This window comes from Zosterops lateralis, assembly GCF_965231275.1.
Source record: "Zosterops lateralis genome assembly, chromosome: 22".
Taxonomy (NCBI): domain Eukaryota; kingdom Metazoa; phylum Chordata; class Aves; order Passeriformes; family Zosteropidae; genus Zosterops; species Zosterops lateralis.
Window position 1 is genome coordinate 5,029,712 of NC_139782.1, and position 72,089 is coordinate 5,101,800.

At 45.9% G+C, this 72,089-nt stretch overlaps 1 long non-coding RNA gene across 1 annotated transcript; it reads right to left on the reverse strand.

The window, feature by feature from the left end:
- Window positions 1–6,510: 6,510 nt before the first annotated feature.
- LOC310918135 lies at window positions 6,511–40,404 on the reverse strand. Its single transcript, XR_014591597.1, has 4 exons — window positions 40,329–40,404; window positions 22,254–22,367; window positions 16,829–16,924; window positions 6,511–6,906 (listed from the first exon to the last, which is right to left on the reverse strand). It is a non-coding gene; the product is annotated as an uncharacterized lncRNA (long non-coding RNA).
- Between the last annotated feature and the right edge of the window lie 31,685 nt (window positions 40,405–72,089).

Below are 72,089 nucleotides of genomic sequence, written 5' to 3' on the forward strand. Positions count from 1 at the left end.
CTGGGCTGTTGGGCCAGTTAAAACAACACAATAAAAATAACACAATAAAAATAACACAACCAAAAATGTTGCAGAAGAGAAGATTTTTCTGCAAGCTTGGGCTGAAGCTCATCAGCTGCAATGAGGCTGGATTTTATCTCACATTGAACAGGAGCTGCAACTCCCAAAATTTCTGATTTCTGGTGGAACCACTGGTGGGAAGACACTCCCAGCAAACTGCTCCTGGCCAGCAGAGGAGAGAGAAATACCGAGGAGTGCATTATTTAAATAATCCTCACACGTGTGATATAATTGCCCTCCATCCTGGGAGCCCAGATGTGAGCACTGGGACCACTTTGTTATGACTTTCCAGTCCTGATTAGCCCAAAATTCATCTTTCCCAGAGCACCCCCTGGTCCTGCCCTGCGAGGGCTGCAATCGCAGGGAAAGTGCTGGGCAGCAAAATCCTGCTGAGCCAGTGATGGAAGTGAATATTTAAGGACTCTGCCACTGGCATAACCCGTGCTGCCACCTGAAACACGTTTGTCAAAGAGCTTTTTTTTGTTGTTGGGGTTTTTTGGTTTTTTTTTTCATTGCTGCTGATTGTACTGCTCACACAAGCCAGGAATGATTCCTGGAGCAGCGGCGCTCTGCCTCCCTCTAGAGCGGCTGTGATGGTACTCGCAGTGTAAACTCCTTTTTCTGCCTCTGTATCGGGCACTCAGAGGGGTTTTAGTCGCTCTTTAGGGGTTCCCGAAATTCTCGAAGCAGTGCAGGGCTGGCAGCTGAGCAGGGATAGATTTGGTGTCCTCAGAGAAGCCACAGCACATCCAAATCCCTGTCCCCAAATAAATAATGTCTATAAATGTTAAAGGGTTTAACTGTGTATCACCAGGAGATTTCCTGCTCTCTTAAATATTCTGAAATTTATTCTGTGCTATATTCTTGGGTTTTATCAGTTTTTGTTGTCCATATTTTTCCACCTGAAATCTGCTCCTCCAGCCCCATTCACTCGTGATATTTTGGATTATCTGTCAGTCTCTGGGATAGCAACACCCTGGGATTGTCTGTCACTCTTGGGATTCTCTCTCATTCCTGGGACAGGAGCATCCTAAGATTATCTGTCACTCCTGGGATTCACTGTCATTTCTGGGAGAGAAGCACGCTGGGATTATCTGACCTTCCCTGGGTGTCGGATTATACCCTCAGTATTTTTTATTTTAAAGTTTGCATTTAAATGCAGGTTATGTCAGCCTTCTGCCAGGCTTTGAGAATCCTCTACAAATCCATTTCCCACATCTGCAACAGCAGCACCCTGGGATTATCTGACATTCCCAGGGACAGCAGCATTCTGGGATTATGTGACATCTCCTGGGATTGCAGCACCCTGGGATTCACTGTCACTCCCCACTGCATTAGGATCCTGGGAATAGCTTCAAAATCTGTGCGAAATGGAAGCAGAATCTCTGGTTTGGACTGGGAGAGCCAGGGCAGCTCTGGGAAAGGTGGGAGCTGGATGTTCTCCCCTGAAGCATCCAAGGCAAACAGGGACAGGAGGAATTGCACAGGCTGGGCTGGGGCTGGGCAGAGCCTCACCAGGAATAAGCTGAGCAGGATGATGAGGCAGTTGGAAAAAGGACCCTCAGCTTCCTAAACCCTCTCCAGGCTTCTCCAGTGCCAAATCCAGGGAAGAGGCTGCTGGGATCTGCCTGAAAATGCTCCAGAAAAGGGGAATCCATGCCAGTGAGGAACCTTAAAATCCATGACCAGTTGAAGAATTCCATCAAGGTGAAGAGAGGGAATAAAGGGAGTTCCCCAGCACAACATCCTGACCAAATTGAAGCAGGAACCTGTGGAATTATTTGGTATTTGGGTTTGTGCAGGAGTGTGAAATGGGCACAGGCTGCAAGGCAGGGAAAGCACCACTGGAGACCTGGTCCATGCAGGAGACCAGATCTCCAGGAGCACCTAAAAAACTGCTTTATACACTGGAATGGTGGCTAAAATTGTACTTGGGCTTCACATCTCTCCAATACCTAAACCCAAGGCCAAGGGTTGTATCCCTGGGTGAGATTTGGGCATTTTACATCCTGAATGGAAAACCCCTCCCTGGCACAAAGGCATTTTCACAGATGGAATTTGCTGACAGAGATCCCATGGCAGCACCCTTTGAGTCCCAAATGGGCAGTGCTGGAATGGGCAGTGGGTTGAGGAACCCCCAAATGGGCAGTGGGTTCAGTAAATCTAAAATGGGCACTGGGTTCAGGAAGCTCCAAATGAGCAGTAGGTTCAGCAAACCCCAAATGGGCAGAGGGTTCAAGAAGCCCCAGACGGGGAGACGGTTCAACAGACCCCAAATCTCCAAAATGGGCAGTGGGTTGAGCAAACCCCAAAGGAACAGCGGGATCAGTAGAGTTAAAATGGGCAGTGGGTTGAGGAAACCCCAAATGGGCAGTGGGTTCATCCAACCCCAGAATGAGCAGTGGGTTCAGCAAACCCCAAATGAGCAGTGGGTTGAGAAACCCCCAAATGGGCAGTGGGTTCAGCAAATCCCAAATCTCCAAAATCAGCAGTGGGTTCAGTAAACCTGAAAGGGGCAGTGAGTTCAGCATACCCCAAATGGGCAGTGGATTCAGGAAGCCCCAAATGATCAGTGGGTTCAGCATACCCCAAATGGGCAGTGGGTTCAGGAAACCCCACATGGGCAGAATTCCCTTTTACTCCAGAGCAGAGACCAGCAGGTGCCCCCAATGCCCCCAGTCACCTCCAGACAGCACAGCACAAAGCCCACAAACAGAATTTGTAACCAAAAGCATCACCTTTTATCCCCTCCAGCCCTGATTTCACAAGGTTTTTAAGGACACGTCTAAATTTAATCTTCAGAACTCTGAAGTGATCCCAGGAGGTCCATTTACACATTAAAGGTCGTGCATGCATCTACATCCTACAAAAAAAAAAAAAAAACAAAAAAGACATCTTGACTGTGTTTCTCATTAAAGATAATTGTTCAAATAATTAATAAACAATACCTGGCCTGCAGCTTTCTCAAAAATTTTTGGGTTTTTTTTTTGCCTTGAATATCCTCAACCTTTGGAATCTGAAGTCTCCTCTCAGATTTTTCCTCACTTCCCTTCTGAAGTGTCCAAAACTCGATGCAAGATCTTTGTTGGACTAAATTCTGTTCTTTCCCCTTAAGCCTAATGAGTCATTAAAAAAGGCAAGTGGGAAATGGCCTGGCAATTAAAAACAGAATATGGAGGGAAAAAATTAAAGTAATGCATCCTTGGACTGTAATTTAGAGAATTTATTAGTCATAAACCCTTGATGAGTTATTCTCATGGCAAAACCTGTAATAAGAAGAAGAAAAAAAAAAAAAAAGATAAAAATAATGAACACATTTGTATGACAGAAACTGTGGCAAGTGTAAGGAATGACAGAAGCCTCCTTGGGTAGGGTTTAGCTCCATAATTGCAATCATATGGATATATCTTCATGCCATTATTTCAGTAATATATTGTCAATTCTGCCTTGGAAACCTTTTCCACCCAAACTACTCCATTTTATCTTTCTAAAGTAAACACATGTCTTGTCTTGAAGCAAACTGCTGGGAGAGAATGTGAGAACATTCCCTGAGAAAATGGAGAAAATGGGATTTGCTGGGAGGTTTGGGGAGATCCCTGCCCGTGGATGGGTCTGGCAGACACCTGCAAATGTGGTTTATAAATCAGGGTGGGGAGGGCACTGTGAGGGTGTCCCAACCAAAGCAGGGGGTGGAAGTCACTGGGAAATTCAGCCCCTGGGGTTCAGCCACCTGTGCTGTCCTGTCCCAGCCCCACAGGAGCTCCAGGATCAGACCAGGACACGTCTGCACATCAGCAAAGTCACATCCCAGGCACTGCCTTGGTCCCCAGCACGGGGTGAGGGGTGCAAACCCCCAAACTGGGCTCACCAAGCACAGCCTGAGCCTGATTTCCCTGTCCTGGTGCCAGTCCCCACCTGGGCTCAGGTGTTGTCCTGCCCAAAGGGACCTGGGGACACCCCTGGGGAGAACCTGCACAGCTCCCATGGTCCCTTCACTTCAAACTCTGCAAGAAGCAGGAAAAGAAAGATTTGGATTAAACCCCATGGGCTGAATTTCAGAATTAGCCACCAGATCCCCCCAAAATCCCACCTGCAAACCAGCCCTGAGCTGTTGGGGCTCAGATTTAACCTGTAGCTTCCCCCTAGACTCATTTTCCCCCCACGACATCTCTTTGTGCATCTCCTCAGGCATCAGGTTCAGAGCCTGAGCTGCTCCAACAGGGAAAGAAGTCCACGAACAAAACAAAACAAAAAAAAACCAAAAAAAAAACAAAAACAAAAACAAAAACAAACAAACAAAAAAAACAAACAACAACAAAACAAAAAAAAAATATATATATATATATAAAAATAAATAAATTTTTAAAAAATAGCTGGCAATAAAGAGAGGCAGCCAACAACAGGGCCAGTGTCTGTGTCAAGGCTCATTTCATTCCCCACACAGGCAGTGTCCTGACAGGAAGGCTGAGTAACACCTATGAGGTGCTTGATGTATTTAATGGGAGCCTCTGAGCTGTGGGGTCCTCCCCTCGCCATGTGAGCTCTTCCAGAAATAACCATCCCTTGGAATGGAAGGGCTGTGATAGGCACAATCTGTTAGCAGCAAATTGAGCTGTCACCCTTGTATGTCATGTTCATTTGGCTGATTAAGGAGATATTAATCTACTGCCATTGTTACAGTATCTGTCATCTCAGGGAGGGGAAAAAAAAAAACCCAACGAGGATATGCAGGCGGCTTTTCTGGAGGTATATTTATACACCCAGGGAGAGAGGAGAAAGCAGAGGTGTGCAGAATACAAATGAAACTCTAATCTGCTACAAATATTGAACCAACTGCAATTGATTACAGATGCATGGGCAGAGCGAGGAGCAGATCCTGCTTCAGGTGATGCTCAGCCTGGGTTTGGGCTGGCCCTGACTCCCCTGCAGGGCACTGAGACCAATCCTGAGCAGTCAGGCTGTGGCTCCTCGGGACACAAACCACTTTTTAATGGGTGCAAGGTGTGGTGATGAGGAGTTTCTGACACCACATTTCGTTATTTCAGGAGGCAACATCAAATGCCTTCATTGCTGGGTTTGGTACAGCAGTGGAGACTCCCCTGTTGTTATTGCTGAGAGGTTTTGGGGCAGGAAGCTCCTGAAATGCTGAATAAGCCTTGGGTTAATGTCCAAACATGATGGTTGGACTCGATGACCTTAGAGGTCTTTTCCAATCTTAATAACTCCATGATTTTATGACCAAAGTTCTTTTTGTTGCTCAAACATCTGGACCCATTTCTGGAATCCACAGCACTGAATGTCCATGGAACATCCCCAGAGTGAATTGACTTGAGATTCGGCCACACTGCAAAACCAAGCCCAGCTCCTCTGCCAGACAATTCCTTCCTTCCTTCCTTCCTTCCTTCCTTCCTTCCTTCCTTCCTTCCTTCCTTCCTTCCTTCCTTCCTTCCTTCCTTCCTTCCTTCCTTCCTTTCCCCACTCTTCATTCCCTCCTTCCCTGTTTTCATTCCCCCCCTGGAGCAGCTCCCTCACGCTGTTCTCAGCACCATCCCCTCTCCGTTTATCCTGGAAGGAGGACAAATCCATCTCCTGGAAGGAGAAGAGCACCGAATTCTTTTGTTATTTGGGAAGCCCAGGTGTGGCTGTAGGAGATGCGAAGATGCCACCTCTGCTGTGCAATAACAGAGCACTGGATGTGGCCTGAGGATTAAGCACAAAACGCCCTCAATTAAGGGTAATTAAGGGTAATGAAGGGAAGTGTTGAGTTACAGCAGCACGTATCTGAGAAGTGAACGCTGATTATGGATCCTAAAGGGACAATTCAGGTCTGGTGTCCACAGGTTCACCTCCCACTGCCTTTCACCTGAAAGCTCTGGTCAATAAACACAAACTTGGGGCAGTTTCCAGTGAGGATGGTTCATGGTGCCCCTCTCGGTGCTGGTTACAGAACCCTTTAACCAGAGCCAGGCTGCCCCAGAGTTTATTTCAGAGCACAGCTGTCATTAAACCAGAATTTTAATGAATATGCACATGCAAAATCTTGTCTGCGGAGGGTCTTTCGTGTTTTTGTAGTGGGAGCATTATACAACCTGAAAAGCCCCAGAATCCATCATTAAAAATAAGCTGTTGGCTTCACATTTTCCTGGATGAGGAAATGTGTGCTGAGCCCCTCCAGCCCCCCCTCCCCTGACTTTTGCCAGAGTCTTCATAGTTTATGTTCGAATCAATAACTATTTTAATACGGGGAGTTTAGAAAAGTTGGATTCAAATTCCTTTGACACAGTTCCATCAACATCCAGTTATAGAGCCATTCTGCATATGACTCATTAAATATTTAAAAGATTCCTATTATTGAATTAACTATTTATTGATTTATAATTTAAAAGATTTATGCCGGGCCATTAAAAAAAATTCCGAGCTGACTTTCACTTAAAGAGATGTCAGGTGCCATTTGCTGCTGGTGAATGTCTAATGTACCCTTTTCACCCCCGGAGTGAAGAAAGGACAATTACTCAAGGACCTCTGGTTCAATATTCGGGCTGCCTGGATGCTGAGGTCGGTGCTTGCTGATTTTTTTTTTTTTTTTTTTTTCCTGCGGCATTAGGTCATGCTCAGCAGCCTCCATCCATCCCACAGAACCTCCCCTGGAAATGCACAGCTTGTGGTTTCTCTCCTGCTCCATTTATTGATTTGCGTTCTGTCCCGGTTCTTGTGTTCCAGTGGTTTTTCCCGTGGTAAGGATCATCTGGCTGAGGTCACACATGGGGAGGGATGGACACACAGACACACAGAGATCCAACTCCTCTCCCTCTGCTCCTCCAGGGCCTGTCTCAAACAGCTCCTCAGCTGTGGGGAAAAAAAAATGGGTATTTCAAAATTAAAAATGGGTTTCAGGGCTCTGCTGAACTGGGAGCATGGAAATTAAAATGTACTACGAGGCTCACAGCAACTCCCAGCTTTAAAGCAACACTTCCCATGCTGATGCTTTGCGTTTTCTGGAGTAAAAAATATGAATTTAATGCCTTTATTTAGCACCTTTAATCCGAGGCTCACTGCTTTAGCCCCATTAATTATTGAAATCTGGGAGAGCCCCTACGGGTGTCTATTATCATAATATTCCTTTTACAAATGACTAAACTGATGCACAGGAAGGTTTAAGTGACTCTTTGAAGGCCACACAAAGTCCAGCTACAGCCTCCCAAAGAGCAGGAACATGGGCTGGAGCAGGATAAATTCACTGTCTGTCCCAACTGTACAAAATTTCCCAAATACAGACAGAAATACTACTCAGATCTAAAGGAGGGGGAAAAAAGAAGCACAAAACATAGGAATGGCTCCTTTTTTTTTTTTTTTTTTTTTTTTTTTTTTTTTTTTTTTCTGTACACAGCAAGCAAGGCTCTGCCTCAGATAATGATCTCTCCCTATTTGTTTTACTTTTGACTTTGGAGAGCTGAGTTTTAGTGATTCACATTTCTCTACAACCCCTTCTTGGCTCTCCATCAAACCCACCCAGAGTAATTAGCCCAGCTCTGTCAGACACTGACCACACCAGAGTCATGCATTACACCCCAAAATTGTTGCTCCTCCAGCTTCTCCAATCCTTGAATTATAAATAAAGACTTGAAAAAGCTGCTTGCTCCAAGTAGTGACTGTTTCAAGCCTGCCATACACAACTCTCCCCCAGTGGTATTGCTGGGGGTTAGGGATTAACCATGGGAAAATAATTTTTGGGATATCAGACAGAAAAGTGTAAGAAATGGAGTTGGAATTGATATAGGGAGGGAAAAATGGGGTATTATGGAGCCAAAGATGGGGAAGCTCACGCCAGTGGGACATGGGAGAATACTTAAACAAATAGAGATACACACACATATGGATATTTTTGCTTGTCTGGCCTTTATTCCTCAAAAATGGGCGTTGGGAAGCAGCGCTGGGACTCTGGCAAAGGGACAGGAGGTCAGCTCAGAGTGGGAAGTGAAAAGGTGGGGGTGTGAGCAGCACAAATATTCATTAGCACGGAAATCCAAACACGTCACTGCTGCTGCAGGTGTCCAGATCGATGTTTTGGGATGCAAACCCTCCCCACTCCATCCCTGCTCTGCTGCAGGATCCCTGTGCCCCCCAGATCCCCTGGGATCAGCCTGGCAGGTTCCCCTGACTGCAGACAGGTCCTCCCTTTCCCTGCCCTGCTGCAGCCTGACCTTGGCTGGGTTAGAAATGTGCATTTCTGTCAATGAAAGAGCTGCAGGTGCCTCACATGGGGCTGCACAAAATAACTCCCCACTGGCCCAGCTGTCGGGGGGTTATTTTTGTTTTTCCTTCCTGGGTGATGGATCCAGGGCAATGTTTGTTGGGGATCTTTCCCCACAGAGTGGGGCAGAGCTGTTCACAACATAAATATTCCTTGGATCTGCTCAGAAAAGGATGGGCAGGGATTTATCTGGAGGGAAAAGGTTTGTCCCAGAGCAGTGCCAGGAGCGGGGTGTGGGGCAGGGATTGGCAGGGCTGGGAGACTGTGATCCAGCTGTGATCCAGCTGTGATCCAGCTGTGATCCAGTTCCCAGGAAAGCTCCTATTTTGTGGTGTACAACCCGAGAAGCTGAGCAGGGGCTGTGTGTGAGCACAGGGAGGGAGGGATGAGGATTCTCCCCCTGGGGATGATGGTGACAGACAGGCTCCTCATCGCCTCTGTCACCTGTAATGGACTGGAAAGGGAAAAGAGCCCCTGAGAAGGAGCCCAAAGGAGCATCAGCCTCTCTCTGCAGAGCAGGAACTCCCAGGCAGGCAAAGATAACCCCCTGCCCTGCCAGCCCTCATTAGCAGCTGCATCCTCACAACTTGTTGGCAGGAGAATTCTCCGAGAGCAGATTCCCACTGGGATTTCCACAAATCCTTCCCCATTCAGCCACCTCCCCTGGCTGCCAGGGCACCCTGTCCCACAGAGCCATAAACTGAGCAGCCTGAACAATAAATCCAACACCCAGGAGTGGTTTAAATGTGAGTGGCACCAATTCCAGGGGCAGAGCAGAGCCATGGGCACACTGGACACCAGAGCCCCTCTGACAAACCCAACCCCATCAGGCTCCTTCTGTTCAGATGAACAAAACAGCCCCAGAGTCACTAAAGAAGGGACCACACTGGGCCACCTGTTCTCACCTCCCTGCCCAAGCTGGCTCACCCCAGAGCACAGAACTGTGTCCAGAGGGTTCTGGAGTATCTCTGGTGAGGCTCCACACCCTCTCTGGAGCTGCAGGCAGGTTTTCAGTGATGCCCAGGCATTTCCAGAGCTGCCCAAACCCCTCAGGAATGTCATCCCCACAGGCAGGTCCTTCCTCCTGCTCACAAAACTCTGAAAATCCACACCTGACTGAGAATCCAGAAGGCACTGCCAAGCTGTCAGGGTGTAATCTGATTTTTTTGGTGATACACATCACTGCAGAAACTGGCACCTGAGCATGGAATAACCCCAAATCATTTTTCTTTCATTTACAGCCAGGCCAAAATATCTGCCCTCATTTGCGAGTTTTTTGATATTAATCCTAGAGAACCATCAGAGCTATAAATAATGCGTGGTGTTTTACCTGGAAATCAACCCCTGGGGTTTGTGGGACAGCACAAAACGCTGGGATATCCCTGTGCAGTCCCCAGGAATGGTCAGGAACATGCAGGGAGCTGCAGCTTTGATATTTAAGTACCTGCGAATTACAAGGTTGCTACATAAATCCAGGCACAGAGGGGATGGGGAGGGCTGGAGAGGATACACCCAGGAATAGGTTAATTCAAAACGAGTGCGGGCAAAATGAATTATTCACTGGAGGCTTGGTGGGCTTTTTGGGTTTTTTTTTTTTGGTTGTTTTTTTTTTAATCTGCATTATTCACAGGACGCGGTGGAACACAATTCCCCACTTGGTCAGTAGATCTCTGCCCAGAGTTTACTCTGCTGAAGAGACAAAAAAAAAAAAACCCAAAAAATAAAAATCGAGGTTCACAAATTGATGCTGAGGCCAGCTCTGCATTCAGCGGGAATCACTGCACACCAGGATTAATAGAACATCATTCAGTGTCTGAGAGAGCCAGTTATGATGAAGAAGCTGTTGAAACAGGAAACAGTTGATTTCCCCGGAGCCCCGTAAATCCACCTCTGATGTCCTTTCGAATTCTCTGTTATTGCTGCAAAAATTTTAAACGCCAGCGAGGGGGTGAAGCAGCTGCCACACTCATTAACAGGGAGAAGAATTGTGGGTCCTGCCTTTGCAAACTGGTTCAGTGTGCTGGGCAGAGACATCAAAAACCAGTGACCTCCTCCTCTTCTTCCTCCTTTTCCTCCTCTTCCTCCCCCTTTTCCTCCTTTTCCTCCTCTTCCTCCTCTTCCTCCCACCCAGGAATACCCAGGATGAGGTTTGTGCTGTCCCACAAACCCCAGGGGTTGATTTTCAGGTGAAACACCACACATTATTATTATTATTATATATATTATTATTTATAGCTCTGATGGCTCTCTAGGATTAATATCAAAAAACTCACAAATGAGGGCAGATATTTTGGCCTGGCTACAAATGAAAGAAAAATGATTTGGGGTTATTCCATGCTCAGGTGCCAGTTTTCTGCAGTGATGTGAATCACCAAAAAAATCAGATTACACCCTGACAGCTTGGCAGTGCCTTCTGGATTCTCAGTCAGGTGTGGATTTTCAGAGTTTTGGTCGTGCTTGTGAGCAGGAGGAAGGACCTGCCTGCAGAGATGGCATTCAGCATCTCCCTGCCTTTGTTTTGCTCTCTCAGCACCTTCTTGCTCTCTCTCAACATCTTCTCCCTTCAACATCTTATTTTTTTGGGGGGTCTCCAAACTCTCACACTCCTGCAACATGGGAGAATCCTGCTCTGCCTGGGCTGGACATTCCTCCTGCCACCCCCGCCATAAATCTGGGTGAGGCATGGGCTGCTCCAGCCAGAAGAACTTTAATGCCAGAGGATTTATTTTATTTTATTCCGTGTTTGTTTGAAGTCGACTCGTTTTGTTCTAAATTAGGGTCGTTCTGGGTGTTGTGGAGACTTTTAAATGGACCCAAGGAGAGAAGAGCAGGTACATCCCACACTGAGCTCCTCTGAGCTGTGAGTGGATGAAGACAGCTCCAGAATCAGGAGATAACACCAGACTTATCATTTTTGTCTCAAAATCCACCCCATTTTCCCCATTTCATCATCCACAATTAATGCCACTGCAGCCCATGAAAACCCTCCAGAAAACAGGATTTCCCCACTTCAGACCCTCAGAGTGGGGGGATCTGGGTTCAGTTTCCAGCTCAGCTCCTCTCTGAAGAAAAGCCCCCTCTCTGTGACTCTGATGAGAGCACAGCTCCTCACACAGCTCCTCGCTGGCCACGTTACCCCATTTAGGCTCCAAGGTAACCCCACAGGAAGGATTTTCAACCCTAAAAATCCCTTGACAGAAATGTCTCAGTAGGACATTAAAAATGACAGTGTTGAGAAGCTGATAACCAGCATTGCCTCTGGAGGAGTCCCAGACCTGGTGTCCACACATGGAATGTGTTTGCTCTTGTGCTGAGAAACCAATCTTTCAATATCAAAAAAATCCCCCTTTCCTTCATGTGCTGAAGTGTTATCAATTTCTAACTGCCTTCTTTAATTTTTTTCACTGAAGATTTAAATCAGTCGCTCAAGATTTTTTTTCAGTGGGTTTTCCTCCCTGTTTGCCAGTCTCGAAAATCATTTTTAGTGTAAAAAAGTGCTGCTTCAGAACAGTGTCAGCAAGTCAAAACCTCTGCTTCTCCAGGAATAAACTCCCTTTCCAAGCATCAGATTAATATTCTTTCCCAACAGGATGAATTTTGGTGGCTACACCACCAGCACCAACAATATTTCTGTGCTTGGGACAGAGGTAATTCAAACCCAGCTTTTGCAGATTTAGGAATCCAAATGACAAAAAAAAAAAAAAAAAACACCTTTGTTTCTAGTCCTTTATATTTCCCTGCTGCTCCATGGTGATGCCATCCCTGCCTCCAGTGCTCCTGGAACCAGCTGCTCCTGCCTAAACACCCCCAGTTTTAGGAACACAAACCATATTTTACCCAACAGGTCCCATTTCCCAAATCCCAGCCATGCATGACTTCCCTGTGTGAGCAGCCGAATCTTAGGTTTCTTCATCAAGGAGTTTTTCTTCCTGCTTTCTCAGCTGTACAGTGTCTCTGGATTTTTTTTTTTTTTCTTTTTTTTTTTTTGGCTTGAGGTCTCTGCCTAATTATCTGTAACCTTCTGTTCGAAGATCGCTGTCCTGGCCTGATAAAAACCAGTAACTTTGAAAACAAACTGGGCCTTAATTTTCCTTGACAGCCCTTCTTTAAACATGTGGGCAAAGCCCCGGCTTAATTAAATGCACATTCGTATTCCAAACAAATTAAGTACAATTAAGGACTCTGAGTTATGGGTATCTATCACTCGGCGATGTTTTTGTAAAAATTACCACATTTAGATCAAACACAGAGGACCCTTTGCTTAATTGCTTCATTAGGGCCCCGATGCAATAGGCTTCATAAATACAGGGTCTGATGTCTCTCTGGGAATTGCCCCAAAGACGGCTCTTAAAGTAATTGCTTCCACATTTCTGCCCGTTCCTGCAGCGTTCCTGAGCTCCCCCCATGGCACCCAGGCGTGCCAGGGGCTGGGATCCCCCTCTGTCCCCTCCTGTCCCCCCTTGTCCCCCTCTGTCCCCCACCTCGGGGACTTCTGGGGGCTTTGGGGCTCTGCTCCAGGGGGGATCTGACAATTCCTGCCTGCAGTGATGCTTTGGCAAGGTTAACTGGGAGCACTGGGAGCCAACAGGGAGCCCTGGGACAAACTGGGAATCAAGTGGGAGCCCACTGGGAACCAACTGGGAACCAACTGGGAGCCAACTGGGAGCCAACTGGAACAGACTGGGCAGAGCTGGAGAATAAAGGAGAGATTTATTGAAAGGCCTTTAGGATACACCTTGTGCAGGGCAAGAGCCTGGCCAGGGCTACACCCAAGGTGGACTTAAAATGATCATAAAATGGACACAAAATGGACACAAAATGGTCATAAAATGGTGATGAAATGGACACAATATGGACCCAAGATGGTCACAAAATGGTCACAAAATAGACTCAAAATGGACACAACATGGACACAACAGGGACCCAAAATGGACACAAAATGGTTAACGGGTCACCAGGTCTCACGTTTTTATAAGTTTTGGTCCATTTGCATATTGGGGTTTAATTGTCCAATTCCAGCTCCAGGCTGTGAGGTCCCATCCTTCTTGTTCCTCCCTCCAGCCCAGCCTTGTTTGTGCTTTTGGGTCTGGAAGCTGTCCTTGGTGTGCAGCAGGAAAAGGGTTTGTTTTGTGTCCCTGCTGTGTGCAGGGCTGAGTGACACTGACTGTGAGCTCAGAAGTCACCCCTGGGCACCACAGTGTCTGGAAAACATGAAAGCTCAAACTTAAAGGCATCAGCACCAGGCTGGGAGCACATCCCAATGTGTACAGTGCATCTTTTTCACAGTTCTATTTCTCTAAAGTATCCAGTCTTAATTTGCAGAGCCATCATTTGAAACTTGTTTCTAGTTCCATTTCATTCTCAACCATGTCTGTCCCATTCCGTGGCACTTCTAAGTCAGTGTTTTTTATCTCAAAGTTTGCACAGAGACGTACAAGACTATGTGGGCCTTCTGTCAGGTTTGAGAATCCTCTACAAATCCCTTTCCCACATACAGGTCCCACAAATGGGATGTTTTGGGGATTCCTTCTCCCAGAAGTTGCTCTGAAACGATAACAAACCCCCAGAAAACATCAGGTAGCTCCATCCTGGAGATTTTATTAATTTCATCCTTTCAGCTCCTACAAACCCAGCTGGGCTTGGTCCTGCAAAGAGACATTTGATTTACAGTGATTGCTTTAGCTGAACACACCCTCATTTGGGTTAAATTAAATAAATCTTTCCTTCAAACACAGTCAGAGAGAGCCCTGAATGCCCCTCGGTGCCTGTGGGTGCACAAAGGGACCAGAGCACAGGGATTTTCTGCTGAGATGTCAAAGGAGCAGCAGTGATGCCATTCCCTCCCTTTTGCCTTTATTCCTGGCTTAGTGACAGGCTCAGGACTTCTGCTTTTTTCACTTTTTTGAAGCCAAAACAACCCGTGTGCACCCAGAAGCAACAGAAGCGATTGCAGCAGAGCTCAGAGGGGTGGGAGCTGCTCTGGCAGGGCGGTGAGAAATGGCATGTCACTCTCAAATCAAAGCTTTGCAGCATTTCTGGATTGCTGCTCCAATATTCCTGTTCCTTACCAAGGGAAAAAGTGTGACTAAAATGATTTCGATTCTTTCTCTTCCTTTGTATCTTTCCTCCTTTTTTTGGTTTTTGGTGTTTTGTGCAAACAGACAAATGGAAAGATATTAAAGGGAAAAGGAAATCCATCCATCTTCTCCAAAGAAAATTCTTCCAAGTTTGTATCTCACACTGAAAATACCCAAAAAGGTGTTGCTGCTTTGATGAAATATTTGAGTTTCCTGAAAAGTGCAGTTTTTCCATGGAGATGATCAGTGGTTGCAGACAACTTTTAGCAATTTAAATCCATGCTGGTGACAATGTTTGTACAGAGGTTGAACTGTTTAGTTTATTAATAATAATAATATTTCAACATGTAAACATAAATTCATCCTGACATGAGCAGTGCTGACAAATCTGGAGACAGATGCAGCAGAAAAAAAAGTAGAAAAGAGGTGACAAAATTATTGTCACTGCTGCTGTGGGGACGGGAGATCCCCAAACCTCAAGGCAAGGTGAGGAACATCCCTTGCACTGCTTTGCTCAAAGGGATGGAAAAGCCTCCAGAGCTGAGTTTTCCATGCCTCAACCAGCTGATGGACTTTGGGGCTGGAATTCTCCCTTTCCCACCCTTCCCCTGCCTTTCCATGGAGCATCCAGGGCTCAGATTCCCCCAGCAACCTCAACAAGGGGCCTGAGCACCAGCCCTGGGAGCCCCAGCAGCCCCTGGACCTGTAGATTTCCAGATTTACCCCGCAGATAAACAGCAGGATGCAGAATTTAGCAGCCAAGGAACACAAACAGAAGCCAGTCTGGATTTCCAGTGGCTGGAGAAACAGGGCTGCTTATTTTCCAACTGCTTTATTCTCCAGACCAATTTTCCTCAATGCTAAAGTTAAAAATAAAAAATAAAATAAAAAAAAATAAAATAAAATAAAAAAAAAAAAAAAAAAAAGAGAGAGAGAAATAAAATGAAAAAAAAAAATGAAAAAAAGAAAAGAGAACAAAACCCACAGTAGATTGTCCACTTCATGACTGGATGGCTGGCAGCAGAAATCCTATTTCCAAACTGACCCCTGCTTTCCTGCATGGCATTCATTAATTCCACAGGCTCACATTTCTGGGAAGATGTCAGTCATGTCTGTGGTTTTTCTATCAGCTATTAATGCCAGATCACAAGGTGAGAAAGCAGGGGTTTTAATCTCAGGACCCTCAGGAGATGGAGCTGCATACATTTGGTGTGAGCCATGTGTCTGGAAATGTCAAGGACAAATATTTTTAAAGTAAGGAGTGAGTGTTCACATCCATGTGGAGGCTGAAGTCCTGCACAAGGGATCCAAACCAGCCTTTTTCTCCCTCCTGAAGCCAGGAATTGAGTTTAGATGCCCTAACTGGGCACCTATGCATTTAAAAATTTGCATTTTTATGCTGAGTGATAATTTCAGCCTCCCCTAAAGGCATTGCCCATGGCACTGTTCACTGCTCTACTCTGAGAAAAGTTTCTCTGTAGGAACAGCAAAAGTTCCCATCTCCTGAAATTGTTTGTCCCCTCATTCTAAATATGAGGTTGGTTCACCCCTCATCTACTTTTTCATTGCCCATTAGATTATTTTCCTGAAAAATCCCCTGATTGTGCCAAATCAGACACTGAATTTGTTACAAAATCCACGATTTTAGACCCATTTACATATCCCACCTGAGAAATGTACAAAATCTCCTTTTCTTCCCATCCTTAGCCCAATTAAATGATAATAATTAAATTATAACTTTGAGTCCCATCACATTCCAGGTGTCACCAGATAAACCCCCTGCTCTGCTGGATCAGAAGTAACTACATTACTGAGGAATAAACAAAAAAACCTATTAAAATGCAATTTAGGCACATTTATTTCTAACTTCACATACAAAGAACTAACTCTGGACTTTTCTTTTTCTCCCACAACTTCCATGATAAAACCCCAACACTGTGAAAGGTTTCCTCTAAACTGTGCTCTCAGAAAAGTGGAAGAAAATATGAAATTTCTCTCTTTTTTTTGGTAAATAATTTGCTGAAGAGAAGTGAAGGGTTGGGACAGAAGAGATGCTCATCCCTGGGAGGACTCTTGGCCCTGGGAATTTTAGTGGAGACATGAATGGAGTGGGAGAAACAGGAGTTACACCCACCCAGAGCCTGCCCAGCTGGGGAAAACCCTGACATGACACTTATGTCACAGCCCACTGCCCTCTGCTGCCACCCAGGAATGTCATTTAAACTCCCCAAGAGTCACAAACAGTCCCAAACACAAACATTAATACAGGGAGACCCAAATAAACGATACAAACATCAAACAGAACCAATCCCAGTTTGAGGGCTGACAGCAGCATTTAAGGCTTTGCTGGTAAAGGTGGATAATTATTGCTGGGATGTGATTTAATTGTTGAAAGTCACAGTAACAGAATGTTTATAGGCCCCACATGTACTTTCCTCACCTTCCTCAAACAGTGACTCATTTGCCCTTCACACGCTGCCAGGGATTTTCTTTCCCTCCAGTTCAGGCCTGAAGGGTGTAAAAAGTCTCAGCCTGGCTGGTGATGTGAACCAGGAGAGAGGAGGAAAAAAAAGAGATAAATCTCTGAGGGAACCCAAATTATTCTCATCCTTTGCTTGAGGTGTGGATCTGCCCCTCCTTTCAGCTGCCACCTCACATATTATCCCAACATATTATCCCAACATATTATCCCAACGTATTATCCCAACGTATTATCCCAACGTATTATCCCAAGATATTTTCCTAATGTATTATCCCAACATATTTTCCTAACATATTACCCCAACATATTATCCCAACATATTATCCCAACATATTATCCCAACATATTATCCCAACATATTATCCCAACATATTATCCCAACGTATTATCCCAACGTATTCTCCCAACATATTATCCCAACATATTTTCCTAACATATTATCCCAACGTATTATCCCAACATATTATCCCAATGTATTATCCCAACATATTTTCCCAACATATTATCCCAACATATTATTCCAACATATTATCCCAACATATTTTCCTAACATATTATCCCAAGGTATTATCCCAACATATTATCCCAACATATTATCCCAAGGTATTATCCCAACATATTTTCCCAACATATTTTCCCAACATATTATCCCAACATATTTTCCTAACATATTATCCTCCTTATTGCACCCAGCTCCAAAGGCCTTGGATCTGCCAGCGACAAAGGAGAAGGCTCCTTTATCAAGTCAATCTCCAAGCCCCATTATGTTCCCCTACAACAGTTTCCGTAAACATTCAGCAATTTTCGGTGTCTGGGCTGCGCAGCTGAAGAGGTGCATAAACAGGCTCCAGTGAAATGTGAAGATGACTGATAATGTACTAACATTGAGACCCCTTGCTGGGATTATTACCCCCTGAGTGCTCCTTACAGAATGTGCCTCTTATCTCACACTGACAACGCTAATAGAATATGCATAGGCCTATTAGCATACAAGATAATAGCACCCTGGAGGGGACAGAGCCATAAAACTTTAAGTAGAAATCAAAACAGAAGGAGGAAGAAAAAGGGAACATTGTCACAAGCCAAAAAGGAGGAAAAAAAAAAAAAAAAAGGAAAAAAAAAAGGAGCCCGAGGGCGAATTTTGCTGCGGAAAACACACATAGTCATAATTCTTGTGCTAGTCACCATGCAAATGGTAATAGTCTTTAGTCCCATGAATACTATCAGTGCCATGTTTGCCGTGAAACATTAATTGAGATAATGTGCCCCTTTCGGATGCAGCGGGGAGCCGTACGTCAAATTGTACCACAACAAAATTACGGCAACATCTGCAAGGGATCCACAAGAGCCATTGGGGCACCTTGGCCTGGGATGAGCCCAACTGGGGCTTCTCCTGTGCAGGTGGAGCCTGGGGAGGGCTGGGAGCAGCTGGCCCCGCACCTGGGCACCTGTGGCTCAGCCCTGCCCAGGTGTGTTACCATCATCTCCTGCATGGAACCTCCAGCAGCCCTTGGAGTGCCCAAATTCCCCTCTTTCGTCACTTCTGGGTGCTGCGTTCGCGTTTCGTTCCCGTTAACCCTATCTGCTTTCCATCCTCCCGCAAGGGCCAAAGGGGATATTTGGGTGCTTGGCACAAGAGTGTGAATTCAATTAAAAAAAAAAAAAAAATTAAAAAAAATTAAATAAGAAAAATTTTAAAAATTTTAAAATTTTTAAAAAATTAAAATAAAAATTTAAAAAATAAAAAAAAAATAAAAAAATTTAAAATTTAAGAAATTAAAAAAATAAAGGGGGCTCTTCAAACAAGTTTTAAACAAACGGGGAGCATCCAGTTCTCTTGAAGGCTCATTGGGATCTTGGGATCAGCTCCTGCCTGCAGCTAAATCCAGATAACCCTGAGCATCCCCGTCTGAGGAGCCAGCACCTGTCAGGGGGCATAGAAATACCTCCACATCCCCTCTCCAAGGGGACCTGCTGCTTTTCCAAGATCTTCCACAGGCCTCTCAAAGCTCCTTGGGATCCTCTTTGTGGGATGTGAAGCTCTGGGATGTTGGGGATGCCCAAGAGCGGAGCACAGAGCTCTGGGTGAGCTCGGCATCTCCCCGGGGTGAGTTTGGAATCATCGTGCAAAGTTTTCTGGGATTCCTCCTGGCATTCACTGGGGTTTTCTATAGAGCCCAAACCCGCTTTGTGCGCCTCTGGCTTTGCGTTGCAAAGTTTGGAGGTTTGTGTGAGTCCCCCTCGCTCCATCTCGGCCAATGGCACTTTGTAGCCAAGGGGTTTCAGCAATTAGGACACAGCCGAGAAAGGCTCTGCTGAAGAAAAGAGAGGAGTTTTGGAAAGGGAAAGCAGGGGGGAATTAGGGGAATGATTCCTGAATGCACCTCCGCATGTGTCCCCTGTGTGGGTTTATGGGTGACTTCACCCTCCCATCAGGGTTATCACAGGGAAAACAGCTCATCTCAAAACATTTAGAGATTTTAGAGATTGCTGAAGCGTTTTGTTTAATGTTCTTCTGTGGCTGATTCAAGCTCTGGGATAATTTCTCCTTTCTTCCTGGAAAGATAACAAAACTTCTGTGTGCCTGTTGCAGGAACTAAAGTCCCTTTATGTGAATCACAGCCGTGCAACACCCACAGGTCACCTCCATCAGAATTTTTTACACTCAGAATTTTTTACAGTCTCTTCTTATCAGGGATTAAACAAGGAAATGCCGCTTCCACAGAAAGATATCCCAGCACTGGCTAAAGGAATGCCCGGGCAGCTCCACCTGAGGAAACAGCATTTTGTGAACATTTCACTGGGTACAAACAGGACCTGAGGGGGGTTCTCTACCCAGGACAGAATTTTGGAATGAGTTGATCTTTAAGGTCCCTTCCAACCCCAAACATTCTGGGATTCCATGATTCCATATCTCCAGGGCACGGAGTGATGATTCAGCTGGAAAACCTCATTGGATGTTTGTTTGGGGGCAGGCGTTTTGTCCACTGTGTGATAAGAAATTACCCAGGTTAAATGACTTTCTGGACACACACAAAAAATATTACAACTGCTAAAGATTTGGGGAAAAAAACCCAACTTTAGAGGTGTTAAACTATGAGAACAGTGGAAGGTTTGTACACTTCAGGTGAGTGGGAGATGTCTCCATGGCAGGAGGATCTGCCTGAACCTGAGATCTCTCCTTCCATTTTCACCTTTTTTTTTTGTTCTCACCCCTTTCCTGTCTCTTCTTAGAGGGGCCCAACCCCTGGATTTGCTCTTGCTGTGTTCACTGAATCCCCCCAATTCAGTGGGCACCTCACACTGACTCCTCTCTAAAGTCTGGCCTAGTAAAGCTTGACTAAATGTGCACATTTCCTGGCTGCAGCAGCAGCAGACAACAGCAGACAAGTGAAAAAAAAAAAAATAAAATATTAGTTGTGTATTCCTCACATATTCACCCCGAGGAGTTTGGTGCCACACTCAGGGAGAAGCAAACAGAGCAAACAGGGAGAGAGGCAGGATTATCAACCAGCTCATTCCGTGCCATTAATTATTACAGGATAAATATCTGTTTTCCTTACAGGAAGGCTTAAGTCTCATTTAGCAGCCATTATCTCCCAGGATCCCGAGGAGCCAGGACACGGCAGTGCCTGTGCAGCCTGGATGTTGTTATGTATTTATTAAGTTGTATCAGGGCCCATTTAGCAGCAGCTCTGCAGTTTATCACGTAAATATCGAGTGCCAAATACAAAAGAGAAGAAAATAGCAACATAAAAAATTTATCTTTGAGGGGGGGGGGGGAGGAGAGGGAGAAAGGGAGAGAGAATGGTGCTGATAATGTGATTGTGCCTTCAGCAATAGTGGCTAATATCCTTCTGCAAGGGGCGCGGTGTGAAAATATTCCAGGGCTGGGGGAGGAGGAGGAGGAGGAGGAGGAGAGGGGAGCTGAGCTGGTGTTTGTTTGTTTTAAAGTGTATTCTGGTTGCAGGCTAGGTCAGCGGGTGGCCAGACTGAGAAAATGAGTCCCCCGGGCTGTAATAATTGTAACTGTCAGGGAAAAAAAGTCAAGGTCTTAGATAGCAGTGGTCTGCTCTGACTTCTGACCATGGAGAAATATAGATGAAAACTATTGCCTGGGGCACTCAGCGAAGAAACCAAGAGGTTTTTAACTCGTGGTGGCTTGTGCTTATGAATTGGAAAGCCCGTTTTGCACCTTTGGTGGTTTGTATCTTTAGGATTATTTTCATTTGCAGTACAAATGAGGCTCGGGGTGTTCCTTCTCCCAATGCCCAAATTTGTGATGCTGCAAATGTCTGTTGCCTGAGCAGCTTTGCATTTCTGAGCCCCAGACAGCACCGAGGTTTAGCAGTGATGTTTTAGCAGTAGTTATTCTCAAGGAGAGCCTGAATTTGATTGTCTCTTGCACTCCCCATTTATCCGAGTGGTCCAGAGCTGCCAGCCATGGATTATTCCAGATTTACACACAGGTAACTCCACTGGCTTCCACAAAAATATTCCAAGGATAAAAGCAGTGGGAGAGAGGGGTTGAAGAATTTAAGCCACACAAGATTAAACCTTGCAAAAAGGGACAGGAGGGGGAAACCCATAAACCTTGTCTCTTTTTTTTTTTTTTTTTTCTTTTTTTTTTTTTTTTTTTTCTAATTACACCGCCAAGGACCAGTAACTAACAGGCCAAGTTTTCTTGAATCATCCATTTGGCCTTTATTTAAGGCAGAGTGGGAGCTCTGCTGAAAACTTGCTCAGAGCCCAAAAAGAACCATTTTGGTTTTCTCTTAGGCAATCTCAGGCACATTCCCTGCTCCATCTCAGCCCAGCCTTGAGCAGGGCTCAGCTGAGCACAGCAGCAGCTGAAAGCAAAGCTCTGACCCAGCACTGCAAGGTTTGGAGACCTTGGGCTTGTCTCTATTTGCATGGGGTGAAAACAAAATCATCAGTGCAGTGGCAAAGCTCACTCGTGTCCGGTCACCTCTTCCTTCAGTGTCCCTTTGTCTTTGGCTGGAGAAAACATTCTGATGCCCAGAAGCTTCCTCATCAAAATCTGTGTCCTTCTGCAAAGTGTTCTGCATCCAGTGAAATATTATTTATTTTTTGATGCAAAATGCTTTGTTGAAACACCCCAGCTTCTCCTACAGCCTTCTAATAGGAATTAATTAGTAAATGTAATGTCTTTAATTTTAATTAATAAGAGGAAATGGAAATATTTATGTAGGGAGACCCAAATAAACGACACAAACATCAAACAGAACCAATCCCAGTTTGAGGGTTGACAGCAGCATTTAAGGCTTTGCTGGTAAAGGTGGATAGTTATTGCTGGGGTGTGATTTGCTTGTTGAAAGTCACAGGAATAGTGATTTGGGTAATGTTTATGTACTTTCCTCACCTTCCTCAAAGCCTGTCTGTGTCCTGTGAAGAAAGCAGAGCATGTGGGAAGGTGAAATGGTGGTTGGATGTTGGTAGTAAGGAGCCAAGTCCAGTGGAGCAAAGAGGAATATCTCTGAGGAAAAAATACAACAGAGGTGTTTGTGTTTCATCATCCCATAAAGAGCTCCCCTGCTCTGCCTCCAGCAGCCCCAAATCTCACCAATTCCCATTATTTGTTGCACTTTGTGGAAAGGCAGCAGAAAGAGGAGATGGAGATTGTGGTACTGCTTTGGGACCCTCCTCAAAGATGTTTTGCCTCTGGCCCCAGGAAATGCTGACAGGAGCAGAGACTCCAAACCCAGAAAGGAGCAAAGGAGCACCAGCTCCTCTGGCCTGGCTCAAACAACAGGACACAGACACTTCCCCTCTTACCCTGCACAACACCTGCTGGGTTTTGCTTGGAGAAAGGTTATTTTCTATAATGGCATCCAGTCTCCATGGCACAGGAAACAACTTCCATGTGAGAGTTGCTCCAGCAGCTCAAAATAACCAGTGAGAACCATCATTTACTTTAGCTGAATTTGCCTTCTCACCACCAATGGGTTTTTTGCTCATGAAGATCCTGATATATAGTACCAGTATTGCCCCATAATCTTTGTTTTAGTCATAAATATTGGTTCATATGGGCCCATCCCAAAGCCCTGGAGTGAGGAATGTGCTCACTGGCTAAGCAAAATTCACTTGAAACACCTGCAAAGCCTAAAGCTTCCAGCTTTGGCAGCAAAAGAAGGAAATCAGAGTGGAAATCTCAGCTCTAAGGGACTTCCATGACTCTGAACCTCCCTGAGCCTTCACCCATGGGTTAGCTCAGCCTGGAGCCAGGCACAGCAACCCACAGGGCTCCCTCCTCCCAGGTTTTCAGCCATTCCAGCTGCCTGCACTGTCACCTGTGCAGAAAGGAGCCAAAAGTGCAGGTCTGCGTGCCCAGGGCTCACAGCAGGTACCAGTGCAGCAGCCCCAGGAATTTTCTATTTTAAGGTGAAGGTGGAGAACACAGAAGATCTCAATGTCACTGCAGAGCTGGGAGGGAGGGCTGCAAGGAGGAGGAGGAGGAGGAGGAGGAAGGCAGGAACCTTCACAACTAATGTCAATTTTCTGCATCAAATATTTTGATAATTAAACAAAGCTGATCAAGAGAGGAAAACAGCATGTCTCCAGAGCTCCGGAAGCAGAGGCCCATTAAATAGAAGAGTCAGAAAGTGCCAGAGGCGGCAGCCTCAGATTAATGGCACTCCAGTAATAGATTTTCCCAGGCACAGTCACACAGGAGACAACTACTGTGCAGCCAGAGCAGCGATGAGGCCGTTAAAGCCACAGTAACATTAAATCACCTGGTTCCAGGGGGCTGGGGATGGATGGGAGCGCATCGGCCCCGGCGCCGCCGCCGAGGGTGCAGAGCTCAATCTGCTCCCAGCTGCATCCCAGCAGTCGTTCCCAGCTGCTTGGAGCTGGAATGGAGGATGCCCATAAAAACAGGAGAGCTGTGGTTGTAGCAGGAGCACAAATATCTCTTCCCGGCATGGAGAGATGGGGATTAAATATGGGCAGCGTTTGGGTTTGCGGGGACTGGTCGGTTGGTTTGGTTTGGTTGCTCTCTGCAGGGAATTCTCTAGTATAGTATTAGTCTATTTTTATCTTCAGTATTCCTCTCCTGACTTTCAGGGTGTGAAAATACCATTTTGAATTTGTTTAGATGCAGCCAAAGTCCAGGTAAGGGATGGGAGGGCAGGAAATCAGCCCTGTGCTCTTTTATTCCCGAGTCAGCTTTATCTCAGCAGTGCCTGAGCTGATCTTCCTTGAAACGTCCATCCTGTCTAAAGCATTTCTATCCATTTTTATAATACAATAATAACAGAAACGAGGGGCTCTTCCAAGCCCAGGCTGGCATGGATTAGAGTTCACCACAAGAGGACTTTGCTCCCAGCTGGGCTGGATGGAAACCAGATGAAGTGGCTGAAAATCGGAAACAACTTTGAGACGTTCCTGAATCCTGATACGATCACATCACAGGGATGGGTTAAATTTATGATCTTATCTAGGATTTTTGTTTGTAATCAATCCCAGACCCACTGGCTATCACTCACTATAAGCTTATGATTTCCTGGTGCTAACAAGGAAAAGTTGGGACATGAAACTCCGAGGGAGTGAAGCCAAGCTGGGATATTAACAGATAGGATCAGACCTGGAAAGCAGCAACTACAACGACAAAAAAAAAAACCCAAAGAACAAACCTCACACTACAAAAAGAAAGTGCCAACATTCTGCAGCCTCTGCATTTCAGCCTTTGTCTCTTTTGGCCTGTGTTTCAGGTGTGTGTGCATAAACCCTATTTCCCAGGCTGAAAGATCTGGGGATGAAAACTAAAACCATCAGAAATTAAACAGGAATAACCTGAGATCAAAGCAGAGCTTCAGCATGGAGTACAGTTCATTCTTCATCCAGGACAGGCAGCAAAATGTACTGATTTCCTACGTTTTCTCTGAATGAATATGGATTGGGAAATTGCAGGGGGGTTTGACATCTTCTCTTATTTTGATTCAAAAAGAAGCTTTTGTGGATAAAATAATAGGGTCAGTCTAGGGACAGAAGAACTGCCCTTCCCTGATCACTGTTTCCCAGCTGATCACTGCTGAACCAGGGTTGGGTCTCTCCCCCACAGCACCTCAAACTTTGGGGGTCTTCAGCTGTTTGCTCCAGATGCTCCAGAATTTGGACTTTTCAGCTCAATTCTGTCACCCAAACTTGCTGGGACAGGAGTGGGAAGGCACAGGGAGCACACACACACCCAATGCACCTGCATTGTTTTCACTGTTCCACTTCCTCAGGTTCTCCCAGATCCATTGACAGCTCTCCCCACACTTTTTCCTGCTTTACATCCAGGTTCTCCTCATCTCTGTGATGAAGAGAAATGGATTTAAATGTCCAAGTCAATGTGCTCCACAGCAGTTTTGTGATATAAAATGCAGTGAATTCCCCTGCCAGGTGATTTCCAGGTGCAAATCAGGATTTTGGTGTTTAGGAGGCTTTAGGAACATCCCTGCCCTGCACTCTGGACAGCCCTTCCCACAGCCAGGAGCTCCCAAATCCACCCTGAATTGCTTTCTTCCCAACTTTGCATGGATTAGCTGGGACTAGCAGTGTGACAAATCTGTTAATGTTCCAACAGGCAAGCCCTAATTTTGTCCATACCCTTCAGTCATTTTCCATATGGACGTGGAAACTTTTTTTTTTTCTTTCACAAACGGACTGTTAATATTTTCAATACAGGCATGAAAAGATGGTTCAGAGTGAAAAAAAGTTTTAATAGGAGGTATTCAGAGTGTTTCAAAATCTACAATTCTTGAGTTTTGTAAAAAAACCAAAGATATGTGCAGTATGAGTAGAATATACAAGTTTAGAGAAGAGGTTTAGCAGAGGATGGACTGTAACCTCTGGATCCCAAGCTCCAAACTCAATGCAAAGGGGGTTTTTTCATAACTACTTGAGCATATTCAAACCTGCATTTGGCTCAGGAGCTCACAGCCAGCCCTACCAAGCTACAGCCAGCAGGATAATTCATCCCCCAAAGCAAACAGAACTGGGAAAGCATTAGGACCAGGCCCCTTTATCATGGACAAATCAGCTCCATAAATCAGGAATGGCTCAGCTGAAGTCACTGGTGCTGCTCTCCTTGGGAAGGAATGGATCAGAACCACGCACTCCACACAGCCCTGAAAATCAAAGTGTGTGACTGTATCAGTAGCCTGGAGTTTCTCCTAATTAACCCCAAATGTGGACCAGCTAATTACCTGGGCAAGGCAATAATAAGGGAGAGATGGCAGAAATTGGATGTAAAGCACATGAACAGCAAACAAGTTCCACACACAGACAGGGATTGAGGTGTAACAGGCATTAAATAATAGCTATAAACTTTTATGCCTGGACATGAATCACAATATTATTTCTTCCCAACTGATGCTCACGGTAGAGGTGTGTGATGTTTTCCACTCTCGGTGATGTAAAAATGGCCCCTAAAATTAGAATGGAACGGGGTTTGTGTTGAGTAAATATCCCGCAAATTTGTGCTGGTGCAAATTTGGGACACAGATTTATGAATCTTTTGAACCTACTTGACTGCAATGGATTTAAAAGCAGCTGGAGAAACATTGTGAAACCCATGAGCTGAGGGACTCACCAATGCAGGTGCTCAGGGTCAATGTCCCTCCTGCCACCTAAAAAAAAAAGATAAAATTTGGGGCTTGTGAATGTATTTGAGGATAAAGACACCCATAAAATCCTGGCAGCACAGTGTCAGGCATCTGGGTTCCTTGTTAATCCTCAGAAGAGAAAGTGCTTGAGGATTCTGCTGTTTATTCAAGCAAACAAACTTAATAAATCCTGTTAAAGTGTTACCAAGAGTTTTGCTGCTCTACTTGAGATTCATCCCCTCCAGTCGGAACGGTGGCTGAGGAGAGGAAGTGCCATTAACTAATGCAGAAAATAAATCCTGCTTTATTCCCAGCAAATGTGACTCCTCAACCTTCCCAACAACAACAAACCATGAGTTTGAATGATGCCATAACAACAAGGCCAAGACAGAGACATTGCACTCCATGATCCTTGTGAATCCTTCCCAACTCAGCATATTCAGGATATTCCATGAAATTTTCTGCTGAAAAAATGCAGCAATTAAATGGTGATAACTACCTGGATACATCTTCCTTCCTGAATTAATCTAGAGGCTCTTGAGAAGCACATCCTGAGGTTAATTACGTGGCTAATTAATGTGTCTGACACACAGGCACAGGGTGCCCAGAGCAGCTGTGGCTGCCCCTGGATCCCTGGAAGTGTCCAAGGCCAGGTTGGACAGGGCTTGGAGCCACCTGGGACAGTGGAAAATGTCCCTGCACGTAACAAGAGATAGAATGAGATGATCTTTAATGTCATCACTCTTATAAGAGTGAAACTCTCAACACTTGTAGCTGTTGGAGTGTCCATAATTTGAAATTACGCTGAAATATTTCAATTATCACTGCTGAAAAGGGCCAATTTGTGCTTCCAGAGGTGCTATTCTATTTTTCCCCAGTTCCATCAATGTCAAAATTCACAGCACAACCTGAGCCTGGCAGCTTCCTGTGCTGAAAAACAACATCTCTGCAGTTTTTCCTCAAGTTTTCCCTGTGCCAGAGACTGGCTGTGCACACTGAAAATCTCTGTTGTCCCCCAAAAGTCCCTGCCCAGCCCTCAGTCAGACTGGGACCAGCCAAAACCCCAGTTCTCCTCCACAGCCTGGCCCCAGCTGGTCCCTCCTTCCCATTCCCTGGGCCTGGCAGGAATTTGAGCTGCCACACAAAATCCTGGCCTTTCCCTTCCCCTCCTGTGCCTTTTGTTTCCCCAGGGGTGGAAGGAACCTGCCTTTCCCTCCCTGTGAATGGGAGCAGCTCCCACCTCAGCAAATCCTTGGAGTCACCTCCCTTTGCTCTCAGGAAGGGAATTCCTGAGCTCCAGCTCCTGTGCTGAGCTCTCAGAGCATCTGGAGCTGTGTCAGGGGAGGTTTTGGTTGAATTTCAGGAAAATTCCTGTATTTTCTCTTTCCCCCAGAGGGTGCTGGGCACTGACCAGGCTCCCCAGGGAATGGGTATGGCCCCAAGAGCTCCAGGACATTTGGACAACGCTCTTAATGTGGGATTTTGGGGCCTCTGGGATTGGATTGATGATTCCTGTGGCTCCTTCCCCACTCAGGAGATCCTGAGTCTCTCCTTTCCATCCCCATCCCAACATTGTCCCTTCATCCCAGTTTGTAAGAATTAATTCTGAGAGCCAGGCCTCACACAGCAGTGTCCAGAGGGGCAAACTGAGGCACAGAGAGAGCAGAATGGTCCTTTTCCCTGAGATAATTCACTAAAAGAGAGCAGAGAGCAGGGGGTCCCAAGATCTCCATTCACAACACCCACTTTGCTCTCCTCAGCATCTCCAGGGCTGTGCCTGGGTGGGAGTCTCTATGTGAATAAACTGAGCCCAGGGAGAATCACAATTTAAAGGGAGAAAAATCCTCCAAACAGGCACTTTGCCTATGGAGATGGGCAGCCCTGCTCCAGGGGGGAAAACTACTGTGTGAATCAACCCTAAAATTTCATTTTCCTTTTAAAACAAATCCCCTTGCTGGCATTTTAAGCAGCCCCCGTAGTGATTTACAACACGGGAGTGACATTTCAGAAAAAAAATAAAAAAAAAATAAAAAAAAGATAATGTGGGTAATGAATTATTTGCTGATCCAAACGAACAATTGGACATACCTACTTTTGGTGGATTTAATCCTTGCTGAGGCGTTGGCTGGCAGGCATGAAATATCACTTTTCGGGGGACATTCTGGTGCATTTAATGCAGGCTACAATTACACCAGGCAGCTTTATGACACATTGACTGGGCCCAGTGTGATGCAATGTAATACAACCAAAGTAATACGAGCTTTTAAATGCAACATGATGGCCACAAAAAAAAAAAAAAAAAATCCATCTCAGATCTGATTTTTTTTTTTTTTATTTTATTTCAGATGCCAACTGTCATAATTTAAAGGGAGCCAAGCCCTGCTGGGTTGTGTTCATGGAAGCAGCTCTGTCAAAGCCAGTGGGATGTGCCCTTATGGAGGAGAAAACATCACTCAAAGAGGGGTGAAAACAAGGGGCTGAATTAGTTGCAATAAGCAAAGTGCATCCTCTGGGACACAGAGAAATGAGCTGCAGTTCACAGGGCAGAGCTGGCACAAAGGACTTCTCTCTGCACTTCTGAGTTTTAAAGGCAGGAGTTTGTGTTTCTGAGTTTTAAAGGCAGAAGTTTGAGTTTCTGAGTTTTGAAGGCAGGGTTTGCTCCTCTCGCTGCCTTCTGCCTGCACTGAGGAGGGATTTGGGATGTGCTGATTTTTCCCTGATCTATTCCTGCTCAACGAGCTCATGAGAGAAGATTTTTACCCCAGCCCTGATTACAAGCAACACCTGATAACACATTTCAGCGCTTTCCTATCAGCACTGCCCCAGGCCTGAGCGGGGACGGTCAAAGCCAAGGCAGACACAGGGAGAGGAGATGGATTTGTTCCTTTTTCCTGTCTCTCTGCATTTGTTTCCCCTCCTGTGAGGTATTTCAGCTCTGCACTCCTGCCCATCAAGGCAGGACAGTAGACAGAAATGTGTCCCTTCCAATTCCCATCCTGATCCTGGGATATTTCCAACCCCTCTCCATATCCTTGATAGATAATGGTTTAATAAGCGATCTGTTTTTTATTTAAAGGGTCGGTAGTAAAACCCAGATCACATTTCTCACTTGGTGGGTTAAAAAACCGCTTACGCTCATTTCTGCAATGTAAAACGACACTATATCAAATCAAACATTTCCAGATGTGGCCAGCTTGTGGATGGAAGTGCGAGAGAGGGGAGAACTCATGGACAGCTTTTCCCAGGTTTTTTTTTAACAGGATTGGAACCCCACCTACTGGCAGAGAGGGTTATTGTGATGGTGAGACAAGAACTCACTTTAAAAACTACACGCTTACAATAAAATCCTAAATATTTATTGATTTCCATTCATTCAATATGGGCATTTCAGTGCTTGAAATTTATAAAAATCATATCTTAAGGGTTTCCTAAATTCCAGCTGCAGAGACAGACACAAGGAAAAGCACAAATAACACTTTAAAGCTGATGGGTGTTGTCAACACTTAGAGTACTTCAAAAAAATTCAGTGTTAGTAAATAATCTTGGTTTTTAACTTGGATAATGTGGGCCAAACTAGCTTTATAAAGATCTTGTTTAGTAAACGATCCTAAAAGTCTGTAGTTTTATATTCTAGGAAAGGAGAAGGATGAAATAAGTGATATCCCTCTATGTTATGCCTCTCATGGCAGGTCAAAAATTAAGACAGTAATTAGACAGGATGGAAAAATCTCATTCTAAGTGCCCACTCCTGAATTAGACAACTTAGAAAGCAAAATTCTTATATTTCATTTAGAATTAACTAAAAAACACCCCATCACTTCCTGTGCTACAACTTCCCATAAAAAACCAAAAATTAACAACCTCATTCCTGGAGATTCTACAATCTTAGATCTTGTTAAACCAGCTCAATTAGCAGCCTAAAAATTTTAATTTTAACACATTTCAAAGCCAGGTAAGCTTAAAGAAAAGAAGAAAATCACAGAAAGCGATTCTGTAGCACTAGAAACCGATGTTTTAGCATTCCCAAATGAGACAATTCCAAAGGCAGAGACTCTGCACCTCGTGTTGCTCCATGGCTGCTGTTTTATTTGCATCAATCCCGAGTGTCTCAGCTTTGATTTCACCACAAAAACAAAGTGTTGCAACAATTTCTCTCTGGAAATCACAAGCAAAGACTGAGGAGAGAGCAAGGAGAGGGTGATACAGAAAAAAAAAAATTAAAAATTCACCCAATTCCAAAGGGACTCATAGAAAAACCACTCTGGGTCCCCAGGGTGTAATTAAACTATTCCACTTTTCTGCAGAGAGCAGAACAGTAAAAAGCTTTTAAGAGTTCCAGGAGTGCTTGGAGACGTGCACTTTTATCCTTGGTATGGGCTCAAGTGTGTGAAGGAGGAGTTCCTGTAAGGTTTACCCCTAAATCCCCATATTAACAGAGAGGATCAGAGCTGGAATTCAGCAACAACAATATTGAAAACACACAAAGGTGCCCAGTTCTGAGCAAATCATGGAGAGGGACCAGCTCCCTGACAGCTCCTTCTGTTCCTGTTATCCCTTCTGGAGAGACAATCCAGATCTGTCTGCCACTGGAATGGCACAGAAGGAAAAATTCCTGATGAAGGAAGAGAAATTGGGCTATTTGTGGCAGCTGGAATATGAACCAGGCACATCCAAATATGAAGAAAAACAAGTCTCTGTCCTGGGACAAAGTGCTGAGAAGAAGGAGAAGAGTTTTCCACAAATCACAAAGACCTGGAGAGGTTTTTCTTGCTGAATTGAAAATAAAAGGAAAAATTCAAGGATCAGCTGTTTGAATGGGGCTGAGGTAGAGCCACCCTTCCCCTCCATGAGGAGATGTTCAAGCTCAGAGGGAAGTGTCACCCCTGAGAGTTTCTGCTGCATTTGGAGAAAATAATCTTTTATAAAAGTTCCATTTCCAGCACACTTGGAATGGGATGGCAAAGAGGGAATAGTTACACCTGGCCAGAGGGAGGACACCACCTGTACCAACCCTCCTCTGCCCCTCCTGGGAGCCCAAGCAGCCGGACTGAGCTTTGCAGAGTTTGCTCTGAATAAAAAAGGAGTTTGCACCAGCACTGGGTCTGCTTGTCCTGCTATCTCCTGTGATCAAAGAATGCACACAGCTGCCTGTCTCAGCTCCCTGGCAATAAAAGCTGCAGCAGCTCTGCTGTGTCCCCAGCCTGGGGAAAGAGCAGCCACAGAGCGGGAGAGGGAAAAGCCAGCGAACACCCAGGCTGTGTTTAGCCACACTCCACGTCCTCCTAAACTGCAATCTCTTAAGTGCCACTTACTCAATTAATCCAAGCTCTTCTACTTTAAAAGCCAGGCTGTAACATATTTAAACAGCTCAGAAACCCTACCCAACAAGCCCTGCTCCGTATCTGATCCATCAGCTGCAGCAGTGACTGTGCATTAACTAAGAAAGCCCAAGGTTTGATTAACGCTTCCGCTGCCACTTTGCTGCTGCTCATTCCTGCTGGAATCCTGCTAAGGCTGCAATTTCTCAGCTTTTTTTAGTAGGGTGGATCTCATCTCAGCAGGGACTGTCTCTTGGACCGGCTCCTAGAACATCCTTGCAGCAGCTATAGTAACTATTTTTATAGGCGAGTTTTATTAGGAAAGTATTTTAAATGGCCTTTGAATGCAATTTAGCAGCTGGAAATGAGGCAGTTTGCCAGCATCATGTGAGCAGACAAGCTGTGGAGCACCAACAAGTGCTACCAGAGATCCTCAGTCCTCCCTGGGCTGGGCATGAAAACCCACAAGTGCTCAATGAGCCAGAAGGTGCCCTGAACCTGCAAATGCCTGAAAGGCTGAGCTCTGCTGCTCCCAGGTCCCTCACTAGAAAAGGCTCTGCTTTTGGAGGACTAAAGGATGTATTTAGAGCTAAAATAAGTCTGGAAGTGGTGGTTTCATCACACAGTGGATGAAACTCACCATAAATACGTGGAAGGACGTCAGCAGCACCACTTGGATTTCTCATGAGTGTGGGAAAGGAGTGTGAGTTCAGTGCTTGATCCTCAACAAACAATCCAGAGTATAAAATGAAGTGGCCCAAACGCACAGAGGGCAACACACTCACCTTCTGCCACGTGAGGAAGCAGGAAAAGCTCTGGATTTGGGGAATTGCTGAGCAGACACGAGGCCCTGGTGCTGCAGCCAGACTCCCAGATTGGCATCACTGGGAGCAATCAGATGACTGAGAAAGTAAAAACAAAGCTTGGAGGAGCTGGAGACCCAGTTCCAATCTCAAGCCATGCTGGCACAGCCGTGTGGGGAGTTACTGTGGTTTCAACTCATGCAAATTGGAGTGGAAAGTGGCCTCCAGAACGAGCACACGCTGAGGGAAAAGGCAGCTTTGCTTTTAGACATGACTCCAATTGTACAGTCTGAGAGTCAATTAAGCTTTGCTTTCTCGATATCTCCTTCCAAATAAAGGCTCAGCTTGTGTGCTAGGCATTTTTTAAAAATAAAATCAAACAAAATCATACATTTGGCAGGTCCTGGGCATTCCTGCTACTAAATTGTTCTGTACTTTATGCAAAATCTCAGTGTATTAAATAAAGAGAAGCGGAGTAGCCCCTTTGACCAGTGTCCAAGTGTTTAGAACTGTTAAATGTGAGTTTCACTGGTGTTTACATGTGGAATGGAACACAGCCACTCGACCACAAAATGTTCCCAAAGCAAACATCCAAAAACCTGGTTGCTGGCAAGGGACACTGACAGACTCGCCTGAAACCAGTCATTCACAGGATGCCAAAACAACAGATTACCACTGGGAAGGAGTGAGCCAGGTTATTTTCTTACCTCCAGGGAAGAGGCCATGGCAAATGACAGGAAACAGTGACTGGCAGAGCAGAGTGTGGGCTCAGAGGGTGTCAACTGGACTGAGAAAGAAGGTTGGTGTTGTTCCAGATGTGCTGAAGAGTGACTGTGGACACAGGAAAGTCCCCAAAGGTGTGTGTGAACCTCCTGAGGTGGAGGGTGAAGATTCGGATAAGTCAAGGCTGGCTGAGCAAGAGAATCACAGAATGGGGTGGGCTGGATGAAACCTTAAAGCTCATCCAGTCCCTGCCATGGGGCAGCATGACTGAACCTCTCCTCTCCCTGGAATCACAGAATCCTGGAATGGTTTGGGTGGGAAGGGACCTTAAAGATCACCTCATTCCACCCCCTGACATGGGCAGGGACAGCTTTCACTACCCCAAGTTGCTCCAAGCCCTGTCCAACCTTGCCTGGGACACTGCCAGGGATCCAGGAGCAGCCACAGCTTCTCTGGGCACCCTGTGCCAGGTGTCCTCTCACTCCAGTTCCTGGTGAACAGTCCCTCTCTGTCTTCCCTGTAGCCCCTTCAGGTCCTGGAAGGTTGTTGTGGTTTGAAAAGCAAAATGAATGAGAGGCTCCAAGTCAGAGATATAATTTAATAAGAAGAAAGGTAAAAAGGTAAAAATAAAATAAAATAAATGCAATAACACAAAGGATCACTGACAGTGTCAGAACACACCCTGAGCAGGGTGGTGGGAGCAGTCCAGGTGAGGGGCTCTTCCTGAAGCAGTGATCCCACAGAAAGGTCTGGGAGCTCTGGGAATCCAGTGGGTTAAGTGCCCATTGCACTGTCCCACATACCAGTTTATATCCAGGTGAGAATGCTTGGCTCCTCCCCCTGGATGGAGCATCTCCCAATGGGATGAGGAGTCGTGCAGTGGCTCCTTGATGGCCCATTAAACAGAGAGAGCTCCTGGAGGGAGTTCCCTGTGAGTCCTGGGCAAGGCATTGATGGGCCATGAGCAGAAGAGCCCAAAGGAGGGGCCTGGGAAAACACTGCCCCACCTGGTTCCAACAGCTCATGAAGATGGTGATAGAATAAATACTTGGTGTACATCCTACACTGCAACCCAGGACAAAGGTTCAAAGAGGTCTCCAGACAAGCTCCTCTTCTCCAGGCTGAGCAGCCCCAAACATTCCCAGCCTGGATAAAGAAGTAAAGCAACAGGAAAGGGGGAAAGGCAAACAGAAAGAAAACCCCAGCAGGACACAGCAGCTCCAGATGTTTGTCAGAGGGGAAGGTGGGAGCAGGAGGTGAGCTGTGTTCCCTCAAACACAGGCCCATGGTTTTGTGACAGCCCATGTTTGCCTGCCCCTGGATCGTGTCACTGTGGGTCTGTGCTTATTCAGATAAGTGGAAATACACCCTCAAAGCTGGCACACAATGGAGAGAACATAACACCGGGCTGAGATCACCCTCTGGGATGTCGCAAGAAGGGAGAAATCTATGAAATAGGGCAAGAAATTACACCCCTGCAAAAAATGTCAGCAATAGCTCGGGACACAGCTGGGAAGGATCCTTTCAAGGTTCTTCCAGGATCCTTCCAAGGTCCTTCAAGGAACACAAGTTTTAGGGTGACTTCAGGACACTCTGCTCTGTGCTGAGAGATCCACCTGCTCCTCTTGCACGTTCCAAATTTCTCCCAGACCTGCACAACCCCCGTGCCACAGGAGCTTTCTCTCTCCTGCCTCCTCAAACAAAGTCAAGGCCAATTCCTGCCTTTCCAATTCCTCAATCCCTGCTCCCACCCCTCGCCCTGCCTCTCTCCTCTCTCAGAGCTGGGCCATTGCTCACAAAGCACCAAAAAACCAGCGAGGTTTCCTCTCCTCCCTCATGTTAACACCTCCCCACGAGCTGAGTGATCCCTGCACGCACCAAATTCGTGTTTTTATTCCGCCTGTGCATTGACACCTTGTTGCCTGAGCCTCGTGTTGATGGGTTGCAGGTGCCCCTCGCTATGAAACCGGCCAACAGCCCACTCACAAATTTGCTCCACTTGTTAATATTAAAATCATATGGCCAATGCCTCCCCTAAATTGGTTCAGGCTTGAGGTACTGCTGCTTCACAGTAGGAAGAGTGTTCCAACAGGCTTTCTGCAGGCCCTGCTATTTATGGTAAACACTCCACTCTGTTGAAATAACATAAAAAAATTTTGAGATAAACCCATTCTAGGCAAGGAAACGTTGAAGTGCCACCGCCTCTGCTTTGCAGCTTTGCAATAACTTGTGTTTGCAGCTGCCTCGTGGGGCTGGGGAAGAGCTGAGCACCACATGTTCTCTGCTTAGCACTTGGGATCCAAGGGAATTGCTTTATTTTCTGGCTTTTACCGGGTTATGAGGTTGTCTGGGCAATGTCAGGCAGGGCTCTGCCTCTGATGTTTGGGACAATGTGAGCTCTGTGGGACCAAGACTGCAAAGAGTGGTGGGAATTTCACAAAGTAGATCAGTTAAGATTCTGAAGATTCACTGCTGGCTGAGCCTGGAAAGGTGGAGGGGAATATTTGCTGGCGCCCTTTCATTTATTTAGCAGAGGAGAGAAGAAAACTCTCTTCAAACTGTAATTTTGGGCTGAATTTTTATATGGATTGGCTAAAGAATGAGTGATTATTCAACATTCATATACAGGTCCCAGTTATGATCTCTGGGGAGCTCAGCCACCATCAAAATCAAACCAAAGCACCTCAGAAGCCTCAAAGACAATTCATTATCCCCAACACTCCTGATGTGCTTTATTCCTCTCATACTTTGTTGTCTGGAAAATATTTAAACAGGTGGATTTGCAACGGTGTCAAAAGTGATTTAAACCCAGAATTTTTTTTAGGTATTTCAGGAGATAAGCACCAAGCTGGGCTCCATTCCCCAGCAGTGACACAGAGGGCTGGAGTTGTTATAGAAACTGAGCCACTTGCCAGAGATGCAGGCAGGAAACACGGTCACTGCCAGAGCCAGAGCACCCAGCCAGACCTGAGGAATTTGCCTATTTTCTGCCAACTCCTCGCATGGAACAGAAAAACAAAGTAACATGAAACATGGCCCTCGGTGCTGGCACAGGCCTGGAGAGGAGGCCGTGCCAGCCAAGGCTGTTTCCTTCCTCTGAAAAGGTGACCACCCTATTTTTTCATCATTAAAATATGTGCCTTTGTTGCACAGGCTGATTTGCAGGTTTGTGGCCACCCCAATTAGGCTCAGAGAAGCAAAGAAAAATTATGGAATTACCCCTGTTCTCTAAGAATAATTCCAATGAGCAAAGGTTCAGAGAAATAACCAATGGAACAGAGCTCAGCTGGCCCCAGAGCATCATTTATGATGTGCCATGGCTACTGTAAATCCAGCTGGAGCCATGCTGTAGTTGTGTCAGTGAAAGGCATCTGAAATCTGTGAGATTCTCCTGGAAATCCTATTTGTATGTCAAAAATTAACAAAAAAAAAAAAAAAAAAAAAAAGAAAAGAAAAGGAAGCGTGTGTGATTCTGCAGCTAATAGGTACTTTAAAAAGAGAAGTTTACATGGCATCTTTATCTGCTTATTAAAATTCCTTGGCTTGTGTTCCAAAGAATGAGTGACACTGACTGCTCCAGGATATCCCGTTAATCCCTCACAGAAGAACCTGTGGCTTCCCTCCACGAGCACATTCTTCAAAGCTCTGACTGAGACTCCTTCCATCTACATTTTAGATATTCAGGTTAGGAGCACATAGATTTAAAAACCATAAATTTACTCTTTGCTGGCAGCAGAGTTGGGGATCTCATTTGGGACAAGTTCAGCCCTGGATTCAGGGAGTTGTTTGAAACCCTCAAAGCAAAGGGAGAATTTATTTGAAGAGTAGAATCATTATCAGAACAAATCAGCTCGATGCTGAGCTGCTAATAACGTCATAAAACAAATGTGAGCATCTTCCAGAGGGATTTTCCCAGAATAATGGCATGCCTTGGCCTTGCACTGCTCACGAGGGCCACCCCAGAAGTTGATGGTTTACGGTAGTTGAAGTGGGATTAGCCTTCATGAAAGACTCAGGAATACTTCTTCTCAGTGAAAGTTTACAATAATATTTTAAAGACTCTCAACCAACACCCACACTTAAGCTTTGAAAACAGATAATGCATTTTTAATGGGATTGCACATCTGACAAGGAATTTGACTAATTCCTCTGATAGCAGACAGCTTCCTCCCCATAATTCATCTCAAAAAGGATCAAAAATCAAAACAACTCCCTTGCCATCTTTGGAATGGCCCCGGCCGCCTGGAAAGGATCAGATCAACCCCAGCAATTCAATGGCAGGAGAATGGAGCCACAGATACCTGACCTCCCTTTGCTCTGTCCTACCAAAATAAGGGCTGGGGAAAGAGGGAAAAGCCTGGAGGACAAGGGGATGTTGGGCTGCTGACACTGAGCCCATTGTTCCCCTTTGGCCACCAGTGATTTGGCTCTCCCAGTGATGGGGCAGCTCCCAAAACCTTCAGAGCTCTTTGAATCCCAGCACATCTTTGTCTGGGGAACTACCAGGGGTGAGGCACTGGGAGGTGGCTGAATTCAAGGTGTTTTAGAAGGAAAAGCATGAGAGATTTCTTCAGTTTTTTAGTGATTTGCCTAAATGAGGATTTCCTACTCATAAAGGTGTGTTTTGTCCTTCTCCAGAGGAGGGGACCAGCCAGTGCTGGCCACACTCACATGGCTGTGCCTTTAACACCACTCACAGCATAATCCCTTGTAGATGCTCCACAGCACAAACCTCAGCCAGGTCTGTCAAGGCATTTTTAGCATTTGTTCTGTTAAAAAAAAAAAAGAAAAAAAAAAAGAAAAAGAAAAAAAAACCCTGAGGTATTAGGGTGCACTAATCTTTAGAAAGGTTAATTTATTCATAGGGATTTTGACAGAGATGTATGGCTAGGCTGGAGTCCCAGGCACTTCTTCCCAAGGGGAACTGCTTGTGCAGAGCCTGACAGAAGGCGAGAGAGGCTTCAGAACAGCCCCAAACCACATCAACAAGAGGCTCCCGAGTGCTCTGAGCACTGCACTGGCTGTGAGCAGCCCCTGCTGCCCCCACCAAACCTCAGCTGCCTGTTGATGCAGCAGAGACACCCTGGAGACCACAGACAGCAAAAGCATCTCTATCCCTCCCAAAAATCATAAATAATGAATCTCGTTCCCCTTTTGCAGCGGGTGAAAAGGCAGCTCAGGGTGGTGTGAGCTGTGACAGCACATGGGGCTGCCTTGGGGAAAAAGAGTTCTTCTCTCAGACATCTCAGCCCAGGCTCTGTCTGATTCTCCATAATAATGTTTTGGATTTCCAGACAACATCTTGGCTGCTTGTTCTCAGATTGATGTTAGCAAGACTAAATGAAATGTGATTTTTCTGGATTTTGGGGGATTTCTTCTCTAAAAACACCAGAATATAAATCTGTGGATGCTCCAACAGGAGACATCTGCTAAAATCAACTGTATCCTTGAAATGAACACATTAGAAAGGTTGGGGGGCATCACTCTAAGGTATCTGATCATGTCCCATTTTTTTCTACTGAGAACAGAGTTTGCTCCATAAAAAGATCTCTCACAGATTAGAATCTCTAAATTTAGGCAAGAGAGGATGTGGCAGAAACCAGACAAACCTTGTCTCTGCAGAGGCCTCTGGGACCTGTCAGGACACTGCAGGAAGGCAGCCTGATAACTGATTTGGCTGCTTCTTTTTAATTTGCTTGGAGTCTGTGCAATTAAAACTAAAGTTTCCATGGGCTGTAGAAGGACAGAGCCAATTTGTGGCTGCCCTCCCCTTTCTGCAGCAATTCTTCAACGTCAGGAACACCTGAGCTGATTCTTTCAGGCTCTTGACCCACAAAGTAACTTAATCCTGCTGGTGGATGGGAAGGGGAACCACATCCCATGTCCTGGTGAGGATGCAGCCAGCAGAGCCAGGAAAATGAACATTTCCCTCTTTTCCCATTAGGTTTGGAGCACTGTGTCCAGTTTGGGATTCACCAAAGGACCTCAGGACCAAAGGACAGGGGCTGGAGTGGGACCGGACAGAGGTGACCCTTTTTGGCACACAGAGAAGGCAAAGAGGAGACCTGAGCACTGGTTCTGAGCAGAGGATGCAGAGATGGGACCAGGCTGTCCTTGCAGGAGAGGGACAAAAGTGTGGGGGCACTGGCCACCAGCTGGAAGGTGGAATTTGCAAATACTCATCAGGACAGCAATCAAAAACCTTTGGTCTGTCCTACCAAAATAAGGGCTGGAGTTGAGCAGGGAAAAGCCTGGAGGACAAGGGGATGTTGGGCTGCTGACACTGAGCCCATTGTTCCCCTTTGGCCACCAGTGATTTGGCTCTCCCAGTGATGGGGCAGCTCCCAAAACCTTCAGAGCTCTTTGAATCCCACCACATCTTTGTCTGGGGAACTACCAGGGGTGAGGCACTGGAAGGTGGCTGAATTTGAGGTGTTTTAGAAGGAAAAGCATGAGAGATTTCTTCAGTTTTTTAATCAAAAACCAGAACAGGCTGCCCAGAGAGGTTCTGCAGGCTCTGCCCTTGGGGGTGTTCAAGTCACAGCCCTGAGCAACCCGACCTGCTTGACCAGGAGGGTGGGACAGAGGATCTCAGAGCTCCATCCCAACCAGGGCTCTGCAATTCCAGGATTTATTTCAGTGGCTGTCCCTGGCAGGCTGGACAAATGAAATGCCTCCCCACATAGAGCCCAGCACTGCTGAGAGTTCTCCATATTCGAATGTGCTGCAGCAAAGCAACCTCTTATTCCCCACAAAAAAAAAAAAAAAAAAAAAAAAAAAAAAAAAAAAAAAAAAAAAGGGGTTTTGCCTGAGCTGCCTGTGCAGAGCCTTTGCCTGGACCAGGATCTCAAACCAGCAGAACACAAACCACCTCTGAGTGAAGAGCTCACCCCAGAGCTCCCACCCCTCACATAGCTTTTCCATCAGCCTCTTATTTCCACTCCAAACACTTCCCAACATCTCCCCCAGCACCAAAATTAGAAATGGCTCATCTGCAGCTCACCTGGTTTGGTCTCCACCTGCATTTCTGGCACTGCAAAGGACAAGGGACCAGCTCAGCTGGCCTGAGCCAAGAGCAATAATGCTCTGCTGACCAGAGCTAGTTAACTGCTAGTTTAGATTATTAACCTCTTGCACTTAATGAGAGTCCTGAGGCTGCTTAAGCCACAAGACTGAATTTCCCCTAACCACAAACATGGAATCCTCATTAATATGAATCCAAGACACTTTCCCAGGAAGAAATAATTTGTAGGATGTAGAATCTACCCAGAAGCAAACGATGCTGGATTTAGAAGTATGTTTGAAAACTTCTGCAGTTCAGTTTAATTTGTCCCCAAGGACAAGGAGGAAGGTCTGGATCACGAAATGGATTTTTATTTTTAATTGCCAGGTGTCACCAGACCTTAGCAAGAAAGATTTCTGATGTTTTCCCCAACACCCCCGAATACTTGTAATTATTTTCTGGGGAATTTTACTTGAAAAACGATCCATTTCTAACTGAATTTAAGCCTGTGTTATGCAAACAGTAAACCAGCTTGTTTGAAAGTAATCTGTACCCAAGGGCTAGCAGAGGAATAAAAATAAATAAAGTATGAGAGGTTTTACAAAACCACAGACACCACCGAGTTTTCCAGGTCTAAGGGAAGAAAATCTCGTTGTGCAGACTCTCTTTTTTACATCTTGGCAAGTTTTTAAGATGCCTCACAATCGATCCCTGGCTCGGGTTTCTCAGCCATCAGCACCTGCTCCCTCTGAAGTGGAACGTGGCCGTGTCCAGCAGCAAAGCAGAGAGGACAGGGAGCCAAATTTATTGCATTAATTCAAAACTACAGCAGGGCAGGGCTGGGGAGAGCAGGGCCACTCGTTGTCACCCAGTTGTGGATGTCACCACTGCTCAGCCAAGGCTCTGGGATTGCCTTTATGGCCATGAGTGATCAGTGCTCCTCTGTTCCCCTGTGTAGGAGCATCCGAGGACGGCAGGGACAAGGAACTCTGCTGACCTGAGATATTCTAGAGTATGTGGGTTTATTGCAAGGGTCGTGGGTAAAAAGGGCTTTGCCTTCAGCCACCAGCCTGGGCTGGAGGGAACCCCAAAGAGAGAGGGAGAATGAGCAAGAGGGTAAGAGCTGAGAAGAGGGGAGTGAGAGAACAAAGTGGCAGGAGGAAGAGAGCAGGGATAAGAGAGAGCTAAGAGTAGGGGGAAAAGAGAGCTAAGAGAGCAAGGTCTTTGTTACAATCCATTCTATCTCCTCTTGTGATGAATATTCTAATTTACAGTGACCAACCAAGACAAGACACAAAATCCTATAGAATCTACATACAGCCTATAAGAACTACTACATTACCATATTGTGTTATATTTTAAACTCTAAAAGCTACTCTTTAGACTTTTCTCTTTTGCTACACTGACCTTTGGATCCCTTAGAAAGGTCTTGTTCAATTAAAAGAGATTCTCCTTCAGCTGGCCAGGCTGTTGTCTTTAGGTCATAAAGTAACTAAGACTCGGTATCCTACAATTCAAAGTAAGCTTCTATTTCGATTACAGGTTTCATATTTTCAGAATCTTTTGCCAAGCAATCATATTGATAAGGCATCCCTGATCCATCTTCCCCAACACCCCTGGATGCCCAAAGGGGCTCGGTTGGATCACAGCTCTGGTGCTGTCAGGACCATCAGCCCCATCCTCCTGAGCTCCTGCAGTGGTTCCTGGGCCAAACCCGGGTGCAGAGCAGGACCTGGGCAGGGTCAAGGAGAGGCACATCCCTGCCAGGTGCTTTCATCTCCGCAGGAGTTCTGGAGTGTCCCAGCTCTGAAGTGCCTTTCCCCGGGTGGGATTAAGCTGTAACAGGACCAGGGGGTGGCTTCCCCCATTGTTCTGCCCATTGTCTGAAATCCAACCTCCTCCTGGAACCTCAAAGGTCTGGGGTGAAACCTGAGCATGGCAGGGGAATTTCTGTGGACCAAGGCTGGATCTTTAACCTGCGCTGCCACCAGGGGAAACTGTGGTTGGGGTTCAGATCCTCCTGATGGAATCAGCAGCACAACTGCCCTGGAATCCGGTGGAATCCACATCCTGGAAAGCATCAGCGTGTAACGCATTATCCCCTGGTGTCTGAGCTACTGTGCTGGCAAGAGCTTTTCCTAATGACAATCACATCCCCCCCAGCCCCTCACACACACTGGTTTGCATTACAGAAAACATGGAACAACAGAAAGCCAATTTCTCCGGGGCTGCAACGGAGGTTTGGATTTATTCCAAGCTGTCACTATCTCATAATCTCCTTCCAGGAATTCCCACTCGCTCCTCCCGTATCAGTCGACTTTTATGTTGGGATCTTGTTTTAATCTTTTCTGTGACGTGGGTGCAAGTGCAGCAGCAGGAGCAGATGGGGCTCAGTTTTGTCTGTGTGTCACAAGGCTGGGCCATAATGCAGTCAAAGAGCTCTCTCAGGTATGTTTGGCTCCCATACCATCCACTGTGCTTTTCATCAGATCTATTTCTGATTTGGTTGAGATTTGAAGGGTCAGTGGGGCAATTCTTCCTCTCATTAATTTAACATCATCTTTGTCAGATTTAGTAGCAAAGAGGTGCCTGTCAGATATACAACATTCACAATATTTTTGCTGTCAGAAATGGCTTTTGGATAAAACACAGGTATTTTAATTCACGAAATAATTTCATTATTGGTTGGGATGGAGATGTAGGAACACCAAATTTCTGCCAGCTCTGCCCATGGAGTTTGTTTTTATGGGTAAATCAGACCTGAGCCAAAGACAGGCTTCTGCCATCCCTGATGTACAACCCCTTCTGTGCATATAAATAAATATTATTCCAATACTACTCCATAAACTGTGGATAAGGAGAATTCCTGAAGTTCACCTCAAACCACACATGGTGCAGCAGAGAACTTAAACAGGAGCCCACCACACAACAGCAGCAAGGAATAATGGACTCTGCAGGTCTCATTCCTGGTGGTCATCCCCAGCTCAAGTGACAAATAAATTCCTCAGGCTTCCACCTCTTCCTGAAATCCAAGAGCTTTCAGGGATCAGCAGGGATCAGGAGAAGCCATGGAGAGCTGCCCAGGCATCCCAGCAATCTCAATTTTCCCTCCTCCCAGGGACACAAAGCTGTGTCACCCTGGCAGTGCCCTCCCTTGCACTCCCTCACACGTTTGAAATGTCATTTTGCTGTGAGTTCACCTCCCAGAGTGGAATTCTGTCAGACTTCCCCTCGTTTATTGCATGGCAAAAGCGACTTCCCAGCGTCATTTAAAATCAGCAGTTTTCACCAGCAAGGTGTAAAATCCCTTTAGAGCCATTCAGAATCTACAAGAGCTTAATATGCAAATAATCACCGTAATCACAACCCCTTTTATGCCTGTTCTGATATCACTGGGCCCAAACCTGATTTTTTAACAGTATTTTTCCTTTGTTTTAACCTTCTCTTGCTGATCTATCTGATCAGTTACATCAGGAAAAAAACTGTCTTTATTTTCTCATAAATAAACCTCCTTTGTAAACATGAAACAACCATTTCCCACACAGGTTCCTCTACCTGTGCACAGTATTCATGGGATCATGGAATATCCTGAGTTGGAGGGACCCACCTGGACAATCAAAGTCCTGCACAGACACCCAAAATCCCACCCTGTGTCTGTGAGCATTTTCCAAACACTTCTGGAACTGCCACAAATCCCAGCACTTAAATTCCACAGGACATCCCATGGCCTGACACAGGGACACAGACCCTCACCCACAGCTCTGATACCTCCTTCTGACCTTTTATTTTCTTCTCTGAATAATGCAGGAAATAATTTTGGAGGCTCATTTTGCCACGTGTGGCTGAATAACAACTTTAATACCTCTATGATTTTCGCCAAGCAGGGTTTTTTCCCTTCTTCTTTTTTTTTTTTTCTTTTTTTTTTTTTTTTTGACATTTTACACAGGACAGATGTTGTCACCACAGCTGCTCTTGTAAACAAGATATGGAGATGGTCTGGATTGGGTTACCTTGCTAAAATAGGCTAAAATAAATAAAAGGATGGTTGGTCTCTCTCGGATGAATTAGCTTGATTGGAAATGTCAGATTAAAAAGGCCTAAATAAACAGAGTTGGGCATCCACCCTTAATGGAGCCAAGGGCCCAGGACAAGTAGTAAAGATACAGCAAATGAAAGGCTGGATCACAGAATTATCCCTGCACAGACACAGCTGATAGGAAATGAAGCATCTCCTAAAGCCCAGGTTGAGGAGGGTCCTGGATTTACAGACACCACGGATTTAGCTAAAAGCTGTGCTGATTCTTCCTCCCTGCTAATAAATAACCCCACACCAACATGAAAACATGAGTGGAGGTGACAGAGACTGTCAGTGCCTGCAGGGTGAGGTGGGATGTTCTTCCACAAACTCTGCTTCGAGTGAGTTAAGTCTTTAAAAATCAAAGTTATTGCACTGGTGTCTCCTTCCACAGGATCACCCACATTCTGGGATACTTACAGGGGTTTTGTGCTGGTTTCTGTGCCATCACAAGTCCTCCTGGTTGCTCTGGATGCTGAACCATCTTTGATATCACACAACCCATTATCCTCCAGCTCCCATTTAATACATTTTAAAGCCCCATAGAAACTGTTCCTGTGGTGCAACAGCAAAACACTGATAATTAAAGATTGTCTCTCTTTACACTTATTGCCCTTTTTTACATTTAACACCTTGACCTGTTCAGACTGAGACTTTCAAAGTCTGTCTCACACCAAGTTTTACCCCACAAAAAAACCCAAGTCTGGGTGGGTTGGTCGGTTTGTACACAAATAAAACATTGAAGAAAAGCATATTGTTTTGCCGTGCTAAATATCTTCTATAAATGGCACGGCCTGAACCATCCAGGAGGTTCAGATTTCAAGTTATTAGAAATTCCTGGATCCTACAACTCTCCCCCAGTTAACAGCTCGGAACACAGAGCTACCTACACAAAGAACTTGGCCCACAGCAAACATATATTATTGTAAAGCCGTCTAGAAAATAGATGCTGTTCAGACCCGAAATTACCTTAAATGACTGTCGACTTGACTGGGTTACAATATTTTAAGGATCATAAAAATAAATATAGTTGTCCAAACAGCGAGGAGCAGGGGGGTTTGCCAAGGAAAACACGAGGCACGGAGGGTGCTTACCCCGGGTAGCCTCGACACCGCGAGGCCCAGGATGAAGTGGCTCTTTGTTCGGGCTGTGTGTTTAAAAATTGACGAGTGCTCCGTGGTATCAATCACGCCTGTCAGGCAGCACAAGTGCAGATCTGTTACACTTAAAGGCTTGTCAAACCAGACATGATTTAATTTGTCATTTTTTTTTTTTCGCTCTCTCCCCTCTCTCCGCGCGCAGCGTGCACGTGCTCTTCATTACTCTTCATCATCAGCAAAATGAATGCATTTTTTGTATAATTTTTTTTTTTTTTCTTTTTCCCCCCCTTTCGCTCCGAGAGGGTGGAGGGATGGTTGTTTACCAATGACCCAGCACTTGTGAAGAGATCATAAGCAGCTGTTCCCTACATGCCCTCACGATCCGAGAATTTAACTGAAGCCGTGGGAGGAGTGGGAGACGAGAAGGGGCTTTTGGGGCCATTTTTTTTCAATAGACAAAGGCCCCAGTCCCACACAGCCCTGCAGGAACAGAGTCTCTGGAGCTTGTCCTGCTTTCTGTCCCTCCACTTATTTTTCCTCTTCAAACTTCTCTAAAAGAATGTTTTAATGTGGTGCCTTCACGGCGTGGTTTTGGGAGCACAATTGTCAGAGTTTTGTCCACTTCGGGACTGAAATTTAAAAGTTGTGAGCGTGGCTTATTTTGTTCTTAGGAAAACCTTTACCCGTTGCCCAAATCCAGAGAGAAAAGCAGATATAAAGAACATCAGAATGTTTTTAGGGAGAGGATTAACTCCTTTTTCACATTTAAGATAAAGAATGAATGATAAAGTAGAAAAAAAACAAAGCTAAATGTATTACAATTGGAGAAGAAACATTTGATAAACACAGTTTTGAAATTGATGAGAAACCTGAAGCTACATCACCTAAAACACCTTGAGATACCTGTCAGTGTTACATCCTTTCCCTTCGAAACAAGATCAAACCAATAAAAAAGTTCTTAATGCTGGGCAGAATTCCAAATATGTTTTGAAGCAGGTAAATCCCCTCTGGTGCCAGTGGGAGAAGATGCCCCAGAGTTGTCCAAGGATGCTACAGCTTGGCATAATAACATTATTTTGAAACAATAATAATAATAATAATAATAATTTGATAGAATGGAGGTTTAAGTTGAGACTCTTCTAAAGAGTTCTCAACAGAGCCAAGGCTGTGTGGGGCTTGTCTTCAGCACTTCATAGAAATGGGTGTTTCCTCTGTTTGATTTCTGTTTATAGAAGAGAAAACCAGAACATCTCCAGAAGGAAGGAATGTCACAGGTCACCCATCTGTGAGAAAAGGACTAAAAGCCCTGGAACAACACAGCAGGAAAGACAAATCTGCTCCAAACGGGACTAGAACACTCCGATCCTGGGTCAAAGCCATTGTCTGAGCTCAGGAATTCAGGAATGAGGTGCATCTTTCAACTAATATTTCATTCCCTGTGAGATGTTGGATAGCAAAGCCTAAACCCAGGGTTTTTTTACTTTTACCATTGTTCTGTGCCATAAAGAAGGTCTCTGCCCTCTGCAAACACCTTCCCCCTGCAGGCAGGGCCAGCCCAGCTGAGGAGGAGATGTCATCAGAAACTCCTTCCAAGCACAACAGTGACAGTCCTGCCTCCCACGAAGGAAAGGCAAACTCAAGCCTCACTTATTCCCACATTTCCTATGGAAAGATTTCGCAGGTCCTCACTGCAAGGGAGCTGGAATTAAGCTCAGTGTAAATGAGGAAACTCTGCCATGGTCCATCAGCAAGGTCAGATCAGCAAGGCCCATCAGCAAAGTGCAAAGTTTTTAAAGACAGGCACCTCAGTAACTGCAGTGAAACATGATTTATTCTGGCCCTCTGTGGTCCAGAGTGATCTCTGTGCTCTGAGCAGGAGGAATCCTTTCTGCAGAGGACACAATTAAGTTGCAGGCCTTTTGTCTCTCCAAATAACTCCTGTGTCAGAGGCACAGATTTATCCAGGTTCTGTAAGTGTCACCCAGTTAGGCTGAATTTCTGTTGGTGGTGCATGAAGAGTCTCAAATTCCCATATCTAAGAAAGACAAGGAACCAACAAAAATTGTGCCCCTCACTGAAAAGTAATTTATATAACCTAAATTAGGACAGAGCAAGTCAAATAATAGCAATCCCAAGCAGTTTTTCCATGTTTTCCCATGGCACAAGGCACAACCAGCCTCCAGTGTCCAACTTGCCCTCCTGAGGGACCAGTTTTGAGAGAACAGGAAACCCCCAGGACTCTGTGACCCTTCCAAAGAGCAGGGAATTCTCCTGGGGACTGCTCCCAGTGATGGGTCACTGATCATGGAGACAAAAAACAAAACAGGGGCCAAGCACTGAGCTGCAGCTTTGGGTTTGGCCTGGAGCCCCTTTCCAAGCATCCCATCTGCAGGAGAGCAGATGCAGGGCTCCAGGAAGCTCCAGCCTCATAAAGCATCTCAGGACTGATGTTCCTGGGGCAGCCAAGAGCAGCCGTGGGGAGCCCAAAGGCCACTGAGCCCCCAGAACACACTCCAGGGGCTTTCTGAACCCAGTCCCAAATCCTGCTTTCCATATTAATGTGAATGGCCCCATTGAGTTCACTTGGACTGCTTGTGGGAATATGGACAGAAAAGTTTGGCTCTGCTTTGGTAAACTAAACTTCAGGAAGTCTGAGTATACCATAACAAAGCCCCTAAAGCCAGCGAGCATCATGAAAGGAGCTTATTTCATTACTAAATCAATTTATGAGTATAAACACGGAGTTATCTGACTAAAATATGGATATTGCCCACTTGAAATACTGCACCTCAACCCCACTAAATGTCACCGACAGGCATCCCTGAAGGAAGCAGGCAGCATGCTGCCTTTGGATGGCCCAACTATAAATCAAGAGATTTCCTGAAGTCTGCCTGGAATAGTGGAGAGTAGCCAAAATTGCATGAAGTGCTATTTGTGTGCTATTAGTTGTGGGGTGGGAGCAGGGAGGAGTGTGGGAAGGAAAAAGGGGAAGAAGGAAAACCACTTTCTTAATAGTTCCTACAATGTTTGGAAAACATTCATTCACAGCATCCATTTATCAGGTTTCCATGTAATAACTCCAGACCAAAAAAACAACCCCCTCAAAAAAAAAAAGAGGCTGGAGGGAGGTAGGTGGGGGAGAGGGAAACAGGGATAGCGGGTTTTTTAACGGGGAAACACTGGAATGTTGTCAATGTTTCCATGTAAAAGAAATCCTGGAATTACAAAGTGCTGTTTGTGTCCAGGTGCCACTCGGGGGTAACGGGTGATGTCAATTGGTTCTGCCCAGTGCTCTCACATCTGAACAATAGCCCACTCTTAGAACTGTTCAGATTTTTACACCCCTCAGCAGCCTCTCACACCCCAGATGAGTCCAAAGCCACTTCAGGAATATCCATGGAGTCATTTCCATGGCTGGAAAAGCCTGAGAGGTCCTGGCCTCTCAGAGACCCCGGTGAGCCACAGCTGGAGTGTTCTGAGTTCTGTCATACCTTTGATGCCTTGGAGTGGCCACCTAAAACAGAGGCCAGACAAGATTAAGAGAATCAAAAGTGGGTATTTATTAAAGGCCTTCAATAGGTGCACCTTGGGCAGTCAAAAGCCTCCAAGGGGCTGCACCCAAGATGGACAAAATTCACAATTTTTTCGTACAGTCATGTTCGGTCCATTTACATATCAGGGGTTAATCCTCCAATTAAAATTTCAGGTAATTAAGTAATTTACTCCAAGTTTGTCCCTCCAATTAACTGTTGTTTACATCTCTTGGGGCCTGAGACTATAAGGTGTCCTTGAGTTTCAGGCCTAGAGAGGAAATGTTTTGTCTGAATAAAATGGGAGAACAGTAGCTGACAGGCCATGGAGTTTTAGAGTTATACACTAAAGCATTTCAGGATCTGAAAAATATAAAAGTTAAATCCTAAGGCATCGCCTTGAGGTGATGTGTGCATTGAAAAAAGGATATTTATGGAAGAAAACATCCCCACAGCACACACAGGGCTCCACTCTGAGGGTCAGCCCTGCTGTTTGTCCTTTTCCCTGACTGAAACATCCCATGGCCGGGTGGGATCCCACAGGGAGAGCTGGCCTTTCCCAAGATGAAAAATTAAAAGGTACCGAGCACTCACCCCCGGGATCTGATTTTATTGTGCATCTGAAAAATGCAGCAGGAACCAGGACAAGGAAATCCAGCAATGTGGATCTGAGGACAGGGGATGGGAGCGAGGTGTGATCAGACACTGGGGCTGCCAGGAGGGACCTCCCCTGCCGAACCCCCAGAGCAGCTCAGATGCAAAAATCCTGCAGCAAGCGAGAAAGACACATCCCCCTGCAGCTCCAGCTCCCATTCTTGTCCTCATATTTTAGCTGAACATGCTCGTGGTTGCCTTTTGATGTTTCTAGCTGAGAGAACATTTTCATAAAGCACAACAAAACAGAAAAATCTCTTTGGGAATCCCTGTCGGCGCAATGGTTTTGATTAGTGCTAATGTTTTTCTGGCTGGCTGTGAAAATGCATTTAACTCTAATTGACTGGGCATTGTAATTCCAAAGCTTTCTGCAGCAAAAACCCACCAAGTGACAATCTGATACAGAAATCTGGCAAAAGATGATGTCTCGTGCTCCTCAGAGACAAGTTTAATGGAATAAAAATATTGATTTAATATAGAAAGATTGGATATACATTTTCCTATAACTTCCAGTATTGTCAAGGGGCTAAGGGAGAGAATTCTTAACATGGAAACCTTTTCATATTTGGAATAGTTTCCTCTTCAAGGAAACGGTGTAATTGTAATTTCAGCACTGCAAACCAGACAAAGCACCGAGGGCTGTGCCAGAGAGAGGCTCTGCACCAGCTGACTCCAGCCCATCTTCCCCAATTCCAATTTCTGTGATTCCATTATTTCCTTTTTCACTGAAACTGGAAAAGCGGTGGGGAGGGAGGCAGGAGGAGGAAAGCAGCAGAATTTCCTCCCTGGGATCACAGTTACACCAGCACTGGATCCAGCCAGGCAGAGATGGACTCAAACACCATTTCCCATTTCCTCAAGAGCTCCTTTTCATGGGAGCCATGAGGAAACCACGTGTTTGCCCAACTCGACCTCAAAACTGGAAAAAAAACACAAGCCTGGGTGATTCTCACACTGTAAATTTCAGCGGGGAGTTTTAAATAATGCCCTAAATTGGATCTTCGTGTGGGGAAAAAAAAATCTGTCAGGAGAAGAGGCTTTTTAAGTTGTGAAACCAGGAGCTCAGCTGTGCAGCAGCAACAGTGACAGCATCAATTTGGTTCTGGTGGTTGATGCTAAACTGGGAGGGGTTCAGGGAGATGGAAACAGCACTGGATGGATGGCACCAGGGACTGTCCCCTGCTCTTCCTTCAGTTCTAGAGTGGGGTATCCACAATTTCTCTTCATTTCAACCACAGTAAAAGTTGGGGATGGTTTTGAAAGAAAAAAGATTTAAAAAAAAAAGAAAGAAAAAAAAAAGAAAAAAAGACAGGAAAAAAGAACAACCCAAAAGACCACTGCGGATAAGGGGGAAGAAAAAAAATTGCAGCATCGAATCAATTAATGCGAGTTCTTCCGAACTTCCATGCGAGCTTTGCCTTCAATTAGCATGATCTCACTGAACCCTCTTGTGTAGGCCTGGAGCAAAAGCAATGGAAACTTTCTCCCTTCTTGTTTTAATCTTTCACCAAGTCCTGACTTTCGCCTCCAGCCCGTCTAATTGAAACTAATCTTCGCGGGCGAGGCCTGTCTCTTTGCCTTAATCCCTCTCTAAGGAAGCTCACATGGTCCCAATTACAGCCACACCGGCCCCTTTTATTCCCCTCCTCGGCTCCTTCTGCCAGTTTCATTTTTTGAAAGTTTGCATTATTAACTCCATGCTTGCGAGTTCCTGTCTGTCACGGGGGCCTCGAGATGTTATCGGCGCTCGCCGCTGTCTAAGGTTACCATGAAAGCATTTTATGGATTACATTCTGCGAGGAGGCGATAGAGGCCACGATAGCCCAGCACAGTGGCCAGCTTCAGAGCAGCCCAGGGCAGCAATAAACGGGAGGCCAGGGAAGTGTTTGTCTTGGATTGAGGCGTGTATACCTGCTCGGTTATCTGCGAGCGTGGACAATGAGAGCTCAGAAGGGAAGGGATCCCCACGAGGGGCTCACAGGAGATGATTTTTTGAGATGGGTGCTCCTGCCCTGGGAGGAAGAGGAGCCTGGATTGAGAATGTGTTTAACATTACAGAGTTAATGAGGTTAGGGGAAGGCAAAGATAGCCCTCGCTGGTTCCCAAGCTGGCTCCTAATCCCTGGTCCGCTAACACCGCAATTTATTAAAAATAGACAATTTTCTTTCTCTCCCCCTTTTTTTTTTTTTTTCCTCTATACTTCCTTCTCATAACTTGCAGACTCCCAAGGAATAGCTCCTGTGTTCCAGGATTTCTTGCACGGCTTCAAAGTCATGATTCCACAGCGTTGGTTGCCCCACTGAACACATTTGAACTTCTCAGCGCCACCAGAGTGACCTCCCTCCTTCCCATCCCCAAAGGCCACTCTGGATTTCCTGCAGCTTTCCAGGAATGATCTTCCCAACCACACGTGCCTTTCCAAGAAGCCACACAAGAGAAGAAAGTTTTCCCCCACGGCAGAGCAGATGAATCAGTGCTGAGGCAGCTGGTGACAGGAAGACACGTGTGGTCACATTAAATTGTAGGTGTGGTCTCCATAATCACCAGTGGTTCTACAATTTGGGCTGCAAGCGACCAAAACCACAAAACCACTGTCAGGAACCAAGTGCTGCTGCCAGGGACAGATGTTCCCATCACCAAAACAAACACAGCTCAACTCTGAAAACATCAACCTGCCCATTTTTTGTTCAATTAAAGTCTCACCTTTCCCTGGCCACAACCACCAAGGATGTTTAGTTGCCTAAAGGAAGTTGTGTTTTCTCATATTGTTTCCTCTCACTTTGGAGAAATGTTCATTTTTTAACATTTTTAAGTGTGTTTACTTTAGTTCAGTGAAGCTCAAAAGCAAAAAGACATTTAAACCAGGCAGATGACAATTGCACCCTTTAAAATTTCAAAACGACACATCTTGACAAACTCAAAGCGTTTTTGCAAAACACAATTCAAGTGAAGAATTGGTGAGAAACCATTCTCAAGAAGAAAAATGGCATTTTTAGGAAAAACAATAACTTGCACATCTGGATAAGGAATTTTTGGCCAAGGCTAACTCATGGACTGGGGTCTAGTGAGCAGCAGCTCCACCTGTAGCAGAGCCATGGCTGGATCCTCAAGGAATCAGCCATGAGCAGAACTGTGGCTATTTCAGCTACTCCTGGGTGAAGTCTGCTCACACGTTGGCTTTTAGTCCTCCTAACCTTCCCTTATAATGGAAATACAACGTGGTCTTTTCTCCAGTGTTTTTTTTTTTTCAGTATGGAAATCCTCATGACTCATTATTTCCCTCTCCTTCAGAAAATGTTTTCAATAAATGCCTGAAAATGTCTCCTTTCAGTAACAAAAGTGGTTTTGCCTTCTGCAGTTGAGAGTCAACCTTGAAAACCCCTCCCACCTCTACATTATGAATGAAAAAAATGATAAAATAATGAAATAATTGAGCTTTTTTGAAGTCTAACCCATAGAGGTGCTACAGTAGTTTGGCGCAGTATTTTCTTAAGTTTGCATCACCAATACAGATTTTAAAAAGAGAAAACACATCAATACACACCTACATGTGATCTGGCCGCCTCTATTATCTCTCCTGGGAGATTATGTGGTCTCTGAACACATTTATTCCACCTCCTTTTGGCCCAGAAAGCAGAGTCAGCAAGAAACCCCCACCCTGCAACCTCTGGTTCGCTACTGAATTTCTCACCTGTGAGCTGAGGAGTAAAAACTCATAGCACGACACCACCCCTTTTATGGCACAGCAAGAATAGGTCGTTCTTTTCCTTTGCCCAGGATATTTATGAGGACTTGGAGAATGATTAACTGAGGGGGAGGGTGGAAATGAATCCTTCTAAACAGCAAAGCTTTGGATTCTCCAACCAAACGAATGGCTCTTGTTCCAGATTTACAACCTTCCCACAGCCTGGCTGGGATGAGGGATAGCCTATCTTTGTCCTATTAAAGAATTTATGATGACTATTTATCACTGGAGTAATGTCACAAGGCTTGAGGAGGTTGGGAATAAGGGGAGGAGAGCAGCCAACGTTGTCCCAGCTGCTCACTTGCCCAAATCCTGCAGAGCTGAACTGGGGGTGGCACCTGCTCCAAGGGGAAAGTGCCCCAGGAGAGTGGCGAGGTGGGAGAAAGTCCAGAGTCCAAAGGTGGGCACAGGAAGGGAACAGCTCCAAGGGAAAGAGGGACAGAGAATATATCTGTGTGTACTTGCACCTCTGATTTTCCCTCTTTTTCCCCAGGCTGGATGTTGGGGACGGAACTAGATTTGCAAGAGAGTGTTTAGGTGGGCTAATGAGGTTATTCCCCATGGAGAACAAATCCCTGTAATGGTCACTGAGTGTAACTAAGTCAGACCTGGAGATGCCCCATCCCTGGAAATGTCCCAGGCCAGGCTGGACAGAGCTCAGAGCAACCTGGGGTAGTGGAAGATGTCCTTGTCCATGGCAGGGGGATGGAAAGAGATGAACTTTAAGGTCTCTTCCAGCCCAAAGCCTTCCATGATCTGTGTTGACCACAGCAGAAGGAACCCTAAGAAAATGAACAGCAATGCTGAGTGAGCAGTGAGTGCCCTGGATGTGAGGGGAGCTCCCCAAGGATGTCCTGGGAGCCATTCCACACCCTGCTGACTGGGTTTTCTCCAGTTTTCAGCTGTGGAGCTCCCTGAATTACAGCTGCCTTTGAGACTTTTCTGGTTGAGAACAAGGCTTGAGCCCAGGGCACGAGGAATTTCAAAATTCACTCCATCATTTGAGCTGAAAAACATCCCTCCTGAAAGAAACATCCCCATCTCCTTACAAGAGGCTGCTGCTAGATGATTGCAGAGGTTCCATCCTGAAGGCAGCTCCAGCCCAGGGAATCAGGAGCAATCATGGATTGGCTCCAGAGCCTCCGTGTGTAACTGAGACCAGCCCGTTCCACTTTGGAAGCAGGCTGTCAGTAAATGTCATATTTTATTTCGCTTCTCAAAGACAAATATGGCAACACATGCTCTGCTAGCAGGCCAAAAAGAACTCTAACTGCATTTTGCTGAAAGCAATGTTGATTTGGATTTAGCCTAGCACCGCTTGTAAAACTGAATTACACTGAATTTGCTCTGAGCAGCTGCGACACAAAGATCTTTACACACACACTTTCTGCTGGCTGGAGGGAAACTGCAGCTGATGCTCAGGGGAAAGGCAGCTCCTCTCCAAAGTCTCTGTCCACTCTCTCCAGGCCTCAGGAGCCAGTGAAGTGAGAAGAGAGAATTCCTGGACAGTTGTTGGTGATCCAGTACCAAGTACCTGGAATCTCAGTCAGTCTCCAGCCAACAGACCCCAGAACCAAAACATTGAGTTTCACAGCACTACCACTCCCCTGGCACAAGCATTTGTTGTTCCAGCCCAATCCACAGGCTGAGGGCACCAGACAAATTCGAGGTGAGAAGTTTGTCAGAGTGGGGAAAAGCCCAAAGACAGTGGGCACCACTGCAGCAAAGAAAAAATCAGCTGGGCTGGGCTGGGCTCAAACATCTGGCACAGCTGCAGAGGCACCCAGGGCCTCAAGGCTCTCACACCTCCCCAGTGGGGTGTGGCTGAGCAGAATGGCAGGAGCCAGATGTGGGATGTGTGTGAGAGCCGTGCAAACCACCTGAGCTATTCTGGGTTTCTACTGCTCTGCAGAGACCTGACAGCTGGGGGGAAAGGAATGGGAGGATTCCCTGAGCAAAGGAGAAGGCTCTTCCCTTCTTCATGGGCAGAACTGTGAGAAAGAGACCTTCCCTGGAGATCCAGGTTTTAATGGGAACTTCCTCCCTCCATGGAGAGCTCTGCCATGGAGCAGTCGTGTTTTAAGGACTCAGTTCAAACACTGCTCACAACATTCTGCTTGGGTTTAGGTCAGGTCTAACATCTCTGGGGCAGCAGTTCCTCTCTTTCCACAACGTATTTTTGTTCCATAGTCCAAAAGAGTTCCAGGAAACTTCACAGGGTCATGCCCCAGTCTGAGCCAGAGTCTGGTCCCAGAATAGGATCCCAGGTCTGCCAGCTCTGGGCTCCCCCAGCTGTGCTGTGTCCACTGCTCTCACTGAGCTGCTGTGTTGATCCCTGACACCTTTTCCTTCAGGAAAAATGAATTACAAGTCACCAGGCAGAGCCTGCTTGCGGCAGTTGGTTCTGGTTTAGGCACGAGGGTGGACAAGAGGGGTCACTAACACGACAGGGATGGTTTCTGTGTCCCCAGAACACAATCTCCAACCCAACTCACCAATGCCAGAGCTCTGAGTTCCCAAACCCCATCTGCAGCAATCATTAAATAAACCCTTAACTGTGTCTTCTGTAGCTTTTAATAGACTGGAGTACTTATACTGTCAGTTTTTACTGGGCAAGATGTAATTTTCCAATAAACACGACCTCTTCCAAAAAGCAGCACTTTTCTGAACTTTTTCCAGAACCCAAAGGTTTTGGCTGCAGCTGCAGCAATGGGAATCAAATTAGAAAAAACAAAAAATCCCTCCTTTCACTCCACGCTTCCAAATGTTTTTCCAGGGCTGAGACGAGAGGCGCGCTCACTGTTTGTTTCTGCTTCTGTTGGCTTTTAAAAGCGCAGGAGGGTGAAGGAGCTGGGTGGCTGGGACTGGAACTTTCACAGCTTGCTTATGTACACAGAGCCATAACCTTTGTGTCTGGCTGGGAGCAGCTGTGCTGCCATTGTGCTCCTCTGCCTGACTGTAAACTGTGGGTGAATATGGAAAACAGACTGTGAGTGATGGTGACTAATTGGAGAACATCTTGGGGGGACACCCTGAACGTGTGGGAAATGTCAGCCAGCTGGAGGCTGCCTTGGAGCCCTCTGGGTTAGCAGGGCCCACCAGGAGCTTTACAGATAAATGGCATCAGGAGAGCCCCTTGTTTCAGCCTTCTCCACCCTTTAGTGACTGATAATTAATCAGTTATTTAGTTATTAAAGTTATCAGTTAACTGATAAGTTACTGGTCAGTTATTTTGATAATTAATGTGAAATTTAGGTATAAACCTCTGATTTCTTCCAGGGCATTCAGAGCATCCCTGGACAGAGGAGCCTCTGGCAGTGGTGAACTTGGATAAATCTGTTGCCCTTCAAAAAAAAACAAAAAAAAAAAAAAAAAAACAAAAAAAAAAAAAAAAACACCCTAAAACTCAAGTAATAAAAAACATCAACACAGAGAGAAATAAATCCTAAAAACACCCCCTTTATATTCTAAAATCTTTTCCCTGGTTATGGTGCTCTCACAGAGGGACTGACCTTTCCTAGAAAACCATGGTTACTCCTGGCTTGGCATCACTGCCAAGATACAGGGTGTGCCACAGATACAGGGTGGGAGTCCCTGGTTCAAAATTCCATCAGATTCTACATCCCAAAGGGAAAATTTACCCATCCATTGGAAGGAGGATTCTTGTTACAGGAACCAAGACTCGCACTGGATGAAATATTAGATTTAATTGTCAGACCACTGGGCTGTCATGGTGGTGCTCCAGAAAGATTCTCTTCCAGCTCACGTGGGTGGGATGGTGCACCCACCTCAGAAAGCAACTCAGGATTTATCTGTCAAAGCCTTTCACTTCAGGTGATGAAGCAAATAAATTTTGCAGGGGACTTCAAATTAAATCTCTAAAATTTCTTTAAAATTACAGCTCTCCTGAATAAAAGACTGTAGCACTAAAATGTACTTTTTAATAGACCTAGAAAGTGGATCAGCTCTTTTCTTAAATTCCATTCCACAACGTATTATAAAGGAAAGAAGATCTTACACTTAAAAAGAACAGATTAATAAGAGTGGCCCAGAACAACCAGTTTTAATTAAAAAATATATGTATAAATATGATGCTAATACTGCCGGCCTATGGAATATGCCCACAGCAAGTGCCATGCAACAACACCCACAACTGGGGTCCATTGCAGGTAAAACATTTCAAATTATGATCATTAAAGGGTTGCAGCTTTTCTCTAGAGAAGCCACTGGAGCTGAGAACACACAGAATTCCATAGGAATGGGAAATCCTGGTTAAAACAGAGGGATTTGTGTGAAGGAGCCTCCTCAGGCTTGTGCAGTAACATCTCCACTGTCACTCTGCAGATGCTCTCAGCCCTCACAGCAGAACACACATCCAAAAACCTCCAGCAGCAGAGCCCCACAATGTGTCCCATTGTTCCCTGCAGCTCCCCCTGGACCAGAACAATGGCCTGGTTGTAGTCCCAAGGAGCTGGGCCATATCTGCTGTCTGTGAGCAGGGAGGTGAGCTGGGGGACACTCTGCTGTCCTCCTTGGTGATGAAAAGCCTTTCATTTTCTCTGCTATCCAGGGCCCTCCATTAACCAGGGACTGTTACCCCTGCCCTTAGAGGGGTAACATGTTGTGATGTGGGTGTGGACCCTCACAGAGGATGGCAGGCAGCAGCAGGTCCAACATGGAAGGCTTTTTATTATCTGACTCCAATAACTTATATACATTTTGTACAGAGGGCTCAGATTGGCCCAAGGAGGTCACAACCTCCTGACTCCATTGGTCAATATGACCATCAGTCAAGTTCTCCTCTCAGAGAACAACTATCCAAAACATACTGATAAATTCTGACAATACAATATTGTTTACATGAAGCAGCACGAGAAAGCTGCTGCAAAGACTCAAACACTCGAAAGCAAGAAATTCAGGGGCAACAAGGGACCATCTCTGAGCACATCTCCCTGGCAGGCTGGGATGGGGATTGAGCTGCCTGGCCTGAATTTAAACACCACTAGGACAGTTGGGAGGTCACCAGGACAGTTGAGAAGTGACCAGGATGGTTGGGAGGTCACCAGGACAGTTGGGAGGTCACCAGGATGGTTGGGAGGTCACCAGGACAGTTGGGAGGTCACCAGGACGGTTGGGAGGTCACCAGGATGGTTGGGAGGTCACCAGGACAGTTGGGAGGTCACCAGGACGGTTGGGAGGTGACCAGGGCTCAGAACCAGCTCCTCCACGGAACTCTTGGGGATAATAAGGAGCAGGGTTGGGTTTTCCAGGCTGGCCCAGGGGCTCAGCAGGGCTCGGGGAGCTCTGGAGGAGCTCCATGTGCTCCTCAGGTGGGGCACAGGAGCCCGGCCGTGCCCGTGACCGGGGCTTCACCCCCGGCGCTCCAACAGAGCGGTTTTGTTCCCCCGGCGTGGAGGGCGTCCAAACACCCGGCCTTCAGCGAGGGCAGGAAGAGCGTTTGAAGCAAATTCTTGCAGAAATAAATGTGAATTTACTTAACTTACCATGTCTCCTGCTTTTCCCCTCAGCAATCCCCCCTCCTTTTCCTTCCTACTGCTGTTCCTCAATAGCATCCCTCTCCTTTCCAAGTCATCCCTCACACTCACCGCTGTGTCCCCCTCTCCCTTTTGCCACCCACTGCCTGCTGCTTTATTTTCTTTTTTTCCAATTTCTTTCCCCTTCTCTCCACCTCAGCACAGACTTCTTTCCAGGTGAGAATATTTCACCTAGTGACTCTGTTAAAACAGGCTGTAAAAAAAGCCCCTCTCACTGTTTTTTAGCCCCTCAGAAGGCGCTCACACAAAGCCACTCCTGCAAAAAAGGGACCCAAACTGCATGGAAATATTTGTTTCCTGTGTTCCTTCCTCTAAGTGGATCTGAGGTTTTATGGCTTTGTCAGCCACACAGATTTTTGTCCCGGGTTCCAGCACTTTGCATCAAGCCAGAGCTTTTTGCCTGGCTGTGCTTTACAAGTTAATTGAGTTTTCCTTCACAGCAAGTCGTGGACCACAGGTTGAACATTAGAAATACAAACCTTCAAAACCCCAAATTTTAAAACAATCTTTCAACAGTAATCTTGTGGGTTGGAGCCAATCTCATCGTTTGGGGGCTGATTCCTTTTTTAAGGCTCCTCAGTGAGGCTGGGCCATCTGCAGGAAGAGCAAAGCAAAGAGCAAAGATCTGGAGAATCTGCTCCCTGGAGAAGCAAAGGGATAAAGGACATAAGGAAAAAGGTGGGAAAGTTCTTTTCCACATTTCAGAGTCCTGCATGGAGCTCCTACATCCCCAGACACAGCCCAGGGTCTCTGGGGACAGGGAACAGCCCCACTGCTGTGTGGGACAGGAAAATTTCCTTTTCTATTCCTCAGTTATTTCTTTTTAGGGATGTCCAAACCTCTCCATCCTCCACCCTGCCATGATTGAACACCTCAGTAACAGCCTCCACAACCACTGCAGCCTCTCTCTCTTGTCATCTAAATTCCCTACAAAAATGGGCTCAGAAAGAACATTTTCCAGAACAGAAATTATTCCAGCAGACAAAACAAGAGGACACATTCCCTGCCAACAAAATCCCCAGCACTGCTCTCTATAGAAGCAACAAAATCACCTTTGCTACACCCACGAGCCTGGGAAGAGTTAAATCCTCTCCTTTTCAAGCTCCCAGAGTTTTTGGAGTGCAGATATGTCCAGAATAATATTCAGGTTGCCATTAAGTATGTTATATTAATCCTCTGTATTAAATTTTAATATAGTGATTATAGAGGAGAAAAATTGTCCTTCAGATTAGGAAGGTATTAAAAGGTTTGGGGGGGGAAAAAATCTTTATTTTGAAAGAAGCATTTATCAGGCAGCTCCCAGGACATTGGTTATTCCTCAGAGCACTTCACTGGGATGTTCAGAACCAGGGGGAGCCTTCACATTAATAAAAATGGGAGATTCAGCAGCATATCTTCATTTTAGCTCATCTAACATGGACTGAAGTGTCTCTCAAACCTAAAAAAATTCTAATTCCAAGGGCCTGGTGATGGTTTCTCCCAGTTTTAATTATCAGTAGAGCACAGTGAGCCCATTGACTGGGGATTTTCTTTACCTGACCCCATCCTTTCAGATACTGAGGAAAAACAAACAAACAAACCCCCAACAGCCTTCTTTTGGCAAGTCCTCTGCAAATCAGACTCGAGCCAGAGTCCAGCTGGATCCCAAAATCCCAGCTCCTTTGCCTCCAGGGGGGGTTTTCTGGTGTCCAGTTCTCCTCCAGACTACCTGGAAGGCTTCACATTTTCCAAAGGGAGGAAAATGCTTGTGCTGGGACAGCACTGGAACCATTGATCCCAGATCCTCCAGCAGCAGAAGGAAACAAAGGAGGCAGTGTTTGCTGGGAGTGAGATGGAAGAAAAAATAATTTTGGCTGAACCAGCACTTAGCAATGAAAAACCTTTTTGTCAGAAAATTCCCAGCTAAATCTGCTGGTGGGAAAAATATAAATATCTTGTCCCATTGCTCTGAATGGTCCTGATGCAGCTGATCAGGGGGAATCACAGGGAAGTTCTTTCCATTGGAAAGCCTCATGGCATCAGCAGCACAACAGCTTGTAAGGAAAAGCTCTCCTCAGTTACAAACACCATTCCTTAGAAATATTTCAGGAGAAAAAGAAGAAGAGTGGATTCCAGTTTTCTCCTGAAATTACTTCTGGAGTTTTGTATTATTAGCATGAAGATGAAACTGGAATGAAACAGATTTTTCAGCCTCACAGGGAGATACAGGAGGCATCTGGATACTGAGCTTTGTTTCATGGAAAGTTTCACTGCATTTTCCTTATCATATTTTCAAACAGAAAAGATTAAACATTTCCCAAAGTGGCAACTCCAAGTGCTGCTCTGGCTTCTTTATGTGCACAGGCATTGATAAAAGGCAGAAAAAATAATGCTCAGTGCTAATTGCCAAGAGTTGCCTTAACTTCTTGCTTCCTTCAGGTGCACCTTGAAGACACATCAAACACACCCAGAGCCTGAATGAGTTCAGTGTCTCTGCACTTTCATTAGCAGAAAAGCCACAGTTCATTTCCTAAAGAAAAAAAAAAAGGAAATTGAAGGGTTGGTTTTAATCTTGTCCCGGCCTGAGTGAATCCAAGGGCTGGAGCAAATGGGATCCCCGTAAATCTAACGGCAGCCCCGGTGAAACCTTATCCCAGGCCCTCTTTAGGAAGTACTTAGTGTAAGAAGTAGCAGAACTGGTTAGTGGAAACAGACCCTCTCCTCCTGCTGCAGCCGGGCCCTGCTGCTGTGACCCTGCCAGATGTGGCACCAGGGCCAGGGAGGGACCCTGCCCATGGAATTAATCAGTTCCCATTTATTTAACCCCTCCCATGCCCCTGCTGGGGGACTCTGCACAAGCCTGGGGGTTTTCTGTGGCCACTCGAGGATGGGAAGGGCACAGGAAAAGCTTTCCTGGCCACTGAGAGGACAGAAATCCAAGCAGCCCATGAGATTTTGGGAAATCCCAGGTGCCCTTGGAGCCAAAGGCTGGTTCTGGGAGCTGAGGAAAGGAGAAGGGGAAGGGGAGGGGGAAAGAGAAGGAGAATGAGAAAAGGAGAAGGGGAAGGGGAAAAGGAGAAGGAGAAGAGGAGAAGGGGAAGAGGAGAAGGAGAAGGGGAAGAGGAGAAGGAGAAGGGGAAGGGGAAAAGGAGAAGGAGAAGAGGAGAAGGGGAAGGAGAAGGAGAAGGAGAAGGAGAAGGAGAAGGAGAAGGAGAAGGAGAAGGAGAAGGAGAAGGAGAAGGAGAAGGAGAAGGAGAAGGAGAAGGAGAAGGAGATCCTGGGCTGTGCCTTCACCTGGGCAGCGTTTGCAGAGCCCTGTTGCAGTTCCCAGCCCCAGACCCTTCTTAGATGTGACTTCACACCCTGGAACTCATCCTTACATGGACCCACCCTCTGCCCTGCCCCTGGAATACTCCTGGAGTGACTCTAATCCCCTCTCCAAGCTGAATTCCCCACCTGGCTTCTCCCAGACTCACACAGGGTGATTTCAGGGCTTGGGGCAGCACAGCCCCTGCTCACATCCCACCTGTGCCTGCTGATCCCAGTGATCCCAGTGATCCCAGTGCCTGAAGTGGCCAGGAATCTCTGGGATACAGGCAAAAAACCTGCTGCCATCCATGGGGGGAGAGGGGAAATCTAACCCTGCAAAGGGCTGAGCTGACACGGTCAGTGTGATGGACAGAAAACTGGAAAACAAAGGGATGTCCTGGAAATAGAAATGGGGAGTTGGAAGGAAAGCTTAGGAAGGAAAAATGCACTTTTTGGGTGTAAGAGGAAGCTCTGGTGTCTGCACTAATAACAAGCAGGAAAGCTGCTGTGCTCCCTCTTCCCACCTGTGCCTGAGCAGCATTATTTCAAGCTTCCTCATGTTGTGTTTTTTATTTAATTTTCCAGCGAACGCACTCTTTTATCATCCAGAACCGTGAAAGTAAATTAAGAAGAAATGGTTTTCTTTCAATTAGACTCACAGTTGCTTTGAGTAACTGCCTATAATTCTATTTAATGAAAAAATAAAATCATTATTCCAGCTCTCCCTGTGCCCTGACAAGCACACAGACGGGCCCCATTAGCAAGCACTGTAGATTTACTTAATTAGAAAAATATTTTGTTTTCTCCAATTTTTAAAAAAGGAGAAAGAAAGAGAGGGGGAAAAAAGGAAGCAAAAAAGAAACCTCCAGGCACAATATTAATCTAACCTGTTACCTGGTGCTTAATAACTTATAAACTAAAGGCATCTATCAATCTATAATTTAGTTTTGCCTTTGATCTGCTCCAGCCCTTGGCTCCCGGTCTGGCAGCTGCTCCTGTCTTATCCTTCCTGCTTCGCTTCCAAGCACGAGGTCCCACACCCTGTCTGGCCTTTAATGGGATTTTTGGACACAGAACCCTGAGGTTGGAGGGTGAAGAAGAGCAGAAGTTACACCTGGAGCTTGAGGAAACAGCAGAACAACAGGAGGGAGCCCAGTGCCCCCTTCCAGACCAACCACCCTTGTGCCCTTCCCTTGGGGTGATGCTCCATCCCACTCCTGGCTGAGGGCTGGGAGGCTTTCAGGATGTGATCTGCAGCTGTCAGTGACTGCCTGGACTGGTTTCAACACTTTGAGAACAAATATTCTGCTTTTGCTGAACTTTTCCACAGCAGAAGAGCCAAATATCAACAGGGCAATGAAATGACACCACCACGACCTGGGGCCAGCTCTGGTGCTCCCCAGGCAGTGACAGTGCAAACGGGGGCATCCTCCAGGAGAAAAAGACCAAACCTCACATTTCTGACAACAAATCCCATGGAGCTTCTACCGCACTGCTGGGAAAATCCAACAGAAATTCCAAAAAAAGGGGATCCTTGAGCATGGCCTTGTGCTGGGCACCAGGTGCTAGATTTCCCTGGCATTTATGGGTTCCTGAGAACAATGTTCTCTCATTTTATCTGCATCTCCCTTTCTTTCCCCACAATCATTATTCCTCTGCAGCACAATGAATGCCTCCAAGAAGAGGAAGTTTCAATTAGGACGCCGAAACCCTAAGCTGTAGTTTTATGGCTTTAAATTAACATATAGAGATTCGCTCCAGGTACCGTAACAAAATCAACATCCAGCCACGCTCTCTGATTACAGAGCTGATAAAGAATTTATGGAACATAGCACAGGAAGCTCTGTCTTTGCTGGCTGCCATTCCAGGGGCAGTGCCCCTCGCTAGGAAATGATGGGGGCAGTGGCAGAGCAGATAAAACACACGGGGCTGCCCCTCAGGTGCTGTAAATCCCCTCTTTTACCCTTTTCTGAGCCATGCAGGGCTCTGGGGCTGGCTGGAGCACTCCACCCTTGTCTCATGCCACAGTTCCTTCCCCTTTCAGCATTCACTGTCTTTTCTTTGCTAAAATTACACATTAACCTCCAAGGATTGCAGTTTTTCGCTGTACCTTTCATAGCCACTCAATGCCTGCCTGAGCTGGGAACTTTGAGATTTTCACCCATCCTTGAGTTAATAAGGGCCAGTAATGTGCCAGCAGGTAAATTCAAATGTCAGAAGTCAAAATCCTTCTGTCTGTGGGGGAAAAAAAAAATAAAATAAATTTAAAAAAAAAAAAAAATTAAGGCATTTATTTGAGCCCCCCAAATTAACTCCTTCATTCAGGATAGAAAAATCCTTTTGGGGCGAGTTCTGTGCGTTGAGCCCACAAGGCAGCAGCAGCTTCCTGCTTCTGTGTGAATAATAATAATTAAATAAATAAATAAATAAATAAATAAATAAATAAATGATAATTGAAGGGACTATTCCCAACCGGGCCCGTCCCTGCCCGTTCCGGCGGAGCGCTGGCCCCCCCTGCTGGCGGGGGCGCGGCACGGCAGGGGTGGCACTGCGGGACCCGGGGTGACAATTGGGGCTGTGTCACCTCCCTGTGCCACCTCCCTGTGCCACCTCCCTGTGCCACCACTCTGTGCCACCTCCCTGTGTCACCTCTCTGTGCCACCTCTCTGTGCCACCTCCCTGTGTCCCCTCTCTGTGCCACCTCCCTGTGCCACCACTCTGTGTCACCTCCCTGTGCCCCCTCTCTGTGTCACCTCCCTGTGCCATCTCTCTGTGCCACCCCTCTGTGTCACCTCCCTGTGTCACCTCCCTGTGCCACCTCTCTGTGTCTCCTCTCTGTGCCACCTCCCTGTGTCACCTCTCTGTGCCACCTCCCTGTGTCCCCTCCCTGTGTCTCCTCTCTGTGCCACCACTCTGTGTCACCTCCCTGTGTCACTTCTGCAGCCGAGTTTGGGTACAAACCCGTTTCTTTACTCATCATAACCGAGGGAATCCTCAGTTTGCTGGAGAGATTCCCGTGGAATGGGGAATTCAGCCCTGATTGGGGCCAAAGCTGCAGTGGAAGGGTTTTGTCTGATCCCAGGTGTCCCAGTGGAGCACCGGGGATGCTCTGCAGCCACATCCCAGGATCTGCCCCATTCCAGGCTCTAGGACCGCCCTGCTGTCCTGAATCAGCATCAATAATGCCCAAACCCTCTGTTACAGATATTTATCTGACCCAGTCCCAAAATCCCTGGTGACAAATCCCACAACCTCCTCGGATAATGTTTTCCCATCTTAGGAGAAATTCCTGCTGTTTTCATCCAATGACTGACCCCTGATCCAGTGAGAAGCACTCTTGGCCGGGTAATGTGGGATAATTCCCAGAATGACATTTTATCCAAGAGATAAAAACAGGGTGAGCTTCATCTGGAGATTTTTACCCATCCAGGATCTTGGAAAAATCTTCTAAATCCAAACCCACACAGGTCACTGCACCTGCCATCAGACAGAGTGGGCAGAACCACTTACAAATCACAGCCTGCATTTCTCCTAATTATTTTGGTTTGCCTTCCTTTAATTATTATGTCCTTAAGACCCAATTCCAGCTCTCTGTTTAACTTCTGAGTGTAATTTTTAAAAAATCTTAAAAAGAAGGAAAAAAATTCCTATAAATGCATGTGAGCTGGTTATAATTTATATTAGAATATAAATAATATAATTATTATTTATACTGTAGTTGGGGGATGGAAGTATAACCACCTGCAAAAAAAAAAAAAAAAAAAAAAAAAAAAAAAAAAAAAAACTACAACCAAATAATCAAATTATATCTAAACAATCAAACTATATCTAAATTTTCCATTAAATCAACAGAAAATTTCTGCCAAAAAGGAAACAAAATGAGGGTAAAACTAAAATAAATTAGATTTTATTAGGAAATTCAGAATTTCTTATATAGGTACCAATCAGGAAGGCTGAGAGAGCCTTGTGCAAAGGGTGCCCAGAGCCTGAGTGTGCACAAGGGCACATCTGGGGGCCCCAAATTGCCCAAAACAAACCCCAAACAAGCCCAGCACTGCAGCAGGACCAGCACAGGGAGAACTCCCTCGTCTGACTTCATTAATCCAACTCTTGCTCGTGTATCAAAGTGCAGCACGTTTTCTTGTAAAAATGATTAAGCTGCTAATTAAGCTGTTTATAACTTGTTTCCCTGGTTGCTAATGATAATTAACATGCAAATTAGCTGAGGGAAGAAAGGCACAGGGGTCCTCAGTTCATTACCAAGTTAATTACTGTTTGCATACTTAAACATAACAGTTATAAATGGTGGCATTTAATGTAATGGCCAAGATGATAATTATACCAACGACATTTTGAAAAGTCATTTCACTCCGTGCTATTTTTCTGGGTGATTGATGTTGCCATGGCTGGTTGATAAACTTACTGCAGGCCCAGATGACTTGGGAACAGCAGAACCAAACAAGTTATCCCTTAACAACATCCCCTTATCCCTGTTTGTTTGGGAAGCAGGGAAGGGATGAGGGGAAATAACAGCAGAAAGCTGCAATATTAACTGAGGAGGGGTGAAGTGGGCTGGTTAACAGTGTTTAATTTCAGCTGGCAACATTAACAGCTTCCCTTTTTTATTTCTCATGGTCTGTTATTCCAAGTTTCAGCATTGCTGGGGGTCCCTTCTAAGGCTCAGCCCATCAAACTCATCACTGTCCTTGGCCTCAAATGCTTCTATCCTGAATAAACATGGCAAATAACACATCACACCACAGAAATGTGACGACTTTGTCACTTTGCACTGGGAAGAACAGAAGCAGAGGGCATGGCTTTTTTTTTTTTTTTTTTTTTTTTTTTTTTTTTTTTTTTTTTTAATGCCCCTTGTTTGGCATATTGAGGAATTTGTTCAAACAAACCTGTTCCAATGTCCCTCACTGGACATGGAGGTGCTGAGATGGAAAATGGATGGAACAGATGGAAAATCAGCCTAATTATGAGAGTGGGAAGCCTGGGATGTTGGAGTGTTTGGATTTCCAGAGGTTGGTCTTGGTCCCCAGTCACACATGGCCCAACTGTTCCTGATTTCAGCATTTTCCATCCAGAAAATCCTGGACTTGCAAAGCCAGGCTGGGAAATTCCAGTGGAATAACTGAGAGCAGGAAAGGACAAGATCACAGGGGGTGAATTTTGTAATTCTCAGCCAGATCCTGACTGACAGGGTCAGAGTATAAAATGACCAGGTTAAAACTCCTCTGCCCTGGCCCACCTTCCACCCACATGTTTGAGATCTCTCTTAAACACCAATTTAATGACTGGACGTGGCACTCAGAGCTCTGGTCTGGGTGACAAGGTGGTCACAGGCTGGATTTGAGGATTGGTCACAGGCTGGATTTGAGGATCTTGGAAATATGTGGATCTGTGATTTCAGCTGGAAATTTCAACCCTCGAGTCTTTGCATCAGAGGATGCAGCATCAGAGGGGAAGGCAGGTGTGTGAGCATCCTAAGGGAGCACCATGAACATCACAGGGGGAATGATGATCTTTTTTATTCCAAGTCCAGCACTCCCACCTGCCTGTGGAACAGGCAGATCCACCTCCCTGCCCCACACTGCAGAACTCCCAGCACAAGGAGAACTGATTGAATTCTGCAGCTGCAGAGCTGAATCCCAGAGCCACAGCCCAGAGAGCCACTGAGACAGCAAAGTCTGTGTGTGGTGACCTCTGGGTGCTTTCTGCTGTCACTGCTTTAATCTCCACAACATAAACAAAGGGATTATTCCTTTTCCTAATGGAACAACCACGCTTTTCTTGTAATCTCGCTCAAGTGCAGCTTAATCCTGCTCCTTATCCAGGATCCCTGCAATCCTTTGCATTGTCATTCTTATTGGGTGAGCAGAGATGAAAATATTCCAGTGCATGCAGAGATCTCCTGGGCTTTCTGTGCCCACACACCTTCATGCACCCAGGAGGTTGTGATTAGCTGGTGAGCACAAAAGTTTGACCAAAGAGCTGTCTAACATATTCTATAATAGGATTTTTTGGAGGAAAGGAGGTTCAGGGGGAACCTTCTTTCTCCACAAGTGCCTGGCAGGAGGGGTGTCAGGCTCTGCTCCAAGAGAAAAGGGACAGGATGAGGGTAAATGGCCCCAAGCTGTGCCAGGGGAGGTTCAGATGGACACCAGGAGGGATTTGTCCATGGAAAGGGTGTTCAGGCCTTGGAAGGGGCTGCTCAGGGAAGTTTGGAGTCCCCATCCTTGGAGGTGCCCAAGGAAGGGCAGGACATGGCACTCAGTGCTCTGGGCTGGTGATGAGGTGGGGATTGATGGACTCTGATCCTGGAGATCTTTTCCAACCTCAATGTTTCTATGATAAAAACAACACAAAAGACTGAAACCATCCTGATAATGAATATTTCCTACCAGACTGCATTAGGAAGCAGATCTGTCACTGACAACACCTAGAGGTCTCCATTTGAACTCTACTGGGACCCAAAGAACAGCAGCAGCTGTGGGGACATGGGGACACAGTGCCAGGGCTGCAAATTCCCTCCACAGGAGAAGGAGAAGCTGCCTCAGGCTGACAACAGAGCTCCTGGCAGCCCAGCTCTCCCGACAGACTGAGGGCGTGGGACTAAAGATGCCTCAGGATGAAATTTCATCGTGTGGCTTCGCACACCAGCAAAGCTCCTCAGCTTCAGTGGGAGGGCACCTGGTCATCCAGCCTGGGTCATTTAGGACAAACATCTTCATTCCCCAGCCTGAATGTTTACACCAGCCTAAGGAGGGCAGGATTTGGTGTCTGCTCTCCAGCCCAGAGTGAAAAACAGTCATCAAATAAATCAAAGGTTTTTTTCTTTTTTACATTATTAATACCCCACCCCATTATGCTCCTCTCTGTCAAAGAAAGGTCATCATCCTCCTTTTAAGCCAAATTTTCAACCCCATAATGCTGGTTTCTCAGCCTCAGTCCCAGCTACATTTAATAGCCATAAAGGACTTGTTACACTGCAGGAACTGAGAGCCTTTAAGAGAAAGAAGTGCAAGATTTCTCAGCCCCGTCTCTGAGGAGGGCTGTTGCAAATGTGTTTGTGCACCTCCTGCTCTGCAAAGCAGGAAAAACAAAGTTTGCAAACTTGTTCTGTATTTATTCCCTCCCCACCCACCTCCCTTTAAAAATTCATCAGTAACCAGAGACATCCCGAGGAGCTGTTGTAGTAGAGTTACTATTTAATGAGTGTGTACAAGGCTTAATATTTAATGTTTAGATAGACATCCCCACAATTCCCCCCCTTCCTGTGTTTTTTGTGATCTTTTTAGGAAAGGAGCTGGTCTTATCTACCCCACAGGACACACAGCAAATTGTCTGGAGGCTTGAGAAGAACTTTTAAGCCTTTAGGAGACATTTCTGGTTCCATCTCTTACAACAACAGGTTTAAACACTCACACTCTCAGGGATCTCACCAGAGCACAGAGAAATATTCTCTTTTTCCACTGAGCTCCTTAGATGTTGCCCCTCTTATTCCTTCAAGGTCCAGAGTTAGGAATCTAAATTGATTTAAGTTTGATACACGACATAAAATTGGTTATGTTTTTCTCACTTAAAGTCAACAAAATAACATTTCATGAGGCTGCTGCCTTTTTGGCCAAGCACAGCATCCCCTAAACCATCCATGTACAGCAGGGAGCACAGGGGGTCCTTATCCAGACCAGCCTTTTCCAGCTGGAAATGATGGATGGAGGACAATGCCATCCTCACGTTCTCTGTATCCACAGGGCAAAACGTGGCTGGGAGCAACTTCCAGCCCCACTCAGTCATTGCACAGAGTCAGATGATGGGTAATGATTTTTGCAGCCTGGACCAGGCTCCATCAGAGGCTCCAGCCCCAATTTTATTCCCACAAGCTCTGCCTGAGCCTCCGAGGAGGGGCAGAGGCGTTTGATCAACCCAGCTCCCCTTAATGTGATTTCTATTTCAGAACTGCCTCTGTTGTGCCCTTGAGTCTTTTCCTGGCAATATCACCTGTGGCCCGATGTGACAGCAATGCTAAATTATATCTTGATGGCTAATTAGGGTAATTAAAGTGAAAGTAATCAAATCATCGTAATGGGCAAACTCTTAATAAAATGTCAAAAAATCTCTATCCATCATAGAGGGGTTTTTTTTAAAAACTCTTTTGAATGTCAAAAAATGTGCAGAAAGAAAGAGTTGCACTTCAGAGTGGCCCTGGCTTAAAGGGACATCATCAGGCTAAACATTCCTAAAAACAGAGTTGATCTGCTGCTAAAAACACTCTAATTGTTAAAAAATAAGGGTTATTATTTAAAAATAAGGGTTATGATTTAAAAATAAGGGTTATATTTAAAAAGTAAGAGTAGTTATTTAAAAAATGAAGATTACTATTAAAATAGTATTTGTAATTTAAAAATAAGGTTTATTAATAAAAAATAAGGTTTATTAATAAAAAATAAGGTTAAAAGTTTAGGCTGCATCACAGTTTGCTGGTTTGTGTAAGTAATTCCCTGTATCTTGTCCTGCTGAGAGTCATCACCTGGGTTAGTTTCCTGAAGGTGATGGAGATCTCTTGTCCAAGGTGAGGGGGATCCTTTCCCCAGGATGAGGAGGATCCTTTCCGAAGGTGATGGGGATCCTTTCCCCAAGGTGAGGAGGATCCTTTCCTCAAAGTGATGGGGATCTTTTCCCAAGGCAATGGGGGTCCCTTCCCCAAAATGAGTGGAATCCTTTCCCCGAGGTGAGGGGAATTCTTTCCCCAAAATGAGGGAGATCCTTTCCCCAAAGGGATAGGGATCCTTTCCAAAAGTGATGGGGATCCTGTCCCCAAGGTCAGAGGGATCCTTTCCCCAGGGTGAGGAGGGTCCTTTCAAAGTGATGGGAATCCTTTCCCAAGGCGATGGGGATCCTATCCCAAAGCGAGTGGAATCCTTTCCTCGAGGTGAGAGGGATCCTTTCTCCAAAGCAGTGAGGATCCTTTCCCCAAAGTGAGTGGAATCTTTTCCCCAAAATGAGGGAGATCCTTTCCCCACAGTGATGGAGATCCTTTCCCCACAGTGAGGGGGGATCCTTTTGCCAAAGTGATGGGGATCCTTTCCCAAGGCAATGGGGATCCTATCCCAAAGTGAGTGGAATCCTTTCCCCGAGGTGAAGGGGATCCTTTCCCCAAAATGAGTGGAATCCTTTCCCCTCAGCAGTGGGGGTCCTTTCCCCAAGCTGAGGGATGATTTCTGTCAGATGAGGGAGGTCTGCCCTGGCCATGCCCTGAGCATCCCCCCCGGTCCTTCGGGATAAGGAGGGAGAAACTCAGTCCCTGTCCCTGTCCCCGTCCCCGCCCGCAGGACACCCGGACCGGGCAGTGTTTGCGGTCTCCAGGCAACACAGCTCCCGCCCCTGCCCTGTTCTCCCTCCCTCCTTCTCTCCTTCCTTCCCTCCATCCCTCCCGGGCTCGGCCCCTCTCAGGTATCGCCCCCCCCGCGCTGCAGGGCGGGCCCAGGTGAGGGATGAGGGGCAGGAGCCTCATCCTTCCCCCGGGCTGGGAAAAAGCCGAGCTTGTCCTCCTTTCTCCAGGCCAAGGGAAAAGGTAAGGGCTGGGTGAGGCATCAAGGTGTGGCTCTGTCTCTCTGTGTCCCCCAGCAGGGCGACATTGATGATTAAAGATTTATCAAATGGATGTCCCAGCCCCATTCCATGGGCAGGGAACGCTGGCCAGGAGGGTTTGGGGGTACAGGTGTCTGTCTCTGCCTGGGCCAGCCCTGACACCTCCACAGGGAAGGGTTTGGTACCAGGATGAACCTCACCCACCCCTCTGAGTTCT